This window comes from Colossoma macropomum, unplaced genomic scaffold (assembly GCF_904425465.1).
Source record: "Colossoma macropomum unplaced genomic scaffold, Colossoma_macropomum, whole genome shotgun sequence".
Taxonomy (NCBI): domain Eukaryota; kingdom Metazoa; phylum Chordata; class Actinopteri; order Characiformes; family Serrasalmidae; genus Colossoma; species Colossoma macropomum.
In genome coordinates, this window is record NW_023494789.1 from 29,098,825 (window position 1) to 29,157,992 (window position 59,168).

Below are 59,168 nucleotides of genomic sequence, written 5' to 3' on the forward strand. Positions count from 1 at the left end.
ACCAAGAGGAAGAAACCTTGAGAGGAACAAGGTCTCAAAAAGGGAATCTACTGACTACTGTTAAAAGCCGATCAAAGTAAACAGTGAGAAATAGATCTATAAGAATCAGTCACTGTTACCAGTGAAAACCAGTGACTACTGTTTGGATCTTATCACTGTGAAAACTATGAACATCAATGGGTACTGTTAGAGGCCTACAGTGATGATCTGCTAGCCTGAATATGAGAGAAGCTCAGAGTATTGTAAGGCAGGTGAAGCAAGGTCTATGGGCACTTTCACACCTACCTTGTTTAGTCCAGACCTTCGAACTTCTCAGTTTGGTCCGAATGAAAACAGCAGGTGTAAAAGATGACTCGGACCATGGTTTGGACTGAAGGACAAAATTTGGATTAAACCGAAAAAAAGTGTGAAAACACTTTTTTGGATGGTTCGGACCAATTACACGAGGCAGTATCATCACCCATTAAACAATAGAAGAAAAAAAAGAACTAGAAGAAAAGTAGAAAAGCAAAATGAGGTGCAGTAACAGATGCGGAGAGGAGGAGACAAAATAATTAATTGTAATTTGGTTCAGTCAAGTGTTGGTCCAATCCAGTGTTGTGAAAAGTCAACATTTTTTTCCATTCAAACAGAAAAGGCCACCCGCTGAATTGCCAACACGCTGACGTCAGATACATGCTCCTCTGCAAAGCAATCAATGTTAAGTATAAGGAGGCACACCTCACGTAGGTGATGATAACAGCATGTAGGTTTGTCATGCAAAGTTCTTTAGCGCTTGCTAAATTGCAATGTGAAACCAAAACTAACTGGATCAAATGTGTACATTGCAACAAAAACATGAACCTTAGTTCAGACCTTGGTCTGGACTTTCTGGTGTGAAAGCGCCCTATGACTAAATAGTTTGACTCTGTGCAGCCAACAGTGTCATGCAGGTGAGGCTTTCTACACAGCGTAGGACAGCAGGAAGCTCCATGGTGGTTAGACTTGTCCAGAAGGTGGGAGAGAAGGGGCACCCGATCAAGGTAGATGAAGCAACAGCATCAGACCACACAGAACGGGCACTAGATTCAGCTCTGCAGAGAAACAAACAGACAGTTAGTTCTGTTTGGGGTGACTGAGAGCAATACATAGTGCTACCAGAGTGCAACAGAGACTTCGGCAGGCCAAGCTATTACAACCTATCTAAAAAGGAGAGCCAGAGGGTAACAAAGACATGAGGGCTCCCTGAGATGTCAGCTCCCCTCCATTCCACCGTCAACAAACTTGTGTGAACGGGTGAGAGCAGCAGGATGACAGAACCACATTCTCAGTTTACCATAATACTCTGTCAATGAACCCCCAGATTGGTACCTTTTATCAAACAGGAAAACTAATTGCCAAAGGCAATATATATATATATATTGCCAAAAGTATTCGCTCGTCTACCTTCACGCATATGAACTTGAGTGACATCCCATTCTTAATCCATAGGATTTAATATGATGTCGGCCCACCCTTTGCAGCTATAACAGCTTCAACTCTTCTGGGAAGGCTTTCCACAAGGTTTAGGAGTTGACCATTCTTCCAGAAGCGCATTTGTGAGGTCAGGCACTGATGTTGGACGAGAAGTTCCTGGCTCGCAGTCTCCACTCTAATTCATCCCAAAGGTGTTCTATCGGGTTGAGGTCAGGACTCTGTGCAGGCCAGTCAAGTTCTTCCACGCCAAACTCACTCATCCATGTCTTTATGGACCTTGCTTTGTGCACTGATGCGCAGTCATGTTGGAACAGGAAGGGGCCATCACCAAACTTTTCCCACAAATTTGGGAGCATGAAATTGTCCAAAATCTCTTGGTCTGCTGAAGCATTAAGAGTTCCTTTCACTGGAGCTAAGGGGCCGAGCCCAACTCCTGAAAAACAACCTCACACCATAATCGCCCCTCCACAAAACTTTACACCTGGCACAATGCAGTCAGACAAGTACCGTTCTCCTGGCAACCGCCAAACCCAGTGATTCATCACTCCAGAGAACACGTCTCCACTGCTCTAGAGTCCAGTGGTGGCGCTTTACCCCACTGCATTTGACGCTTTGCACTGCGCTTGGTGATGTAAGGCTTGGATGCAGCTGCTCGGCCATGGAAACCCATTCCATGAAGCTCTCTATGCACTGTTCTTGAGCTAATCTGAAGGCCACATGAAGTTTGGAGGTCTGTAGTGATTGACTCTGCAGAAAGTCGGCGACCTCTCAGCATCCGCTGACCCCACTCTGTCATTTTATGTGGCCTACCACTTCGTGGCTGAGTTGCTGTCGTTCCCAATCGCTTCCACTTTGTTATAATACCACTGACACTTGACTGTGGAATATTTAGCGAGGAAATCTCACAACTGGACTTGTTACACAGGTGGCTTCCTATCACGGTACCACACTGGAATTCACTGAGCTCCTGAGAGAGACCCATTCTTTCACAAATGTTTGTAGAAGCAGTCTGCATGCCTAGGTGCTTGGTTTTATACACCTGTGGCCATGTAAGTGATTGGAACACCTGAATTTAATGATTTGGATAGGTGAGTGAATACTTTTGGCAATATAGTGTATATTTGTATATAGAAGAGAGTTTTTCTTACATAGCTCTCTCCTGTCTCTATATTTTGTGTATATTTAACATATTTCAGTTTTAATATTTTCTTTTTGTATTTTTACTTTGTTTTGTCTGCACTGCTTTTAGTATGTATATAATGCTGTCCTGCGGTAGAGTAATGACCTGGGCCTCACCACAATTTCAATGCATGAATTTCCTGACATGTGCAAATGACAAATAAACTTGAAACTTGAAACGTGAAGTGCTAATGCTAGTACAGAGGCCAGTTTTAGCACCTTTGGGATTTTTGGAAGTCAGTGTAGCATTTTAAAGCTTTTATTCAGTTCACTTATGAACAAAGATGAAAAGTTCTGATCTTTGTGAATTTGTAAATATGATATTGTGCGAGACAAAAACAATGTAGCTCTGTTCGCATTACCACGGTGACCAACACCAATCGTGTAATGTAAATAAACAGGTTTACATTCAAAGACTCAAGGTCCACTCTGTGAGCGTGCTAAACGGAACGCAGCGGGGTTCGATCAGCATTCTAAACAAGTGAGATCGAACAAGGAGCTTCAGTCTTTCACCGACACTCCCAGCGTGAAGCTGCTTGAAATCTCTCACAGTGCTGATTTTTCACAACTCGAGATACCACTTTGGTTGTGCTCTGCCCCCTCTCGGTTTGGCTGGCGCCCCCTGCTGCTTGCGGCTGGAGCTGTGGCCGCCACTGCGGGAGAGATTTATTACTTTCACAGGAAGACTAACCGCAGAGGACAACCGTCGATGCAGAAGTCCAGACCGATGCTGAAGGTGGGTTATCCCCAAGCACAGCACTGACTAAACAGCTCTTGAGGCTCCATCCAAACCAATTCCTGGGGCCCCAGCTGCACCATCTCTTCAGGTTTCTCCTGAGGCCTAATCATCGTCTCCCCTCACTCCACCCACACTTCCTCTACAGCCCACAGCCACACCTCCTCCATTGGCTCCTCCTACAGTTCCTCCTCTGACCCCACCCGCACTGCCTTCTTGGGTTGCATCCACACCACCTTTTTGTAGGCTCCACCTACACCACCTTCTCTTGCTGTGCCCACACCTCCTACTCAGTCTCCAGCTGCACCACCCCCGCCACGTTCAGTGCCCAGGCCTCAGCTGGCCAGAGTGCTCCTGAGGTACATCTAAACGCATCAGCTATTAAGGTCTACAGGTGAACTGCTTTTGTACAGAAGTCTTAAGCAGTGCATGTTTTTATGTACAGGCAGCTGAATATGTACAGCTGCTTTTCCACCTGAGACTCTGCAGTTGACTGCTTTGTAGTAAGTACTGTACCTTTTAACTGTTAGCTCTAGTCTATTTAAATATGATTTTAAAAGACATTTATTGAATGTGTACACATTCTTAGGTTCAATTTGTTTTGTTGCCACAGCAACTACTGCACCATCAAGAGGATTACCAACTTTCCTTTTAAACTGAACACCCTGCACCAGGCTTTTACTGTAAGCTGAAATTGATTTTTACTTTTTAATAACTCTTTTTACTACAGTCTGTGCTGTTGTTGACATATTTTACTCTGTTTCATAGATCATTCTGAGTGACAGCCAGTGCTACTAATGTCAGTGTGGCCTCAGATCTTTCCAGTAAGAGACTTGTCTTAGAATCAAGTTTAAATTTGTGTTGTTAGAGACCTGTACAATATGAAGCATCTCAGAGTACTGGCATAGTATCAGCACACCAAGTCCACAATGTTAGATTTAGCAGGATGTCTGCAGCTTTCTAATTCCACATAGTTACATTTTGTGAAGTTTCAAAAGCAAAATGTGACCCTGGATGAACATTCCTATTCTGAGAGGCTTTATACACTTTGTTTAAACAGAATGTTTTCTTACTTGCTCTTCCAGAGTCCAGGAGGGTTTCTTGACCTCTTGATGGCTGTGATGTTTTCCTTCACTCTCACCAGCAGGCAGAGGAATCCAAGAGCTGAGCACTGCTTTTTTTCTGCTCCAGGTGAAATGCATATGAACAGCAGTCACACCAGAAATTTCTTTAAATCCATTATGAGTTAATTTTCATATATTTTAACTTTCCATTCATTCTCTCTCTCTCTCTCTCTCTCTCTCTCTCTCTCTCTCTCTCTCTCTCTCTCTCTCAGACTTTTACTGGAAGATGTCTATGCAGCTCCTGAGTTTCTGGCCTCTGTTGTGTTGGACTGCATGAAGCACCATATCCAGACAGTTCTGGAGAGATTTGAAGCTGTGTAGTGAGCCAGCTGACCTCCTTCCCTCTTTTCCTTTTCTCTTTGCTTTCTCTGACAAGACACATACACACATTTTTATCAGGTAGATAAGACAATTTTGTGACATATACAGTACTTTTTTTAGGTGTCTACAAATACTGATAACCAATAATATCAGCAGATATGCTTTTATATTTATATTTTAACTTTTAATGTTATACTTGTATAATTTTAATTGAACAGAGCGTAAAATGATTGTAATTGCTACATTATCACATTTGTCTCACATGAGTCTTAAGTCATATGAACATTGTAGCACTGAAGGTGGAGCGACACTTTTTTCTGTTTATTTTCCTTAATTTTCATTGGCTCTATTCATAATAAACATTGTTTGTGTACTTTAACGTGTTATTCTCAGGCTAATGTTTATGTTAAAAAATTACAAAATATTTTCTTCATTACTCTCTCACAGGCAAGGAGGGTTTTCCTTCTCCTTCCCCTGATGTTCACCGTCACTCCCACCGTTTTACATTTTACGTTTTTATTTTGTGTTCAAATTTACCACTTGAGCTTGTAATGCTGTCATACAGTTAAATAACGAGTGTCTCTTATTGGATTCTTTAGTTTGAGGTTTTGGTTTTTCATTAGGAGATCTCAACTACGACCCCTGAAGATACTGCAACCAAAATAAATCACCAGTATCAGATAATCTTATTGGCCATATATCAGTCAGACCCTAATTTTTCATTTCGCACTACATATTTTGAATGTTTTATGAAGACTGTGTGTGAGTTGTATTTAAGGAAATTTAGTGTTAAATACTATTGAATATGCTGTTGTATCAATGTATCATCTTAGTTGTCTTCATGTGAGGTCAGATTAGTTTTGTTTAAGTCTTCTTTATATTTTTAAATCTTTTTTAATATACAGAAGTTGTTTAAGTTGTTTAAGATATTGTGCAGTCTGTTGCTCCTTCTCCCTCTCCTTCATTCTGCAGGTTTTGCTGCATCTCTCCAGATACTGTGCATGATTTTATATCAGATGTAAGTGTGAGACTACAAGTTTGAAAACTTCAAAATTAAAACACACTCTGCATGAGAATTTTTTTATTGAACAGTATGTTTTTCTCTTTACACGCTGAAAAATGTGAGTTACAAAAATTTGATAAAATAAACTAATATATATAAGATATATATGAAATAAAAAAATGTATTATTTGTAAAACAAAAAAAAATTACATTCCTCATTGTATGGAAATGAATACAGTGTCTTTGCTCCTTTTCTGTGCATTTTGGGCAAATGGATTATCAAAGTCTTTGCTAATTAATGGCTGTGCTGGGACAAGAGATGAGATAAAGATGGGCTTTTCCCTTTATGTGAATATAAATACAATTGCTTAAAGAAATACAGGGAGCATAAATTAATAACAGAAACACCACATGAAATACTCATCCTCATTGGCCAGTTCACATATCATATTGGTGCTCTTTACAGATATACAGTTATTGACTGTGGCTCATCTGTTGATGGACAGTTTATCAGCTCTCCTTTACTTTGTCCATGGCAGACTAGTAGTACTTTAAAATATGTAAAGACTGTTAGACTGTATTGTAAACAAAATCACATGATAAGTGAGTAGAAATCCATTCTGTATGTTTCTCTTTTAGCTCCATGTTGGTGGTTTAGAGTATAAATGTCTTCGCTGTTCTTTACTGTCTGTGCTTCGAGACATAAGATGAGATAAAAGCTTGCTTGAGTTTAGTTCGTACTTTATGGATGTAGATAAACTTGTGTACATTATATTTGTGCAGTCTGTTTCTATGGATGTTTTTTTAGGGATTCCTCTCACCAGGTGAGGGTGGTCTTACTGAATATCTTATTCTTTTCAGGACCCTTTCGACCGATGTCATCTGAAGAAGAAGTCATTTATTACCATATGCCAGTAAGTCCAGTAGTGCTCTGACTGTGCTGGACTGACTGGCCTCTTGTAAGTTCATGATGTAATACCTCAAATTTCACACAGTCTGTTTATATTTCTAAATGCCACTAACAGTCCCCCTAACCACATGTTTTCTCTTTACTGTTCTCTTTCTACCCGCATTCCTCTGATGGAGCACCACTACTGCAGTGAACAGTGAGACCTCCGGAAGGACCCTTTGATGACTATTCACACGGACTTGAAAGGTAGCATTATTAGCGTAAGCTGAGCTCACTGCATCATTTCTGGTGTCCATCGAGCATGATAGAACATTGTATTCTTAGTTTGGTAAATATTCTTAGTTTGTGCTGTTTTTTTTACCTATATATAGGTAATTAGGTCCATCAGTTATAGATATTGTATGATTTGTTATCCTACATATTCCTTCGCCTAGTTATGATTCCCATTTGTTTATATGTCTGTATGTTTAAATGACACTAGTGCTACCTTTTTACTCCCTTCTTTCTATCTACGTATTTCTGTATGATGTAGTAAAGGCTGTAGAAACTGATTTATGTAGTCTTGACAGCTCTGACAGTCAATCTGGTTTCTCTGTACGGAGTTAATTTTGTGCCAAAATGTTTGAGAGAAGATTATAATGTTTGAGAGAGGAATGTTACGGTTTGAGAGGAGAGCGGTGCTCTGAGCACGTAGCTAATGAACTTGAATGCACTCGTCAGTAGAAAGCTCGCAGGTAAACGCCTTCGGATTTGCTCAACAAAACACTCATGGTTTCATTCAGAACTTGAAAATCTGCACAACGATGCCTTTACCTTTCAGAACTCGTACGTGCAAAACACTCTGGCTTCACTCAAAACTTGAGAACTTGCTCAGTGGTGCTCTTCACCTTCAAGATTCGTATGCACGAGCAAATCATTTCTGCTCTCAACTCTACAGTTCTCTCAGGTTTCAAATCTGTTCGATGTAAAACGTCTGTGTCAAAACTCCAGCCAATCAGGCAAGCATGTTGGTCCAACCAATTACGACACTGAAAAAGTGCATGATGATTGGTTAAGTGGACGTGCAAGGGCCGGATTATTCCAATAGAGTCTGCTTTGCTTTATTTGCTTTATTTGCCAGAATGGCGGGGTTACCTCAGGTAGCAGTTGTTTTTAATGTGGCCAAATTGCTGTTTGATAGTGGTGTGTCAATGATACAGCCTTGAAAACGTATTGCAATCATCTCGCTAACTAGCTATAACTTGTTTAATTTAACTAGCTAACCGCCTTTAGTACTTAGGTAGCGTTGGCTAATTTAGCTAATTTAACTGTCTTGCTTTTTAACTTTATTGTACCCAAACACAGGTAACTATACCAGTCTCTTGAATTGTGCTTGAACTCAGTGGTTATAGTGGACCAATGGAATGATAGTGTTTAGAGTTATAGTGTTTGTTTCATGGAATCTGCTGTCGCACCATAATGAGCAAACCCGTACGATGTAGTGTCTGAAATCGTTTACTACTATCTCATATTCTGCTCCCTATAATCGTGTTCTATATGGTGATCCAGATTTTCAAATGTAGGGTACAGTGATTAGGGGACTGTTTCAAACACAGCATTTGACTCCACTGTACTGGAAAAGATCCTAGATCAACACTTCAAATCTGAATAGCTTTGTCAATACAGGCCCTGGAGTATTGCTGTAGTACCGAAGTACAAGAGTAGTGTTTTGCAAAAATTATTTATTTGTTTCAGCTCTCTGCCTGCTTTATTGCTGCTCCTCTATGTGACAACTGATTGACTAGTCTACACTATCCCTAGTTCTTAGCTATACTAATGTGTTGGTCAAAAGTGACCTTTAAACTAAGCCTAAAAGTGAAGCAAATCATTATTCTGTTAAAAAAATCTGTGTACTTGTACATTTAATTCTGCACTGTTGTTGGAAAACCACAAGACATGTAATCAAAAAAAATTCTAAATATGACATGCTTTGAAATTTATGTTTAGTTATCCTTTTTTTCATTTATCTTTTCAGCTTCAGCAAGATGAGATGCTGCCAGAGGGCCCAACAAATATGGAGAAAGGAGCGGCTGTTGCCAGCTTTCATTGTCCTCTGTCCCCAGACCAACTTGTCATACTGCAGAGGGCCATTAATGCTGTTGCTGATTCTGACACATTAGATTGCAACATCTACTTGGATGTACTAGGATTCATTTCAACATTGTTAAAACACTCTTTGTTCTTTTAAAATGTCATAATGCAAATTGTCTGCATTGTTATTTAGCACCCAACAACAGTAGGTTGGTTTGAAGCCAAAAGTCAGTGTTTTGATAACCTAAACTTAGTGTCCAGGATATTTACTGTATTGATGCACTGAAAAGCAGATAACAGGTTAGTCAGCAAATTAAGTCTCAGAATCAACTGGTTTTAATATCAGGGTTTTAGAGTATACTGCTTATTCAAATGGATTGGTGGAAATCCAGAGAATGTAGCAAAGACCTGAGTCTGAGAAAAAATGTCCTTTACATTGATAATGTTTTAATCAATGATTTTTTTTTTTTTACGGTAACCAATGTGTGAAAATCATACAGAGGAAAACACATTATGAATGGTCCACATTATGAAAAGAAGTACATTTTAGGTCTAGTAAACAAGATAAGATGAACTATATTACTCTTATGCTTGTACTCATTGAGAAGAGGTTTTTTTTGTTTCTCAGGAAAAAAAACTGCACACAGCATCAGTATTGTTTTGATAACACCATTATACAAGATAAATATACAGGAGCATTAATAAGAGGGGCGCTATGGTAAGACTGTTAAACATGTTCTATAGAACACAGTTAGACTTTGTTAGCTACATTCAAAGAAAATTCCCTGTCCTCAGCTTATTTGATTAATGGTAAGCTATTTATCCGAAGTTAGCTAATGTTATATCGGTGTTTGAGCCTCTGGTAGGAAACAAATTAAATGGCCTAGCTACCAATGTTAGTTAGATTAATAAGTTATTATTTATGACAGAGTTGTACTGTTAAATCATTTATATTAATTTGATACTAGAAAGCTAGAAACCATAGCTGATGTCAGAAGACTGCAAGCACACTAGCCGACTCAATATCACGGCAACGAACGTACCCTGACCAATTGGCATAAAGCTGCTTAAGAAAAGCTGTCATGATTGGTGCAATGACAGGAATGGCCCCTCGGCAGTTCTGATTGGCTGGAGTTTTGACACAAATGTTCCAATGTTTTACATCGAGCAGATGTGAAACTAGAGAGCGCGCTGTGGAATTGAGAGCAGAAATGATTTGTGCGCACATACGAGTCTTGAAGGTGAAGAGCACCACTGAGCAAGTTTCCAGTTTTGAGTGAAAACCAGAGTGTTTTGCAGGTACGAGTTCTGAAAGGAAAATGCATTGTTGTGCGAATTTTCAAGTTCTGAATGAAACCATGAGTGTTTTGTTGAGCAAATCCGAAGGCGTGTACCTGCAAGCTTTGTACTGACGAGTGCATTCACGTTCATTAGCTGTGCGCTCAGAGCACCGCTGTCCTCTCAAACTGTAACATTCCTCTCTCAAACATTTTGGCACAAAATTAACTCCATATCTCCCTCTTTTACCTTAACTAGGCGGGAACTGGGGACATCAGGACAGCACCTGTCTTTTTCTAATGGATTCCTTTTTAATGGATGCAGTGTTTACATGTAGGTTTGTTTTGTTAATATGAATTAATGTAAATTAATGTTTATTGTGTTTAGTCAAATCTGTGTTGGATGTATATTGTGAAGTATAAAGCATTTTTTCTTTTACTTTTTTTGTTAAATACTTCCATTTTAGAATGTCTGACTTGATTATTTTCTGTTTCAGTTAAACTGTCCTTTGGTTATGCCATTTCTTTTAAGTCATCGATTTCATCATGCAATAAAGGTGCACCTTGCTTTGCCTTTGTGCTGTTTATTGGTTTTCTTTTTAAAGATAAAGCATCTCATGGATCTGACTATTTAACTAACTCACTAACTAACTCACCAACTAACTAACTAACTCACTCACTCACTCACTCACTCACTCAGTCATTCACTCACTCACTCACTCAGTCATTCACTCACTCACTCACTCACTCACTCACTCACTCACTCAGTCATTCACTCACTCACTCACTCAGTCATTCACTCACTCAATCACTCACTCACTCACTCACTCACTCAGTCATTCACTCACTCACTTACTCAGTCATTCACTCACTCACTCACTCACTCACTCACTCACTCACTCACTCACTCAGTCATTCACTCACTCACTCACTCAGTCATTCACTCACTCACTCACTCACTCACTCAGTCATTCACTCACTCACTCACTCAGTCATTCACTCACTCACTCACTCACTCAGTCACTCACTCACTCACTCACTCACTCAGTCATTCACTCACTCACTCACTCACTCACTCAGTCATTCACTCACTCACTCACTCAGTCATTCACTCACTCACTCACTCTCTCAGTCACTCACTCACTCACTCACTCAATCACTCACTCACTCACTCACTCACTCACTCAGTCATTCACTCACTCACTCACTCACTCATTCACTCACTCACTCACTCAGTCATTCACTCACTCACTCACTCACTCACTCAGTCATTCACTCACTCACTCACTCAGTCATTCACTCACTCACTCACTCAGTCATTCACTCACTCACTCACTCACTCACTCAGTCACTCACTCACTCACTCACTCAGTCATTCACTCACTCACTCACTCACTCACTCACTCACTCACTCACTCAGTCATTCACTCACTCACTCACTCAGTCATTCACTCACTCACTCACTCAGTCATTCACTCACTCACTCACTCACTCACTCACATTTAACAGGCTGAAGATTCTTAGCTTTGTCATTTTCATCAGTTTTCAGTAGTGCTTCAAAACATTGTGTGTTTTTGTATTTGATAGCCTGTACAATATTTCTGTGTTTTCCCCACTCTTTAAAATAACAGTTCTTTATAGCGATGCCACTGAAAAAACACTTTTGGTCCCTTAAAGAACTTTTCAACAGATTGTTCTTTAAATACTTGTTTTAAAAATGGGTTGTGTGAGTGTCAAGAACCTTTTTTGCAAGTTTACAGAACCTCAACATAATATAAAGGTTCTATACCGCCATAGACGAATATTTCATTTCACTGGTGAGGGGGAAAATAAACAGAAAAAATTCTTCAATTCCTGAAGGGGGCACCAAAGGGGGTTTAGGGCATAGATGTAAACACATGGATGCTGCATTGTCTGTTGTTTTCTAGCTGATGTGTATGCTAGCACATCCACCATGTTTGAGCGGTCCAGATCTGCTTATAAACAAATACATGTGTACTGAGATGAGTTTTCATGATCAAATTGGCCATAACTTCCTTATTAATCAACCAATTTTCACCAAACTTGTTTTGTTATAGTCTTCAGGCTTAGATTGATCTAGATTGTTCTTGCTCTCGGTAGCTTTTGTTTCTATTTCATAACTGTGAACTTTGATCCCTTTACATGCCTGGCTGAACCCAACATGGCTTTTATGTATTTCTATGGTTTGGGGATGGTAGGCACTGGACCAAACCATTGTGAGGCATATGAAGGGGGGATGCAATCTTTCGAAAATGGAAAAAAAAAAATTACATCTATAATTAGCAGTTCTTTCAATGCATATTATTAAATTATTTAAAATTAGATAGTTTACAGTGATAAACATAACTATAATTTCTGCCTATGTATACCAATTATACGTTTCTCCTAGGACATTTAGAAATCTCTTTTTAAGAGTATTCTCCACTTCTCGTCACCACAAACATGAAAGGAGATTTGAAAGGCTTTTAAATCAAACACAAGCATAAAACAGTAATTTGATTTTTTTTTAGAAGTCAACCACTAGATATTTAACATAGCTTACTATTTTAATTAATTACACAGTAATTACTATGTTACTATAATAAGTGAAGTTTTATAATAAGTTTTTTTCAGGTTCAGGCTGATGGTTAAGACACTTGGCTTTAACTGTGCCTCAGACAGAAAGTAGATGTCAGTTGTTAAAACATCTGTTGAATATGCATATCAGTATTCATAATGTACTTTGAATGAGTTAATAATACAAACGTATCATATCATATCATAAATATTCTCCAAAGTATTTTTTGCTGGCTCTCTGATGAAGATTCAGAACATGACATCCATTACTTACCTAAAAAATCTTAAAAGTTCACTCATCAGACCACAATACAGTCAGATGAGCTCAGGCCCAGAGAAATCGGCAGTGTTTTCGAACGTTATTGACATTATGTCAATAATGTCTTCTTTTTCACTTAGGTTTCTTCTTCTACACTTCTTCGGATATTGTTGACTTCTGCTGTGCAAAGTATTGTCTAACCTTATATTTACGGATGAAGCGTCGGGAGCTGTTATAGTCTGTAGCTGCATTTATAATACCACCGGAGTTTGAGGAGTGGGTGAATGCTCCCCTGAATGAAACCACAGATGATAAAATATAAATTCATGGCTGTAACCCCAGAAGCCTAAGCCAGGTAACATCCCTGTTCCTGTTTACTTAGGTTTCTTCTTCTAATTAATATTCATTTTGGTGTCTTCATCATCTTCTTTATTGCTTAGGTTTCTTCTCTTCCTTCTTCTTCCTTTCGGTATATTTTTCTTATTCTCTGCATCCGCCTCCTCCTTCGTCTTTTTCATTTTCTTGTTTTTTTTCTTTTTCTTTCTGTTTTTTTTGGCACTCAGGTTTCTTCTTCACTTGGGTTTCTTCCCAGTTTTCATTATAGTCTTCTTTTTCTTCAGTTAGGTTTCTTTTTCATTGTTTCTTCTTTCATCATTTCTTCTTTGGGTTAATTCATACTCACATTTAGGTTTATTTTTTGTTTTCTCTCCTAGAGTTTCTTCTTCTTTCTGGTTTCTTCTCCTTTTTTGCTTAGGTTTCTTCTTTTTTCATCTTTTTCTTCTTGTTTTTTTTTAACTTAAGTTTCTTGTTTTACTTATTCCTGTTCACCTGGGCTGCCTCCTCTTCTTCACTTAGGCATTCATGTTCTTCTAGTCCACTTAAGTATATACTTCTTCACTTAGGTATTTTCTTCTCCTCCTTTTTCTTCATTTAAAGCTTTTTTATACTTAGGTTTTTTCTTCTTCACTTAAGTTTCTTCTTAATTGTCTTCACTTATATTCATGTTTTTTAATCACATAGTTTTTTTCTTTTACTGCCAGGCCTTTAATACAAAGTAACTGCGTGAACCAATAGAATCTTCAGATCCTCAGTATATAGTAGAATAAATTTCATTTTCTATTCACCTCTAATGTACACAACTCTGCTTCCTCACAAATTTCACAAAACCTGGCCACTTCAGCTGCCAGAGGCAATATGAGTTACAGTTAAACACATGAGCACCTTGGTTTGAGCTGAAGGGAACTGAAATAAAAGCTTCAGCTCTGACAGTGCTTACGTTATTGTTTCCTCTTCTTAAGGTTTAATGTTAATGACAATGCAGAATAGCCCCTATTAGCCACTATTTTCTTCTGTTTAAGCCACTATAGTGCAGCTCTGCTTGTGTTTTTTCAAAGATTCAATATAAAATCTAGAATTCAAAGAATTAAGATGTGCCTAGAATATGAAACAGAGCTGTAAGTGATTCCAAATTTTACTGAGAAAGCATCAAGACTGATGATACAAAGTTCTAAAACTTTGAGTGTGGATTATTTTAATCTACACTGTCTCAGTTATTGATAAATGAAACAACAAAAAGATTAAAACAAATAAACATGTGAAAAAAGTGATCACCTGTAAACACATGGTTTTTGCACACACATATGAAATAGATTTGACTTTTCTGTAAAGGTTGACATACCGAGAGAGACAAAAAAAAAAACATGTTCAATTCAGCAAAGAACAGTAATTGTTTACTAAAATGCAGAAGTGTGTTCTCTGAAGAGGATGTAACTTATTATTAGAAAATCAACAGTACATATCATTCGGTGCCCAAACATTTGCATACACCTGTCTGCTTTTATTTACAACTGATTTTCATTCATAGATTTATAGCAAAGTATGAAATCACACCTGGGTATTCACTACTGACAGTGCTCTAATCTGCTGTGTGAACAGGAGGAATTTCTTACAGTGTGCTAACAGGCTGCAGGCGACTGGCAAAATGCATTTTTTTCTTCATCATACCGGGAAATTCAGACGTTCTATTTGGGACACACATACCGCCTGTGTAAGTTCCTTCCAGTATTGAGACACAGTTGGCTCACAACCTCTATCATGCACGCGCACACGTCACATGCATAAACACACACACACACACACCTCGTCATTTTATGTACTAAGACGGGCAGTGAAATGGGGCTGTGGTTGGCAGGTCTGAGCAGAAGAGAAGGAGAAGAGTGAAGGCGTGAGGGGGAGATTACTCTGAAGGCAAAAGGGGAAAACAAGTGATAAGCAAGAGGAGAAGCGGGTAAAAAGCCAGTGGATAGACATAGACATCAGCTTTAGGGTAAGAAGATTTTTCCGATAGTTCTGCCTCATGTTTGCTTTTAATTTCTCACTGAAACAAGTTTCTCTGTATCTGTGTGAGTGTGAGCCTTTAATGACTTCTCTGTAGACTCTCAAAACACTGCTTAACGTAATAGACATTAACAGATTTACAGCATACAAACATTGGGACCACTAATCACTGATGGGATTATTAAAGTGGGGGATACGAATATGAAGATCTTTTGTACAGATGTGCTCCAACTCCAGCTGAAGCACCTAAATGGCTTATTTATTATGTAGTTATTGATCTTAAGCTTCATTTATATATATATATATATATATATATATATATATATATATATATATATATATATATATACATATACATATATATATATATATATATACACATATATATATATATATATATACACACACACACACACACACTATGGATTTATGGAACTGATTGTGAAGATAATAATACTCATAATAATGTAATTAAATAGAAGAATCTAGTAGTAACATAACAATAACCATCTATATATACTTTGTCCTATAATGTGAAGATATACACACATACACACACACACACATATATGCACATAAAATTAGGTAGACAGATGAAAATGTGACCAAGACAAGCGCAAAGGAGAGCGTTCCTACCGCCCACTCCCCACAGGACAATTTTAGCTTGACCACAACATTTTCAGTTTCATCACTTGTCATGAAAACCTACATACATATAGGTATACACATGTAAGGCTTTACGTGAGCACAAGTAAGAAAGTAGGCCAATGCAGAAGCAAAGTCAAACCAAAATATGCGAATTTTACACTTGCATTAGACTTATAGTCTCCATTTCACCTGCTAACAATTTACCATATTGTAAACCACCTCATTAACTTCTGCATATTTTCAGTTTATGGATCCAATCCATAGTATTCATAAATGTTGCTTAATTATTACATATAATGGATGTGCGCTGAGCATGCAGAATTTTGAAACAACATACTATTTACAATAAATTACAGTTACTGTGTAACTGTAGTTAAGGATGTGTTTGAAAAGCACACAATGGCAATAAATGTAAAAATGATCAAAGGTCAGTTTATCCTAATCTAGAATCAGTTTTGCACCACTGTAGGGCTTACAGGCACAACAAGAGCTCTTACTGAGAAACAGGTTTGAATTGTTGTGGGAGAGAAGGTGTAAATGTTTTGGGGGTGGCAGGGGTTTGGGTGACACGGGTTTTATAGGGCAGGATGTGGTACTTCGTTGATGATGGGAACAAGGTGAATGTAGTCCAACAGCAAAGACATATTTAGTGTCTGAGGGTCTTTAGTTTTGCCCTAGAGCTACAAGCGAATACATAGTTTGAAAAGTTTTAACACCCATGATCAAATTACTTTTGGTTGATTTTTTTAAGTGAAAATAAATACATGCTGTACAGGGAACAAACTTAAATATGGCATTTTTTCTGCCATATTTCTGCCAAATTTTTGTGCACATTTACATATTTATTCGCTGAGTTTATCATAGAGAAAAAAAACCCATAATATTTGCCATCATTTTTGCACATTTTATGCCACGTTTCTTTTCTTTGTTTTTTTTAGTTCACACTGTAAAGCACTTCGAGCTGCATGAAAGGTGCTATATAAATAATGTTCATTATTATTATTATTATTATTATTCTTAGTAGTAGTAGTAGTAGTGGTAGTAGTAGTACACTCAGAAATAAAGGTATGAAGCTGTCACTGGGGTGGTACCCTCAAGGGTACATCCCAGTATCTTTGGTCAGGGAACATAACTGTGCTATAATTCATTGAATTTGTATTTTCTAAGTCCACAAGCTCTGTCTCATCTCCGGCCTTTTTATTTTATTGGTCAGTTTTAAAAGGTTATGAAAAGGTACAAATATGTACTTTTCACCTGGGAAAAAACTCATTTAAGGTACACAGTTGGACCTTAAAACCACTGTTGTGCCTTTTACATTTACATTGTTTGTACCTTGATGAATGAAAAATGTACCTGCACAGTTCCTTTATTTCTAACAGTGTAGCAGTAATAGCATGTTTTCCCCCAATATTTTAATTTCAGCAAACAAACAGTAACTGTGCATTAAGGTGTGCAGAAGCGTGTTCACTGTGGAAGACGTGTTGACTTATTTTCACTTAGAAAAGCAACAAAACATGGAGTTTGACCTGGGGTGCCCAAACTTTTGTCTTCAACTGTAGCTGTAACAAGTAACTGAAGCTTATAGCCCCTAGTTAGCATTGTGCAAACTGCATGCCTAAATCCCCACATATTTACCCCAAACTGTGTCTGTTCCGTGTGAGCTGCCTCATAGCTCCAGTGAAAAGAGTAAGGAAGGAAACTTTGGACACCCAACGTGTATCTTATTAACTACAAATTGGGTTAAACTAATTATCATTTTATCTGATATTAAATATTATCGTTGACTTCTCTAATGGGAATCTTTATGTTGTCTTGTATTCCACCAGGATGTTGCTGAATAACACAGATCTCTATGGCAACGACACGTTTTCCTGCGCCTCTCCCTCGGTGGAAGGCTACCGTTATTTCGGTGTTCTGTGGGGATCCATCGTGACTATAGTTGGAACACTGGGCAATCTTCTAACCATACTAGCCTTTGCCACTGACACCCGTCTACGAACACGATTCAATGTCCTCATTGTGAACCTGGCTTTGGCTGACCTCCTGTACTGCACCATCCTACAGCCGGTCAGTGTGGACTCCTACCTGCACCTACGCTGGAGGGGTGGAGCCACTTGGTGTCAGATGTTTGGGCTCCTCCTCTTCCTCTCCAATAGTGTGTCCATTATCACGTTATGTCTCATCGCAGCAAGTCGATACTTGGTTGTCGCGCACCGGACATCCCGTGTGGCTCGTTTGCTGCTGTCTCACCGTGGCATAGCTGTGCTCCTCGTCAGCTCCTGGGCACTAGGCCTGGCCAGCTTTGGCCCTCTTTGGCCTGTGTACGTATTCACACCACAGGTCTGCACCTGCAGCTTCCACCGCACCAGGGGGCGGCCTTACACCACCGTTCTGCTGTTCCTCTACTTCTTCCTCGGGCTAGGCTTCGTGGGACTTTTCTATTTTCTGATCTACCGCAAGGTGCGCATGGCAGCCAAGGCACTGATCAAGTACAGGCCCAGCCGACGCTCTTCAAGGCGCAAGCGGGCCGAGGCTGAAGGGACGGATGGGGATGACAGCGGGATCGGCGTCGGGACCACAGCAACTCACAGCTGTGAGATAAGTGACCAAGTGCTGGACCTTAGTAAGAGCAGTGTGACAGAACTCTCTGGAACAGCCCCCACCAACACCTCTGACACACAGCTAAACATATGTCAAGAAGCAAAAGTTTCAAATGGGGTAAAGCAATCACATAAAGACCCTGCGCCAGCTCCAACGCAAGCTACAACGCCACCGTCCACCTCAGGAGAGGACAACGAGTTTAAACGTGTAACTCGCATGTGCTTCACTGTCTTCTTATGCTTTGTAGGCTGCTTTGCACCCTTTCTTCTGCTGAACATCGCAGACAAGAAGAACCGAGCACCGCAGGTGGCCCACATGTTCTGCGCTAACCTCACATGGCTTAACAGCTGTATCAACCCACTGCTGTATGCAGCCATGAACCGCCAGTTTAACCAGGCCTATCAAGACCTGCTCTCCAAAGCTTTTTGGCCACTAGCACGCTTATGGAGCAAACGTTGAAACAGACCTAATTAAAGCTGCTTCAGTCTTCAGAGAACCACACTGAGCTAATGCTGGCTGAACACGCAGTGGTCCACAGAGCAGAACTACAAACAGGCAACTGAAGCTTATGCTAGTAAAGTCACTGAGCAAGTATAGCACAGCAAGCTAGAACAAAGACTCTTAGGTGTCCAGCACATTTCCTGTTCAACTGTACCAGAATGAATCTAATTTAAGAAGGTTAATGTTATTTTTTTTTCCTACGGTCTTGTGGACAAACAGATATATTTTCTCCAACCACAAACCTCTGCAGCCACATTCTAGATGCAAATCCAACAGCACTTGTGTGTGTTTGCATGCACATTAAAAAAAAAAACAGAAAATCCAAGCTAACAGGTGAATTATTATTGGCAACACTGAGCAACATTGAGCAGTCTTGCGTTTATATTAAGAAACAATCCAAAGCATAAACTTATTCACATGAGAAAAAGCAAAGACACAGTTTCTTCATAAAATTAAGATTTGAATGTGGTTTTGAAAAGTATATGCAAACTAATGTTGCTGTATTTGCATCTACAATCAGGGCAGTCTAAATGTTACTGAACTGAAAGCTGTTCATGGTTTGTTTTTTCTTTGAATTATATTAAAACATCCATATTTTCACACTTTATATATTTTAATAAATATTACCAAAAAAGTATGTATTTTAATGTGTCTGTGTGTTTTATATATATATATATATATATAGTAAAAAAACCAATTATGTAACAGGGATAACTCCTGTATTTCACAAGTCGAGACAGGCACTGACAGTACTGCAGTCTGCTATGACGTTCCAAGGCGTAACACAGGAAATGCCCTAGCCTGGAACATGTGGACAGCATGCACATGACACAGGAATCTGCCTTGCTGCCTGTAATGTCTTACAAAGTTCAAACATCACTGTCTTCTGCTGTGAGCACTGACTTTTATGCAGCTAGTCCACAGTCACATGGAAGCATCTTGAGCCAAAACAAATAAAAAACATAGGACTGGAGCCACAAAATCACAGAAGAGAATTGTAAACAACCTAGCATCACTATACACATAGATTTGTATAATATTACATATGGACTATTATGCAAATCACAAAGCTACACAGTTACCCCACATTGATCACTCTCCACCCAAACAAATGTAGAAAAAGAGGTTAAAGCGACTGAGAATGTAACGCAAGACATTGTGCCAGACACTAGCAAAAGTCAGAGGCAGCCAAGAAAAAAACTTTAAACCATTTATCTTGGCAGTAAGTGAGCTTTTGCCAGTAAGAACATTAGATAACATTACAATAATTACAAATGAACATGAAAACAGTAAAAAGTAAGATGATATTGTTTTTTAAAAAGTTATTGATATGTTGGAACACAGGTTTGATTTATAATTTCTCTGTGAGCTCCAGCCTTTGCATATATTTGTTTAAGTTAATCAGCAGCATATTTGATTTAAATAAATGATGGAGTGATTAGCTAAACTAAATGCTGGATGGTAGCTAAAAAACTGGGCTTCCTTGAGGAGAGGTTCGGAAATGGTTACACTAACACACAACTCTTAAATAGTCCTAAGAATCTGACTTGGTTTAAGAACATGTCATTAACATGATGTAGATGAAAAAGTCATACCTTTGTTCTCTTGACTGTGTGTAGACTCAACTACAACAGCTCGTCATCATAACATCAAATCACTGACCTAACAGAAATACTCGAAATCAAATTCAGTTTGCTTAAATGTAGGTTTCTTCGACAGAAAATGTGCTCGGTTCTTATTCTGACATTACATTACACATGATATACATGTTTCTTTTTACTTAATGGTTCAAAAAACAAATTAACCAAACAAACAATGCTTGGACTCTGATGCTGCTGTTGTTTATGAGCCAGTATGGAGTCTTTTAGCAAATAAAAGACAAATAAATGGCCAAAGTTTTTAAAAAAGAACAAAAGGCTTTCCAGTTAATCTACAGTAATAACACTCAGTATCATATGAATAATAAAACATGAAACATAACCACTGATGCAGAAACATTTCTGAGATATGTGGTTATCAATCATTGTTGTACTGTAAATGAAACCACTGTGAATTGGATCATCACATTCATAATTCATAATAACTTCATGTCTTACAAACACAGAAAGGGCAAAAATACAGTTTGTTCCTGGATTAGTTTGTCCTCAGTCTAAAAAACATTCAAGTGCTGGTGGCATCATATTATGTAAATCTTAACACCATCTCAAATGAGCTTGTGACAGTGGTGAGACTGCCTCCACAACTGACTTCTCTGACAGTTGACACCTTCAGATGGTTGACGTTTTCTTCAAAGATCTGTTACATCTTACTAGATCCAGATTCCAAGTCATCCACTAAGAAAGGCTGCTTCTCTTTAAGAAGTTCATAGAATTCTGCTTTCACAGCTCTTCCTCCTGACTGGATAACTGTGTATATGATTCTCATTTTCTCCTGGGAAGTTTCTCTAGCTTGTACATTACTGTAGTCTTCATCACTAATCATATTTTTGCTTTTTAGGCAGTCTGCAATCTCCATTACTGAGGAAACTCTCCGAATGAGCTTTTCTCTTTGTTTATCTATAAACTCAGCCCCTGAAATTCAAACAAAGAATAAAATACAATTCAAACCACAATTAAAGCATTCTTTCAAAAGCATACCAAAGTACAAATTTTATAGACTTTCCATTATAACTATAAACCCATGCTGTATGCTGTCAGTGTGTGGGAAAAAATGGATTAGTTCCTGTCACACTGTTTAACAACGGTGCTGGTGGCCAATCATGACTCACAAAGAATTGGCAATAAGCACTTTCTTCCATGTTATAGGGAATTGGTAGACAGCAAGTGGGAATTGGTAATGCATAACACTGGTGAGATAAATGAGCAGAAATGTAAAATAACCCTCTGTTAAATCAGAGAAAACAAGTGAGAACGTCATACCTGTGTCCACTCTGAGCAGGGCTGCCTCTGTGCTGCAACCTGAAGCGGTGAAACTAGGTTAATTGCCTACAATGACTTTTTAGTGAGTACAAAGTTTTGTATATTGTATCTCCACAATCTTTCCTCAACCTTAATTGGCAAGGAAATAGTAAAAACTGCAGGGCCAGTGTGAGCTTTGGGCAAAATAGGCAACTGCTTAGGGCAGTGGTCACCAACCCTGCTCCAGGAGATCTACCATAGAGGCAGGTTTCACTTCCAACCCAAATCTAACAGACCTCCTTCAGCTAATCAAGGACTTCTTAAGACAACAATTAAATTGATCAGGTGGGGTTGATTAGGGCTGGAGCTGAACTCTGCAGGAAGGTAGATCTCCAGGAGCAGGGTTGGTGACCACTGGCCTTGGGTTTCCAAATCATTGCACTGCATCAACAAAAAACATCACTGATTTAAAGTGGGCACCCACTCTCTTAGGGTATGAAAAGATGATAAGTCCAGGGCAAGGCATTTCTACATGGGCCTCTTATTACTGCTAATGTTTAGAAGTCTAAAGACTAAAACAAAAGATAGGATATTCAGGAGACCCAAACTGGTTGCCAGGACTCAGAATCAACTCACATAATAATAATAATAATAATAATAATAATAATGTTATGACGGTGCAGGAGAAGAGCACACAAAAGAGGTGATGCAGGTGATGCAGGTATGCCAATATCAGTCATTTTACTCTGTACAGTTTTATTTCTCTGCAATGTTCTGCGTTATCTGCCTCAACAATAGTTTGCTGTAAAAGTGCAGTTCTTCTAATCATCATATTACATCCTTTAACTTAAGCTATTAGCTGAGAGTGTAGAGTAAAAGCAGTAAGAAGGCAAAAGAAGGCCTCCAAAGTATAACCTTCTCTAGGGCCTCCTTTAGTCTAGAGCCAGGCCTGATTAGATGACACTAATAGTAACAGCATGCTCGTAGAACATGCAGTGTGCCACTAAAATATAGCCGTATTTTTTTTTTTAATTTAACATTTGAAGTATTTACACATGAACTTGATGACCTGACAGATTTCTAGTGGATTTATTTTGTAACTTTATCCACAAAGAGTATTTACGAGATGTTCTGAAAATGAATAATGTTGATAACATTTTTAAGGTAGTTTCCATCACATCCCACTGCATGAAATTTCAGTACATCACATTTTCAGAGAAAAACTTACTTGTTTTACCAGATTTTTTACCGGTAAGAAAGATGTCATGTGGCTCCCAAACCTCAGTGCCATCTTCATCCATAAGACTTACAGTAAGATAGTCAGCATGAAGGAACACCACAAATGTGGGATGATAGTTGGGCCCATAGTCATAGTCAAATCTGCCAGCCTAAGAAAACAACATGGCAGTGTAATGTGTAAATATTACAAAGCTTTGGAGATTTTGGTAAAGTTACATAGTCTGTTGTTTACCTTTGGCTGAGATACATAAGGGTCACAGGACAGTTTGTAGTATCTACCAGGGGTCAGTTGGCATGTGGAGCTTGTCTCAAAATATATGCTGCCTTTGTGCCTTTTTCCTACCTTTAGTAACAGGAAATGGTTAGTTAGAATTGTTAGAGCCAGGAGGTTCAAGGAAAACACTAGTAATCAAGAAATAACAATCATTTTTCATCATTGCTCATACACACATGGCAGTACAATAAACTACTGTAAAATGCTGATTACCTCTTCAACTGGTACGTTTACTGGCAACAAGTGGATGTGCAGTTTTTTCCTGCCAGGCATTTCTTTGTGGAACAGTAGCACTTGGGCACTAATGGGACTGGCATCAAATATCATGCTTTTTAGAAGGCCAAAAAGAGAGAGGCTTTGGATGCTAATGACCACATGCGTGTCTGTCACTCTTACTGGTGGCATGATCTCTATATTGTCACCAGCGAAATGTGCCACAGACTGCTCAACTGGATTTTTCTCTGGAAAATATTAAGAATAAAATTTACAGTCTATTCACAAACAATACATTAAGCTTTACACTGCCTTCATGTGGCACAAAACTATCAGACTAGTTCTCAACTGGGATGTGACAACAAATGTAATGACAGGGTTTCTACAAAGTCTTTCTTCTTGTTTAGCTGATTCAGAAAACCCCATTAGGTTAATAAATTGTGCAAGTAGTGTCAGCAAAAAACAGCATCAGCACTGGCCAAAATATTTACCATGAAGTATCTCGCAGTGTGGGAGGTGCAGATAACTAACTGAACCTTGAGTGCAGTCAATATCGTACAGGGGTCCTGCAGGCTGCATCTGGCCTAAACCATCCAACAGACGAGTATCCCAGGAGACTATTTTGTACAGAACCTCCCCTTCCCCCTCCATGTCAAAAACAAGGTTGGTCAATTTGCACTGAAACTGACCAGCATAAAGGCACCGAAACCTGCAGAGCAGAAGACAGAAGCAAGACGCTTCTGAAGGATGAAAACATGCAAGATGCAAGATCTGAATCATGGTTGTGGTGCTTTTTTCTAAGTAACACAATGAATCAAATGGATGTGGCACCTGTACGTCTCACTGTTCTCATCTTCTAAATGGCTTTCAACCATTTCAGGAATGAATACTTCTGCACTTTCCAAGGGCTGCTGAGGTGGAGAACAGAAGATGAAAAATTACACTGGACTAGGTGTTAGTCGCACTGCCTGAGAACACAAGCTGATTCAACCTCAACTCCCAGCTTCTGCTGCTGGTGTCATTTTCAAGATCTGGGCGATGTAAAATCTACTTAAAATCAGTTTGAGGCAGCAAAGCACACTGCCTGTCTGTACGACAGAAAATAGCAGGTAAGATACACTCGATGATAAGATGACTTTTTAAGGATGTCTAGAGAGGTTATGAGCTAGGCATACATTTCTGGACTATTATCTTGAGATCACAACTTAATTGTCTTATGATCCCAAGATAACAAAAGTTGATTTCTCAATATCACAGTCTATTTCTTTTGCGATCTCAAGTTCATCATAAAAAACAACAAACAATATATTTTTCACATGACCTCAAGATTATCGTTATCTTGAGAAAACAACTTTTGTTATCTTGAGATCACAAGAAAAATAAGTTGTAATCTCAAGAAAACAACTTCTGTTATCTTGAGAGCACAAGAGAAATGTCATCTCAAGAAAATAACTTTTTTTTTTATCTTGAGATCACAAGACAAATAAGTTCTCAAGATAACAGTCCAAAAAATTGTAACAATCTCATGGTCTCTCTAAACTTCAATAACTTTTTCATTCTCATGGCACCGTAAACTTATTTTGATAGACACATGCAAGAGATTCTGAGCATAACAGATCCTCAACACAAACCTGGTAATGAACTTAAGACTTCATTGTAAACTCATTGCTTCCCCACTTACTTTCTTATTTATTTATTTATTGCGAGCTCCTCTTTCATAAGAAAAAAAAAATGGTATACTGAAAGGTTTGTTTACAAAGCTCTGTGCTTAAATCAAGATGCAAACAAAGAGCACTTTAATGTAAAAGGTTTTCCCCTACAATATATATAACTGGCGGGCTAACATTGGCATCCTAGCATTTGGTTTTTATTCTGTCTTTGTTCAATTTTAAGGAAACTAATCCATGGACTAATCTTGGACCTGACAGCCCAAACATTTAGTGTTGATACAAAAACAGTTGTAAAACAAACTATTTAATAATTTAGTAGTTTTAAGGAATTATTAAAGTTGATCTTTAAAATTGTATGATTTGATCTTTAAGACATAAACAAAGAAAGCCAGATCAGTTTGGTGCGAAATGCTCTGCTGTTGAGAAACTTACTGAGTCAGAATTGTTCACAGGGGCGATGAGAGAAACTAGACATCCGAAGTGTTTAGAGCATCTATAAACCACCTCACAGAAAGTTATTGCATAACATGTCTGAGACACTGTTTTGCGATAGTTTTGCAATGAGGTTTTGGCCTTAAACATTTTTTAATCCATTTAAGGTGGAGAGGTACATGCAGGGCGAAACAGTATCCAAAGAAAGTGTATTTTTTCAGATTCACCACTAATCATTATCAACATCGCCAACAATACAACTCATGTAGACAGCCATCACTAATCATTTTGGATAGAAAATAAATTGCTGTATATGTGTTGTAGAAATTATGACCCCATGTTCCCATCATCACCATTGTAAAGAAATCTGAGTCGCTAATCTTTTATACAATAATACATTTCACAACAAACCACTTTCAGTGACTATGTTTGCTTCTCAACGAGTGAATTACGTAGACTTTTTAAAAAGTCAGTGGAATTTCCCTGAACATAAACTATTCACATGTAAATTAATTAAGCAGAGTTTGCATAACAGTGTATTCATATGTACAGTGCACCTAAAAAATATGTATAATGATCTTTTGTCACCAATTTTGGAAAAATCAGGTGAAAAATCTAGGAGCAGTTCACAGGTTAAGATCTACTGGTTAGAAGATACAGGGCAAAATGTGAAATTCTGGCCTATGCTGCCACCATCAGGCTGGACAATGTCCCTTCACTTGCATGAGTGGTGGGTAGGACACTGTACCTGTTTAGCAAATTTAGTGATTCTACATCTTATGATCTTTGCTGTCCTCATCATTTAAGGGTAGAATAATAATAAAAAGTGGAGAACGATGCGACACAAGAAAACAAAAGCGATTTAGTTCCAGGACTGTGTTTGTACCCCTAGAAAAACATTTCATACAAAAGAGACTAAGTGGACTTCAATAAAAATACTTAAAAGTGTGCACGCTAATCATTACTAGATGTGCATTTCATCAATTGAAAACCAATACGTTAATCATACTAATTACATTAACATATGAAAATAAATCTTTTAGTCATTAAATCCCAGCTGAAGGTATAAGAACAGTGTCCACTAATCATTAAAACTTCAACTGTTTAACTTTTGTGATGTGGTTCCATTGATGTATCTGGCAAACGACGACCATGCGTGAGTTGGACTTTCCTTTATTTAAAGAATAAACATAACTCCTTCAGTGTGAAAGTAGATGATGAGGAAAAATAACATTGTCATGAATATAAACCACACAGAGACAATCAAAAAAAAAGAATACACTCTTAGTTGTTTCAGTAAATCACTGAAATGCAATATTTTTTCTTAATATAAAATCATTGCTCCCCCTTTCACTGATTTTTTTTTTTTTTTGCTGGCTCCTCTTTCACAAGAAAGAAACTGGTAATTAACTCTTTTTGTCTGACTGACTGTTAAGGTCATAACTGAAACATCCAGATGGTTCAGGATTGATATCAGGTTACATATCTATCCATTAACATATCCATTGAACTAGCCCTGTGATTATGGAATAACAACTGCTTACAGGTATATGCAAAGGTTTGTTAACTAAGCTCTACATTCAAATAAAGTTGCAATCAAAGATTAAACAGATTTCCTTTTTAAGTGACATTTCAACTACATGTAAGTGAGAGCAAGTCAAACAGAAAGTAAAGGACCTGGAAATGCTGCAGTAGAAAGGGTAAATGGGAAACATCCAGTTTTGGACATTCTGGATTAGAGCTAGAGACTCATAATCACAGAGGTATAGAGAGAAGAGGACTGAAGTCATGCATCAGGAAAGTTTGAGTCAGGAACAGTATATATAGACAAATAAGATGAATATGAGATGAAGGTCATGACTGGAATCTTAAGCAGCATTAACACTGGAGGCAGTGCAACAAAAATAAAGTGATCAGCGTGATATGAAGGTGCTGGCTACGTGTCTCTAACTAACAAGGGACACAATCTTAGATACCTCAAGTCACAGATACAAGTGCTCTATGCATAAACTTTCACAGTTTTATCTACCTTTGATTTACCAAATATGTTTACATTTATTTGCTGGCTGCCACCAGAGCCAATAAGATACACAGCTGAGTCAACCTGAGTACAGACAGGTGAGTTATAAGTGCTGTTTTAATCAATGTCATAAATGCTTAATTTTTTTTTAAATCGTTCATTTGAAATTAGGGAAATTAAGGTTAATCAAAATCACCTATAAATAAAAAAAATAATATTTTTTAAACATTTTATATTTACATGGCAAGAGTTTCCAGATCTTGGTCTTGGAGTGTCCCTGCACCGTACATTTTAGTGTTTCCTTAGCTGTAACCTAACCATTTTAAACTATTTAGGGATTTTAAGGTTCTAAATTAGCTGATGCAGGGGTTAAATTGAGTAGGAAAGATCCACAACGGTCTTCCGGTACCCTCTAGGTATCTTGGAAGTGGGAAAATTCTACTACAATCTATCAGTCTTCTCCAGAGTGAACAGATCTGCCTGGTCAGAGCTGGTCCCGGCCTCTCCGGGGACCTAAGCCAAAATCTACAAAGGAGCCCTCCTTCCTGACCTGTGAGCCATGCAAATCATTTGCAACTGCCACACAGTCACACCTGACACCTCAGTGCTCCCACTACAATCCTCCCTCCTCTAAAACAGTTTGCTCCATCTATCAGTCTAAGAATAAGTAGATACAGAACAGAATGAGGTACAATGAGGTACAATCAACACTTACTCCTCTGATGACAAATTTAAGCCTCTCTCAGATTACCTTTCACTAAGAGATGCCCATCCATATTGCCCAGTACACCCAGCTAATCAACATTTTAAACTCAGTATTTAATCATTATTCAGTGTCAATCAATTTCTTTCCATTTTGCATTGGTCCAGAGTTGTAACTAAATCTTGACTGAGAGACTAAAATTACCGTCTTATTTTAAAATCATGTGCGCCTATATGGACCGTGCCCTAATGCCCATATATTGTCTGGACTGAACTGGTCTCCACAGAGGCTGCTGCTGCAAAGCACAAGTTCATTTTGTGCATGTGCATATGAACACGTTTACATATGACATGGTTATACTTTCAACGCTGCAGTTTGTAAGCACTCTTGCCTGTTGGCGTTCATCAAATGTAGCACATCAACCTTTATTTGTTGAACGCTACTGTTATGTGCTGACATTAAACTTGGACAGGAGGGAACACAAGTCTTCCTGATTGCTGTTCCCACAGTTCACTCTCATAGTGTTTTTTTTCTTCTTTTTTCGTGACCCGATGGTTAATTTCTCTTCATTATCTCATCAAAGTTGTAAACACGAGGAGGAAGCGGGGCCTTTGCCTAATTTGCTAGGCCCTATGCAATGTGCGTAGTGAGCTCATAAGGCTGACCACAGCTCTGTGCCTGGTGGCTACAGACATTTTGACCAACTAGTACCTTTTCACTTTAATCTCTTGCACTCTATCTACAGCAGTGGTTCTCAAACCAGTCTTCAGTTAGGGAAGGGACCGTCAGATGGCCTGCATTTGCTCGATCCAAATGCATCGCAAATTAGGTTGGAGCAAAAATATGGATCTGTTCACTTTTCACAAGAGACTTTATAGTCCACTTCACTGGCCCAAAGTACTTAACTGCACTTTTCACACTTTTACTTCCTTCCTCCTTTCAGTATTTCCTTCCTCAAACAATACATTGCTGTGGTGAGACGGAATGAAAATAATGCTGACTTTGCCTTTAACTGTGCATCCTTTGGTTTTACCATCAGCATGACTAAACTGTCACTGTTACTGTGCCACACAAAACATACAGACCAATTATGTTTGCTGTGAAAAATTAAAGGCTTATCATGTTTCAGCTCTGATAGAGGGCATTTTCCTTACATTCATCATTGAATCAGTGACAGTGTACAGAAAGGTTTGCAGAAGTTTTGTGAATCTAAAGCATTAAATAAAATAAAATGAAGTTAGAATGAATTTTCACCCAACTACTGTGTTTAGTTCACTGTCTGAGTCTACTGAGCTTGACACATTCAACTTTTAACGATAAATGCTGTGATCTTTCAATTAAAGCAGCATTATGTAACATTTGGGGATTTGGAGACCTCTCTGGTGGAAAAGTGTAACTAAAAGCAACGCGTGGAAGAACATTTCGTAACGATGGTTGTGCTTCGGATCCCCACAAGCGAGCTCATTGAAAGAGTATGAAGCGAGAAAACTTTAAAAAGAAGGTGAAGGACGTCTTCTGAGGGTGCAGGCAGAATCCACCCCGGTACCTTTAACTTTTAAAAGTTAGGCTTTACAGGTCAACTTGTAGCAGTGCAAGCTCACCATATTTTATATTTTAGTGGGGGTTTTTTTCTGATTCAATAAGGCTACTTCCTTTAATTTAAAAAAAAACAACAAAAAAACACAACAACTACCTAATACTGCTTTAACTCAGCTAATTGTGCTAGCTACCTCGTTACGTATGTGTATAGCAGGTTTGCAACCCATCCAAGATTTGCCGGAATCTGATATGCTAAATCTTTATATGCTAGCGTTTCTTACTAACGTGTCTTTGTCCAAAACATTTCAATAAAAAATGGGTTTGATTGGTGTAGATTACATCTACATAAGGACAAGTATTTCAGACAGGCACGCTGTTGATGACAAGTTTAGGCACCAGGCAGCACGTTAGACAATAACTGAGAAGGTAGCCAGTTCAGTGGTAAGATTTTTAGTGACTTTGATGAAGCAAGATTTTAGAAAAAGGCACCTGAGTGTCAAGATGGATACTAACTACTAACTTTAACATACTCAGGACACCACCTCCCACGTTCCAATTTAATCCCTGAGCTGACGAATTGAGTCAGCTGTGCTGTGAGCAGGGAAAACAAACAAAAAAATACTAGTGCAAAGGTACTCCAGGACCAGGACTAAGAAACACTGACATAGAGGATCATAGTCCTCCTGTGCTAATGAGCTATCTTGATACATGATTATGGAATGTAGGTTTTTATATTACTGATCAGTTTTGGAAATGTGAATGCAGCTTTCCAGTCTGAGTGCATTAAAAGCATTAGAAAATTGAAGCTCAGGGGCTCAAAGGGATGCTCACAGGATAAGCCAGCTCTTGGAAGGAATGATCCAGAGGAGTAATTAACCCTTCCATGATGTTAGGATCATTAAGAACCTCTTGCAGCGTAGGTATATCAGCATCAGGAGAAAATGCCTCTGGAATGATTCCCAGAAGGGATTCATCACTGGGGACACTCCTCAGAGGACCTTCAGGTAAGTCGTGTAAACTCTGAGCACACTTGAGTGCATCTGAAAATTCTTCTGGTAGACAAATTAAAGGACTCTCCAGATCCCCGTTGGGTAAAATAGGGTCACTTGTGCAGTTGTACATGGGTGAGTTCTCTGGCCCTTGCAGCATGACGTCTTGATTTAGTTCAGAAGAAGGGTCTTGGACAAGGAGAGAGAGAGAGAGAGAGAGAGATTTTGATATGAGAACAGAGTATAGAGTATACTCCTTTTTCCTTTTAACAACTGTTATTTGTTCTGTAATCGTTTGGGAATTGAGTACAACAGTTGCTGTCGAAGTGGATTTTTTCCACTCGTGCTTGTTATACCACTTCACCACATTGTGCCTTATAATGTGCCATATATTTAAATGGGAGGCAGGGCAGTCTAGCACCTGCACTATTACTATGAAGCCACGCTGTTGTATAGAATGTAGAATGTGGCCTGGCATTCTCTTGCTGGAGCAAGCATGGCAAATCACTTACAAATAACTTTCTGATTTTTGTTTTTTAGCATTTTACCTACTGTCCCAACTTTTTTTGGAACTGGGTTTGCAAACACACACACACACACACACACACACACACACACACACACACACAAAATACTATTCAATACCAGAGTATAGTTTATATTCCCAATGTTAGGACAAAGGTAAACAGGTGTAAATTATGTCTAAAAGAATCATTCATGCAAAAAAAGAAGCCCATAGATGTTACACATAGACGAGCAATGGGAGGGTGGAGGGTTAGATCAGAACATTATTTTAAAGGAAGATTAGTTAAAGCAATTAACCTGGTCATGCACTTTCAAAGTAGGGTGTACATTTTTGAATAAGAATTGAAAAACAAGTCTAAACAAGTGTTTGAATTTCAAACTTTACAAGAAAGGATGCACACATAGTGAGAGAAAGAGCACAAATAATGAGTAATAGAGAGAGAAAGATAAAGAGAGAGCGAGATGACATGAGGCATACACATACTGCATCCTCAAAAGAACCTGTCACAGTTTCCTTTTCGTGTCAAGTCTTCTTAAAGTTTTGTCAAGTGTTTTACATCACTTAAGCAAGAGGGACAACAGCTGCTGAGCACAGAATTGATTAAGCACAGCAGCATGTGTATGACAGCAAACCAAGTTCACTAGTAAGCACTAGCAGCACTAGCTGACGTATTAGCAACATTAAAACGGAGTTTAAGGTTTAGGAATACAGCTAAGCTACTGTGTCTGTAAAGCAGGCAGGTAACACGCTAGTGGGATAGCAGTGGTTCCCAAACTTTTTACAGTCCCGTACCCCTACAGACACGAAACTTCCTGCACGCTATATGGACAAAAGTATTGGGACACCTACGTATTACACCTACAGGAGCTTTTATGACATCCCATTCTAAATCCAGAGGCAATCTGGAACTTGTTAGAGAGCGACTCAACAGAGAATAGGCACTGTGCTTTCTGCGGCCCCACTCTGTGAGTTTGCGTGGTCTACCGCTTCGTGGCTAAGCTGTTGTTGCTCCTAGACGCTTCTATTTCATAATAATAGCACTAATAGTTGACGGGGCAGATCTAGCAGGACAGAAATTTGACAAACTGTCTTGTGGCAGAGGTGGCACCCTATGACAGTGCCATGTTTACTACCAGTGTTTGTCAATCGAGACTTCAGGGCTATGTGCTTGATTTTATCCACCTGTCAGCAATGGTTGTGAAAAGGAGTACATATGTCACTTGCATACAAGGTACATATGTCACTTTTCCATAGAAAAGTGAATGTAGTGTACCTTTAAAACTCACTGAAGGTGCACAACTGTGCTTTAAAACCATTACTGTTTAAGGGTATATTTTCGTACTTGTACAGTACCTTTTTTCTGACATTGTACAACAGACATTTTTGTTAAAGTTTACCTTAAAATGAATAATATTTAATAAATAAACAATAATAGGGACACTTCCGTATTACTGTATTCTAGGTGTGGGTCTATCTGGAGCTCCTGTCAGAGCAAATGACTGAAAATCTTTTGATTTGTAATCACATATGCTGCAGCATCAATATGAGCATGCATATATGAGTGAGAGAGTCTGAGGCTGTAAAATGAACAGCGTGTAACAAAATGTTTACTAACCCTAACCACAGCTCACATATATCACAAGAACAGTAAGTGCTCAGAATTCGTGAACACTTAAACAAAATGCTGATGGCTAAGCGGTGATCACAGCAGCTACAAACAAATCGCAAACTGCTATTAAACCACATCTGCAAAGTTAAACTACCTCAAGTACACGAGTAACAAGTATCATACACACACAGACCTAACTCTACTGTGGTTATTTTCTCCTGAGCACAGGGTGCTCAGAAAGGGCTGGAATCAAACACTTTCTTCTGCAATACAACTTTTTATGATGAAATTGAATTAGAGTACGAGTTTGCTAAGGGCTGGAAGCTTTTTTTTGTGTCGCCTGTATCGGGGAAGTACCTGTGTAACTGTGTGGCCTGCTAATTAAATGAAGATTGATGTCATCATTTTTTGATGTACCCTCGATGGCATTCAAAGAACCCCTGGGGGGGGGCGCATAACACAGTTCGGGAACCACTGATATAAAGTGACCACAGTGTACAGTGTACTGTTTTGTTAAATAAAGGTTGTTATTTGGGAAGTGGAAAGAAAACAATATAAAAAAAAAAATCAAACAGAACTGTCATAGTAAAAGATAAATTGACTTAATTGTTTTTTAATCACTACACCCCTATTCCAAAGTGAGAGATTGATGGCAGGTATTGCATAGGGAAGAATGAAGAAGATGGTTAAAAGAAGACACTATAGAAAAAAGCCTCTAATCACTTGATAATCACAGGCACCCAGATGATACACACGCACAGCCAATGACATCCAGGAATGTTCAATGTATGTAAATAAAAGGGACGATCAAGAGGCAAACATGCCATGACATACAGAGAAGACCCCACTAAACAATCAACATAAGGAACAGTGATTAAAGCACAATATCATGTTATCAGCCAGTCGACAATCAGCTGGACAGAGTGTTTTTTTGTTTTTTTTTGGTGATTAAGGTGGCTGGGAGGTAAAACTCACCATTGTGCTGCATGCACAGGTCAGGCACTGGCCCCTCAGCCACGTTTGCACACCCATTCCTGTTGCAACCAAGCACATAGCACCCATTACTACGCGCAACCATCCAATTAGGGCTGTCACAGTTAAAACTGTTTGCTCAATCAAAAAAAAAAAAGCATTAAAAGTTGTGTTCTCTGTGAACTGGCTAAGAGATTAGTTCACAATTCAAATAATAAACAGGCTATCATTATGAAGCAATGTATTGCAGACTGAAGATTCTTCACAAGGGCGAACTATTAGCACTCCTGTTGCTTCTGTGTGCATCAATGAAAAAGAAGAAACACACCAGCAAGATTTTACTCATGCACATGTTTGTAGTAACAACCTGCATTTCTTTGAAGTAAATTTACTGTATATCCTATACAGTGAATCCTTTCCTACACAGTGAAGTACAATCACTGTACATGATATAATTCACTGTAAACTCAAATGTACACCACTGCTAGACTGGTGCTAAGAATTCCCATAGAAGCACTAACATCATTAACGCAGAATTATTATATTATTTATATTATTTATATGAAGATTTCTGCATATAATGATAGGTGTGTCTGTGAAAATTTCTCCTATTGATCTTTCTTACAGTAAGAAACACTCGTATGGCATATTAAATATATGTTATTTTTCACTTAACATCACTGTATTGTTTACCGTTGTTTGCAGACCACCACAAATAATCATCAAAATAATCAGTAGATTACTCATTACTAATAAAACTGATAGTGTCAGCCCTTCACTTAACCACATGGAATGCAACAGTGCCACGGCTACATTACAGTAATCAACAAGAAACATGTTACAGCTATATTTAAGCATTACAACATAAATGTCTAGGTATGATTTTCCTTAACAATTACAAAAGACAACTTTCTGTCAATAACCAAGAAAGGTTATTACAGCAACCAATAATAGAGAAACAGAGATCTTCAAGTCACCTGTTCTAAAAACGAACAAAAGTGAAACAGCTAATGTCAAAGTTCAAAACCAAATCCTAACAAACTGAGATCAAACGGAGATCATCGTTTTGTGCAACTTTTGTTGTCCTTCTTGATGGCCTCAAGAGATGAAATAACACCCACACAGAGGTCAAGCAAGTCAACTTTTACACATTCTGAAGGACATGTTAAGCAAATACTTTAACATTTAAAATCCAGCACCATGCTAATGAGAAAAATCTAATCTGTGCTGCGACATCATGAAGTCATTAGGAAACTGCCCACGTTTGTGACTGCAATTTCATGCAATCTATCTTGCTACTGCTACATGAATAAGACATTTAAGACTTGGTAAATGAGGAATTTCACATTAATTACCATGGTCAAGACTACAAACTAGTCATGCTGTGACTTTATTTACATCCTTTTAGTTTTTTAAAACTATATTTAAATTCAACCCATATTTATATTGAATTCAGTGACCTTTTTTTAACCTTGTTAGTTTATGCCCTTTGTCATATCAAGTATGGTTAATCACGTATAATTTAAAAGAAAAATCTTGTTTTCCAATCTCATCCGGTCTTTGAGCTTTCATAGTGATAATACAGATAAATGAATAGTAATAATACACATAAATTAAGCAATATATGCTAAGCCACCAATCAGTACTACTGTACAATTAAGTAAATACATGTGACTTTCTAGACAGGTTTATTTTGGTACACTTAATAACCATTTTATAGTTAGTTCAGCATTGGCTTGTGATTAAATTTGATTTACATACCTAATGATATGGCTATCAGTTACTTAAATATTCTGCAATGAAACTTCTATGATTTCATATTTATCCAATATGCATGCAGTAGCCTGCTTTCTCTCAGTTTTGAAGGCGGTGTTTTTGCTAAAGACGGCTTAAAAAAGGAAGGCTGGTAAAGCAGTAACTGTTACATCTTGTGGGTGAAAAATGTGGCACCCCCTCCTGTACCATTTTTCACCCAGAAATACAACGGTACATTGACTGTTTATCATTTGCCTCAAATTAAAACACACACACATGTGAAATGGAAGAGGGATACTGGATACCATGCCAGTGATTCCTTTCCAAAGCACATCTGGTTCAATCAGACTATATAAAGTCTTAACAGCCTGAACTGTGTGGCTCTATAAGAAACTGAAGGACCATGCTGAGTGGTCTACAGATGCACAATCAGTGTATAAAGTCAACATTCTTATGTCAGTTTTCAAACCAGGAAAAACATCCTTCAGTTTGTCCAAGATTATGGACTTAAGCAAATGATCGGTTTAGTTCAGATCAGTTCTGATATGTGACAGGAGGTTGACCGTTTACAATCATAAAGGAAAACACCACTGTTGTATGCTACACCTCATGAACATGCATAAATTTGAGTCTCGAAGCACACACTGTACATACAGATATACACAAACAGGGATTCTGCTTAAATAAAACAATCATTCTATCACTCAACCAAAACAGTAGAGCAAATACTCACTCTTTTGAAACGAAGACCAGCTTGGTTTTAATGTATTTAATGTACGGACTCTCCTCTGGAACAAAAAGTCACAAAGATTATCAGCAACACTGTAACTAAAGGATCACTGTAGACCTTGCATAAACATCCAGAATGCCTAATATATGAAAAGTGGTGATACAATAAGGTGGCAAATAACTGCACTGTATAAACAGATATTTACAGTATATTACCATTTAATAACTTCTTGTTGTTCCCTAAAAACTTAAATATTGAAAAAAACACTTTCAAATATCTTCTGCTGTCTATCTTGTACAGCCAATTTTCCACACATGGATTAAGCCTAGTCTTGGACTATAAAGAATTTCTAAAGACGATTCACCTTTTATATGCAATGCCACCCAAGATTAGGCATAATCTGTCTGAAATCTGGCCATTAGCATTTCAGTCTGCACTGTGTAAGTCATTCTTGAATAAAATAACAGTAATTATTAATATGCTCAGTGATTTCAAACTTTTGAACAGTAGTGCATGCTACAAACAACTTTCATCACACTGTAAAAACTGAGGAACAACTAAAATACTACTCTAAAATAAATCATCGTAGCCTTGACACAGCAAATAACACACATTCTAAATGTAATTTGAGTCTGTAAGTCTCTTCAGCAGCTATTAGCTATTCACATGTTGACAGCACTGTTCGCCTGGTTACACAGGCACATGTACATTCCCACAACAAACATTCACACTTTTTCATACACACACAGATCTGCTCACCTCCAGTCTTCTCATTGTAGTATTTTCCAAATGCCCTGGTCTTTGGGGGTATTTGGATAGAGGAACTGAAGTGGGTATATTGGAGCATTGTCTGCCTCCATGATCTGAAAGTTGCGCAGGATTTCTGCGAGGGGGATCTGCTTCAGGTCCGTGCTGGTGAACGGCTGCACTGTCCGCACGTTGGGTTCACCTTACGTTCAGATCAGAGAGAGGCCTTTAGCTCAGTACATGGTATTACTGGAATGACTCAGTGATACCAATATGGATGCATTCACATTATAAGCCTTACTGCCTACATCTGTGTTCAGAAAGGCCTGAAAATATCAGATAGTATCAACAAAAAAAGCACAAAATCTCATTTGTGCCACTTGTTCCAAGTCTGTAATGTGAACATAACCTACCCTTATTGGCCACATTATGACAGTGTCACTACAGTGCTGAGACTGATCCACCACCCAAATACTACCTGCTCAGTGGTGGATAAAGAAAAGCTATAAAAAATATATATATATGCAGAGAAACGTATGTAGGGCACTACTTTGCGACCAAAATGTTTGCATTTGCCCCTTCTTTTTTAAAAATGTGACCAAAATTTTGATTTAGTTGAGAACAGATTTTGACCCAAATAGTCTACCACTTCATTGTGTGTCTTTATAATGTGTGAATACAAATATTCAGTGATTCGTTCATGGTTCTTGTGCATGCTGCTGGCATTGAATGCAATTACTTTGACAGTGAGTGAGCTATTTAATTAAATTAGGCTATTGGCTCAGCTAACTGGCATATCTGTCAAGTATTATGATTTTGTGAAGACCTACTAGTTTATTGTCTTGTGCCTTTGCTGTGTGAATGTAAATCTCAGGGGTTAAAAAGTTGATTTTACTGCGTACTACACAGTGACATTACAGAAACAGCCAATACCGGGCTCATCTATGCGTTTGCAGTTACTAGCCAATACAGCCCAGGTAAATTAAAGCCAAGTGGGTTGATATCACGCAGGCATTTAAACAGGCTAAACAAAACAACGAGCAGCTAATTGTCCCTCTTATATAACAGTAAAATCTCCTGAATGGAGCATTTATTTTGATTGTACTGAAAGGTAAAACTAGAGGAATATACACTTTGTATGGTCTGTAGGCATGCTGTACAAATCAGTGTTAGGGCTATTTAAAATATACAGTGCACCTGAAAGCTGCCTAGACACTCGCACAACTAGTGATCAGTGAGTTTTCAGTGAATCAGATCAACTAGGCCAGCTCACCAATAAGAACAGCTCCAAAACGGTTCTTCATTCAGTAGTACTGACAAGTTTCTTCATTTGAAAGTTAGCAATGTTATTTCTCATTTAACTGTCACCAAGCCTTATTTTAGATTCCATTTAACAAAAAATGGTATTATAGGAAAAAAAATTAATACTGAATGGCTGTAATTGATACTTCCTAATGTTGTTCAGGGAATCCTTAAGGGCTTGGACAATGCAGAAAAATCTGATTGCCAAATAAACATTCTCTCTAAATGATAGAATGAATAAGGAATAAAAAGGAATAAAAACTCATATGGTAAATGGAGCTGATAAAATGGACAATGAGTGTAGATGCAAGGTGTACATAATAAGTGGCCAGTGAGTGTACGTGTGCATGTGAGTGTGTGTGTTTACCAATGTTGGAGTACTCCACCCAGCTGAACGTAATCCCACCATCTCTGCAGCTCTCACTGAAACGCAGGAGAAAAGTCCCACTCTGTTTCTTCTTCAACAAGACCTTCTCCTTTCCCTTACTTACAAAACCCATGACAGACCTACACACATACAAAAACACATAAGCACACACACAAAAACACAAATTAAAAATTCAGAACTAATCATACAATTTGGTGAATATCTTTGCTGTCCAAACACAAGTATCACCAAAAAGGCTGAAAGAGGAGAGCAACTGTTATATGAAGAACAACACATACATACCTACACACACCCATATACTTACCCATCATGCCACAAATCTGCAAGGTACATTTTGACCAAGTTTAGAATTCCATCCAGCCACACCCAGAGGGTGAAACTTGTGCCACTGACGTTCTCCTACAAACATGACACACACAAATATGTTTCGGAATTAAATCAGTGATGTCTGCAGTCCTCTTGAACAAATAGTTTTTAAATGACAGGTTCCACTAAAGACTTGCTTAATAAAAATTATTTCTAGTTATTGTCTTTCCATATAATTTTTTATCACCAAAGTATGTTGAGCCCAAAGCATCATGTACAAGCAAAGCAAAGTGCTGCTGCCAGCAATTTCAGTAATCTCAGTAACTTTAGCACAGGAGTATCTTTGCCAGACAATGGTCATGGGAGAACTACAGATAAATCAACAAACAGCAAAACGGAAATCTACAGTTCTCCTTAAACCAAGACAGAATGTAGCAGTTTGAGAATGGGAGGCCACTGTTGCTCTCACTTGATGTCAGTGATGAAAAATAGACAATAAGGTAAATGCAGTTTTGTGTACACCTGGCATTAAGTTTAGGTCCATGTCGAATTATTCAAAGTTATACATTCTGATGAAGCTTATTTTGTCCCTTTTAGAGATGTATCAAAATGCACTACTTTTTAAATACAAAAAAATTAGGTCACATTTGCGCAAATAAACCCAATGTGAATAATCATGAATAACTATGAAAACTAACGCAATTAAACATGACTAATTATTGAGTCCAATTTGAGCAAATAGTTCAAATATAAATAACTGCATTTATCTATGCAAACTAATGCGATTAAATGATTAATCATTTCAACATATATTTGACCAAACATATTTACAAAACCTATAACGATGTTTTCTAGAAGATGATGTTTTATTTGCTCTTACCTTGCTGAACTTGGTCCAGGATATTTTACAATTGTCATAATTCCGTTGTTTATCTAACATGAAAAAAAGAGAGATGGCATTAATAAACTGCCGATGCTCTTTATCTTCTGGCTTCACAAAAAGTGACCTGGAATGTGATAAATGTTATTGTTTAGTGAAGTCGTGAAACAGGTAGTGTCATTTGTGTTGCTAACTGAATAAGGGACTTGTTGGTTGCATGAAACAGACAGTTAGGGCCTTTCTTCATTAGGAGCATCTAGACACTGCTCAACTGAACACTTACAAACCTAAGATAGTATGGTGCAATTATTTTGGTATATTGGTCAATTGCAATTACGATTATAAAGTAATTACATGAGACAGTCACACATGCCCTATGTTGTTATTTTCAAGAGACTCTGGGCTACAATGGTACTATTTGACATGTCAACGCTGACATAATTTTGGTATCTTAGTCAATTTAGCCAATTTTTGATCAAAATGTACTTGCTGCCTCCTAATTTTTGTAAATCCTTTGCTTATACAGACATTAAAAACAACCGTCAACCCAGAAACTATTTCAAAAATTGTTTGTCTATTGTGTCTGTGAACTGAAAATGCAAGAATATTTGCTGTGATGTATGTATGGTACCGCTGTATTAACCCTTTGTTGTGATATGAAACCTAAAAGCAGAGAACTAATGTCAGGTTATCGAGTGGCTTTTGGTTTGTTGTTCTTGCCGGATTACTTGCTGATGCTCTGTCACACCTCGATGCTAGTAAGGCCAGGGTCTGCTGATTGCTGTGATATGTGAATCATATCTGTAGCTGAAACCGTTCTGATGTTGTGAAAGTCAGAATCAGTCACGCAAACAGCACCCAAAATACAGGCTTTGAGTTGTAAGAGTGAAGAAAGGTGAAAATTAACTAAATATGGAAATAGGATTACCAAAGAGTTTCTGAGCGAGAGTCTCCAGCTGCTCTTCATCCAGACCACGTTTACCACATGACAGAAACTGCCAGCTCAGCATCTGTCCAAGCTGACTCCAGGTTGCTACAGGAGAGCTCGCAAAGAACATCAGGTTCTAATATTGCACACAGAGAGTGACAGCGGTATTAGTGACAAACTGTATCGGTTCTTGAAGGCTATGTGAACAGGGCATGTGTATGTAATAGATTGTGTGTTAGAACGTATACGTCTTAGGGTCTGACCTTGGGGTCAGTGCAGAGTGTGTTGAACCAAAGAACAGATGCCCATGCACTCTGCTGCTGGCTGGAATTAGAGATCACTACTACAGGGAGAGAGGAGGCCTGAGAGAGAGAGAGAGAGAGAGAGAGAGAGAGAGAGAGAGAGAGAGAGAGAGAGAGAGACTGCAAGTTCATTTTTTCTACATAACAGAATGACCATTCTAGAAACCTAAAACCTATTACAAAATGCACAAAGGGAATAATCTCACCTCCAGAGTGACAGAGAGGCCATGCAGGTCAAACTGTGTCTCACAGTGTATACTGTGGAGTTCCTCAGTCACACTCAAAGACAGCTGCATACATGGATATATACAAAAGCTTATGCAAAACTTTTATAAGGACATTAATAAAGATATATGTTCATTAAAATATTTGATATGAACATAAAATGAACATATAATGAACTGCTTCGACTTCTTTATTACAGTTTCTGCTCTGTGTTTATATTAAACCCTTCTTTATAATCTACTTTATATAAAAAAGCAGTAATTTCTGAATTCTTATTGACCTGTATTTACATTAAAACAGTATAAAGACAAGACATTCAATGTTTCACCTTATCAGCATCACTGTTTTGTGAATATAAGCTCATTCTGAAATTGACGCCTGCAAAATGTTCCAATAAAGTTGGGTCAATTGTAAACTAGAAATGTAAAATGTTCAAAAGAGATGATGCAATCATGCTTGAATACAAAAGAAGCATTCAGGAAAGGCCTAATCCAACCATTTAGGGGCAAAGTTTGAATGATTTTAGATATTTCACCTTCTGTGGTGCATAATATCATAAAAAGACTCTGGGGGAAATCTCTGTGCAAGCCCGAAACCACAACTGAATGCCTGTTACAGCATGATCCTTTAGAGGGCATACATTAAAAACTGGCATGCTTCTGTGATAAATATCATGACATGGGCTGAGGAATACTTTAATAAACAACCCATAAATGTCACTGCATCCACAAATGCAAATGAAGACTGTATTATGCCCAATAAAAGTTACATCATCTGAAATGGACACAGTGGAAATGTGTATTATGGTCTGATGAGTCAACCTTCCAGACTGTTCAGAGAAACAATGCATGCCATGTTCTCCAGAGTACAAAAGGACTATCTAGATAGTTACCACCATAAAGTTCAAAAGCCTGGTCATGGTATGGGGGTGTATTAGTGGACAAATGGTACGTCTGTGATTGCAGCATAAAGGCGTAATACACCAGGCAGTGCATTCGGTTATGGTTATATATCCGTGAGCATGCATTTTGACATCATTTTCGCTGCCAAGTCAACTTCAATGCACCTAAATACTCATGCCGAATTTAGTTATCTTTCTTGCTGGGGTACCAAGCATACGAAGCTGAAACTTATGGGTGAAGCTGTTAATGGCCAATTGTCACAGAATCGTTCTGTGGTGTCACTGGAGTCAGATGATCCCATTTAAGAAAATATACAAATTTAGAAATACTCGCTTGTCAGAATTGCTGTCGTTGACTCTCGCAGATAAAATCATAAAATCAGACGGCAAATAAAAGGTAAAATCACATATCGTGTTTTGTATTGTTTTTACTTAATCACTGCTTCCTATTTTCATAAGAATTTCACATACTGTCTTAATGCTTTTGGACAAAACTAGTTCTAGTAATCGTGTTCCATCTGTAGTACTTGGTAAATAATCTTACACTGTGATATAGCATTCATATGTAGAGTTTTCAAATGTTATGATGTCTGCAGAGGTGTCACAAAAACATTGTGTGGTTTATACTAGGTATAAATTTTACTACTAACTACATAATACTATTAACTACTTCTAATTAAAGAGCCCATATCATGGAAAAGATGCCCTTCCTTCTTTTATACGTCTTTGACTGTTTACAAAGTTTCAAAACATGCTGTTAACTCCTCAGTTTGTATAGTCCATATATGGAAACTAAGCTGTAAAACTAATTTTAAATCCATTATTTTGTGATGTCATAAAAACCAACACATTTACATATATCCATCTATTCAGCCTACAGCAGTTTAGCTCTGCACATACACGCTGAAGTTAGAATTGGTTTAGTCTGGACTGCTTTTTGAAAGCGAAATAACATAGGGAAGACACAGTAAAAAAAGCAGCCTGTTTGATACTAAGGGATAAAGAGAGGTTGGAAATGGTGAGGTACAAATCTACCTATTTTTGGTGCCTAAAACCATGTAAATGATATGATGATGAAGAGAACATGAAGGAAGGTTTTTTATGTAAATGAAGGATATGGGCTCTTTAATCGTAATCGCTATGATTAGTAGCAGCTGACACGTGTAATAGTAAAACTCACATCATTGATCCCCTTTCCTCCTGCTCCAGCCTTCTGCTCTTTCAGAGTCTTGTTGGATAAACACAGACATTTATTTTTCAAACTTTAAAGAAAGAGCTGACTTTATGTTATCACGTTGTCTTGGTAAGGCACAAACAATAGATCAATTCCAAAAATTTAAAAACACCAATAATAACAATAAAAAAAACTTACCAAATGTCTGAAGTCTGCCACCATACCCACCATTCATGCTCTCAGCCATATTCAGGGCCTTACTAGACGTTCCCAGAACATTGAACTTGCGATACCTTCAGCATACACACAAACAAACACACAGACACACACACAGAGAATGAACTCGGCGAAGATGCAATGAATACTCTGTGTCTTTGCTTATGTATCTGTGAAAACATTCAAGTTTTAACACATACCATTTCACTTTTGGAGGATCCCTGAAATATAAAGAGTGAAAGAACACAGCCAGTTAAGCCAGTTAAGAATTTCGCAATAGGACCAGCCATTTCAGGGCAGTTTTCAGTTACGACAAAATGTAATTTCCCAAAGAGTGAAATGCTCTTACTTGTCAATTGACACGGTCACTTTCATAGCATGGTTGAGTTCAGGCACCTTAAACAGCAATCTGTAAACACCATACACGATTACACCAGCAGCAAGGCCACTGAACAAAGCTCACACTAAGACTAACACTAAGACTAGTCCCTTAAAAGTTCAACTAAGCATGGATCCTATCACAAATCGCATTTTAGCCAAGAATGTGTATTATGCAGGTCTCTATTTTAGCTATATAAAAACTAAGCAAATTCATCTGGTTTACAGAGGCATTGTTTCAACTTTTATAACTGTGTTATAAAAGTCATTATGAGTATCTATCTTAGTGCTGGTAGATGATTTAGGGTGCACCACACAATTTTCACGGTTTAATTTTAAAAGTTGTGTAAAACAGGATGCTCTCACCTGGTTTTGACTGAGAACTGAACATTTGTACGCAGCACTAGAGGGCCTCGACCCTGGGGCATAGACGGCTGCGTTTCCACGATGAAAGCACTAGAGCAAAGAGAAACCCATATAAACAGACATACACGTCATAAGACAGGAATAAAGCACCCTAGGTAGATGTAAGAACACTGAACCTGCCTCACACCCAGGATAACAACATATTCTTATAGATATGTCTCTTATTTTCAAAGCACTGAGGCAAAGTATTCATTATGACAAACTAATGCCATTTGAACATTAAAATATCTATCCTGCATCTGTAAATTAGTGCACATGCAGTAGGGATGGGGGAAAAAAAATCAATTCTCAGATGCATCGCAATGCGGACGTGAACAATTCTGAATCGATTTACAAATGTCAAAAATCGATTTTCTAAATTTTTATTTATAACGTACTGTTGACGGAACGCAAAAGGCGGAACTTGGAAGTGGGGAAGTGCAGCGTCCGGACAGTCTGTTGCGTGCACAAAACAAAAAAACAACTGGCTGAGCGAGAAATCCAACCGGCACCCTCTGCATTATAAGCTAGGTTATGTCAGGAGTTGACAACCCAAATGTTAAGAAGAGCCATTTTGTCCTTTCAACAAAAATCAAACCACCTTGGAAGCCACAACATTTTATGTCCAATATGTCTCAGTATGTGATAATGTCCTAGTATAGACTAAAAATAGGAACGAAAACGCAGACTTACTTTGCTCTGCTTCAAGATTTAGCTACAGCCGCTTTCCTCCCATCTCCGCCAGGACACTTTTCCTCAAAAGTTTAGTAGTTTCTTGGAAAATGTCTCTCAGCGTTCAACTGTTCTACAAGGCTGAAGTTTCTTATTCACAAGCTTCTTGTTCGAATTTTCCCGCTCCACCTTAAAATTCTGACCAAGGTGCCGAATGTAAATGCGGCACCATTTAAGCTGGAACGGCAACATTAGAGAAGCGACTTCAACTTTTTAGTGTTTGACAGTCTCTTGTTGCAGATTTAACGTACCAGGAAACCAACTGCAGTGCTTATAAACGCGAATAAATTAATTTGTCTCCAAATGTTTGTCTTAAATCTCTCTCTTTGCCTTTTTGTTAGCTACTAGCCAGGCAAGACTGCGTTGCTATGTGACCTGCAGTCTGCGCGCCAGTTCTCAGTCGTTGAGAACTAGGGCTTTTGCGCTATGTTGCACACGCCCCGTCTCGATGACATTTTACTGACACAGCAATCCCCACTCTCTACAATGAGACCAAAACCGAAGTTATAAAATCACTAAAGAAACGGGTAGGACGGCTGTCACATGTGCTGCGTGGACATCTATTGCCACTGGATCTTATGTCAATGTAATGGCACATTTTATCGCGGATGAGTGGCAGCCTGCATCTCATGTGCTCCAAACAAGAGCAGTAAATGAGAGTCTTCCAGTTCACTTGCCACATCACTTCCATTTGTTTTATTAATTAAAGATATTGGGAGTAAATTCATTATGGATCATTACAAATACGTTGCTTTAAAAGTACCAAGTCCTCACACAGTGAGAAAATAGAAATCCTGCATAGAAAAAAGATGCATCAAGATGCATCAATAATCGTTTTATAATCGCATCACAGCCCTCTGAATCGTAATCGAATCGAATCGTAAGGTGCCTAGAGATTCCCAACCCTTAAAATGCAGCTAAGTAATTAAGGCAATGGTCTTGCTAAAAATCAAATTAACAAAATTTTTCCCTTAACTTAGTCCATTAATGCATTTGTAACTTTCTACAAATAAATACACCCATGCAAAAATATCATCATCTATTAAAAGAGACAAAAATATGCATCATAACTAAAAAAAACAATAGTAACAGCCGTGTTAAAGCTGGAATTTTTATTCATTTTTAAAGATAACAGTATGCCACACTATGTCAGGAACTAAACAGGTAAATCTATTTGAGATTATGGTTTAAGGGAAGTATGTGATTATTAGGCATGCAGTTTATACACTGCATGTATACAATGTGTGGCTATAATTTTCCATTAGTTGTTAGCTGCATCAGTGCAAAACTAAAGATGCTAACTGGAGATACTAAACCTTAGTAGAATGACAGGATTTAGGGTAAGAGGAAAATTGATTAAACTGTGTCATTCTGTTGATAAACAAGCATTTTATCCACCCACTCTAAGTAAGTGTGTTTGTGTATGTGTATACCTCTTCAGTAGGGCGGTTAACAGAGCATCCACTTGCACCTGCAGGCTGGGTTTTTGGTCTTTGATGGGATCTGCTTCATATGTCATCTTATCATGCAGCTCTTGCAGCTTTTCCAGGAACTTGCGCAGTTGAAACATCCCCTCTCCTACCTGCGTGAACCTGTCCAGATCAAACAGGATCAACACAAAGATGGCACAGCTGGCAAACAGGTCAACGCACATGGTTTAATATCAGCCAACATTTGAAAAACTTGTGTTGAAACAGTTGAAGATTTTGCTGTTGTCCTAGAAAGACGTGAGCTATTTTGCTGCTATGATTTTTCAGTTTGAGTTGTACCATTTCTCCAGGGGTTCTAGATTTATGTCTTCAGGAGCACCAATACATGACACTTGCTGCCTGCGCTTCCACTCATCAAGCTCCTCTATAAGCAAAGCCAGGAGTGATGCAGTAGAATCCAACAGAGATGACATCTCGGTGAGAAATGTCTAAAACATATGGAGGAAAATATTAAAGAAGAGTGGTGAAAACCTAAATACTTTAACAAATAGTCTATGTCGATTATTTACAAATATATACACATACCGTTCTGGAGACATTGAGCATGTTGAGCATCACTTGCAGCCCTTTTATCTGCTCATTTTTCTCTGCTTCATCTGTTGTACCTACGAAAACATGATCATGGTCAAAACTCTGCCATTTTTGAGTATTACACTTATCATCATGTTTCTAGAGGTTCATGCAGGGGGTTTATACAGAAATACCCATGCCTTACTTAAAGCTGCACTATTTTTGTTAAAACTGAAAGAAGTAGAATTACCCTGTAAAGACTGAAACAGTAATTTAAAAGTTGGGTCGTGTTTTACGGAAGTTTTCACATCACGTCAGGCATCTTTATGTAATAATATCACATGCAAAGGCTCAAAAAGAAGGTCTGGCTCGATGTTTAAGTCTCAAATGCAAAATCAACATTATATTGATGAAGACACGATGATAAAAGATATCCACTACGTTCTTGGAAGATGTGCTTTTGAGTTCTCTTTGAGTAGTCTTTCATGCAATTACACATTTCCACCACAGATGTCTCCAATTCCCCAAATTTTACATACTGTAGCTTTAATTGACTCAGATTAAATATGATGAATTTGAGGGTTAATTCTGAGAAACGCAGGACTGGACTTATATTTTCACTAGTGAAAGTAGCTCAGTCATATATATTTATTTTTTCCTTCTTTTCCTATGTGCAAAAATACAACTTGTTTCTATAACAGGTCAAATGGACACCAGCACATTTCCATTACTTTTTATTATCCAGTTCCAACATAAATAACAGAATAAAATTAATTTCTTTTTAACAAGCCAAACTGGTATTTTAAATTCTTAAATGAAAACACAGCTGCCTGAAATCAAACAAATTGCTACATCAAAAGTAAGAGATAACTGTCTATTTAGCACAAAGATTGTTGCATAACTATGCTATGACTGGTTTACGTTTATGTTACGTTTACGTTTGGTATAGGTGTAGCAAGTGCATTCAAATGCAGCTTAAGTGCTCTTACCTCGCTCAAGTAATTTACGTTATCAATACTGCAATACAGATTGTGCACTCTTACCCATTTCATGTTAGGTTTCCGCGGAAGACACTAAGACGTTCAGGTGCTATCATGTAAATAAATTAAGCTGCTATAATGCTGAGTATGTGAACATTCCATTAATTGTAATATTGTGTCAGCATTGTTAGCAAGGTACTTCAGAACTGTTATATTAACCTGCCTACCACAAGCATAAGATTGTATTAGATACAACAGACTGAGATCTCACCATCCATTCTGTGTGTCTGATATTTGAAGTCAAACTCATCTTGTTGCTCCTCCAGGCATCTCAATGAATGCTCCATTACCTGCCAATCAAAAAATTGATAAATAAATGTATGAATACCTTTATCAGTCTATCAATAATATGCTGAGTATACACACTGACACACCTGAACTTTGTTCTTAAACTCCCTGACATTCTTCTCTATGTGTCTCTGATTCTCCGACTCCATAGAATTCTGCTGAACCTGCAACATCTGCACCTGAATGACAGACAGACAGACAGAAATAGAATGTATAAAATGTGTACATGTACAGAAAGTCTAAAACAGAGATACTAAGCGTGATGATAACAGAGGTAGGTAATATGTCTAATTACTGACTTTTTGTGCTAGCTCTGCAGCCTGTAGAATCTCTCTCTCACTGGTCAGGAACCAGTTGATGATTTCAGCCAATGTGCATGGATCTTCTTGGTACCTCTACAACAAACCAAAATAACTTAAAGAAGAGCACCAACAGCCAGTGAAAATAGCAATTATCAATAGTATTAGTCAAATGACCTCACCAAAGAAGAGGGAACATTATACCTGAAAGTTCTGTTTGAAGCGTCTGAAGTTGCGCTGCATGAGAAAGGACCTCTCCTGGACGAAACGGCTATACTGATTGTCTAGATTCTCCAGCAAAACCTGGAACAGGACTACTGCCCTGGACGTGTCCCGTGATGCACCTTCCCTAATAAACAAACACAGACGCCCACAGAGTTATGTTCTCTACTCGCCAAGTTATTTAAGTGATCAAGCATTTTAAGCAATCACTAAAGTCTCATTATCACTTCACTATACTTCCTTTAACCTGAATACATTACATTAATTACATAACATCAATGCTCTATCATTATATGTCAAAAAGTATGCAGACACATGCTCATGCAACATATCTACTATTAGATTATAGATTATTAATAATGGCTATATCCCTGTTAACTGCAGTAAAATCCTCTGCTCTTCTGGGAAGGCTTTACGCTAGATGTTGGAACATTGCTGTACTGTAAGGATTCGATGGCACTGAGCCATAAGAGCACTAATGAGGTCAGGTACTGATGTTGATGGTCAGTTCAGGATCAGAAATGCCACTCCAACTCATTCCAAAGGTACTGGATGGAGCACAATCACTCTGACGCTTAGTATTATTAATGGTGACTTTAAGCTCACATGCTGCTGCTCCAGAGCGTCCTATTCTATTGTCAGAGCCTTTCTACGGATATCATACAAGCTGTGCGTGAGCAACTGAAAGCCGAACTGGGTGCACCTTAAGTAGCTGAATTCACTAATTAGAAGTGTCGTCTGAATATGTTTGGACATATCACTGTTAGCCTTCCTTACTTGCGTAACACTGAAGAGTGTGTTACTCACCAGTCTTGGTCCTCTATCCACTGAGCCAGATAGTCTCTCACCGCCATGGGAAGTTCTTCTCTGCAATACAGCTCATCCACCCTCTGCAAACATACCGAGTCGAGCTGCTTCAAGCACTCCCACTGCGACATTCTGCACACACAACCAAAATAATCATACACACATACATACATACATACAGTGTCCTCCATGGCACTCAGGCCGTGTCAGTAGGCTAAACAGCACAGCTATTACAGCTAGCAAGCTAGCTAGACAACTTAGGAAAAACTGGATCAACGTACTCGAACAGGGGCTTTCCACTGTTTTCACGACAAGCTATATACTTAAATAGAAAAAAATTAAATACGAGTAATGTTCTACCGAGCCACGAAACGTAAGCTAACTTAAACTGATCTGCAGAACTCAACCTGCTATCGCTAATCTTCATAAAATAAACAACCTAGCTAGCTAGTTAGCTAACCCTATATCGCCGAGGTACTGCAGCTCATGTTCAGGCAGTAACGCTAGTTCTTCTTTTCCACTACTTTTAAGTTCACTTGACTTACCTGAGACCTGAGACAGCGAAGAACGTTAGCTGGTAGCTCGTAACAAATCTTAACTGACCAAAACACCTGCAGACACTGCACGGACACTACAGTCCGCTCATGTGAACTATGAAAATCCAAATCAGCTAATCAAGATCGACCACCATATTGGTGTTTATGCATGGAAGATAAACAAATAGCCCTCGGCGGCCTGCACTCGCATCTGAACGCTCTTCTCTCAACACTCCTCCACACGCCGAGAAACTGCTAGCTGATTGGCTAAACCACGTCACACACGCGCTCCTTCCTTCCTTTGATTGGCTCTTCTTTTTTACGTTCCCGCCTCCATTTGAAAAGCGATTTATTTAATATATTTTCAATGTATCACTAACGATCCTTATTAAAACATATCCTTCATTTAGTATAATTTTAAACCATTTCTGGCCGCACCAAAACGTCAAAATGTGGTTTTGCGAGAAAGACAGTATGGGCTAAGATCATAGCGATTGGTTGAAAAGGCCTGTCCATCAAACGGCGGAGGGGCGGGAGCAGAAACAGCAGGATCGAAACTTAAGCAGAGCGAGTAGATTTTCCAAGAAATGACGACACGAAACTCAGTTTTGCATTGGCAGTTTTGAAACCGCCATATTAAAAAAATGAAACTGCACTGCTGTTGGTTTTAACTCTTGTGTGGTGTTCATGTTTTTGTTACTCAGTCTGGAGGACCCACCGCATTATTGGTGTTGTAAATCAATACAGCCATAACAATTTATGTAAAAATACCATATATTTAAAATATCACAAGTGGCCAATGTAGGGTTTTCCTTTTGCAGCTGTAGCCAGTCAGCAGCTTGACCATGTTGTCCACCCTCACGCACAAACACACACGCACACACACACACTAACAGCAGGCCATGTAGGAGGAGAACAGAGTGAAGGGACACAGCACCTCCACACTTTTATTTGCAGCGGATTCACCCTAACACCACATGTGTAATATAAATGTGCAGGGGGTGTACAGGGTGAAGTCATTGAAAATGTGTTATTTTATATGTTCTTTACAGAAAATAAGCAAAGGCCAAGGAATCTGAGGTTGAAATAATAATAAATCACATTATTTTTTTTGGTTCTGTTATTTCGGCGCAGTTATTTCTGCAAGGTTAGCTAACCATGCTCAGGGCCACAGAACCATATGGTAAGATGCCAAATGGTTATCAGGGCTGTCCCACGCTGGTCCAGACTCTTGAGATCGGTTCAGTTTCTGTTTCCATAAGTTGTACCGCTAAATCAGAGCAAATACCCAAGCAAACTAGACAAATGAGTGGCTAACTGCTAACAGGCTAATAGCCTTGCACACACCAGCCACCACAATACAAGTTTGATTCTGTCTGTCTCTCCAACTCTAGTCTCTCGGTGTGCTCTCATCTTCTTTATCCTGTAAATGGGTATTATTTGAGCATCTGTTACTGAGCCAATACTGCAGTGGGTTTCACCTGTAGCTGGATAACTACATTAGCGTTAGCGTGGCCTGACAGGATAGCACTTAAAGAACGACAGAGCAATTACATTTATTATCTTTCTGTCACTTCAACACCAGTCATTTGAATTTGTGCTCTTTTTTCCTGTAAACAGGCATTTTTAATGATCAGTTCACTAGCAAACTAGCTAGAACCGACCCGTACTGCAGTGGGAGGTACCGTGCTCCCGCGTTAGTTTAGCCTAGCAGGCTACAGCTTAAAGCACTACAGAAAAGGTCTGATTTCGGCTTTCTGGTGCTCCACCATCAATCAGTCAACTTTCCTTTCTTGGTTTTAAGCGCTCCGTGTTGAACCGTGTCTGTGTGGATACGGCACCGCAATGGTTACACTCCGTGCTCAGAACTGTTCAGCCCTGCAGAGGAAAAGCGACCATAGTGTAGCTATTCGCCGTTCGGTTTTACGTTTTTGTCAGTATTGTGCCACAGCATCCTGCCCGAAAACAATAAATTTAGTTTACTTATATGGACGTCAGATAAATGTAAGCAATGTACGATTTCAAATTCACTAGCTAATAAACACCAAAGCTTCGATCTAACACCAATTTCTAATTAAATGGCACTTCCCAGATAGCAAAGTAACGTTGAATCAACGTTGATATCGCGTCATTTTCGTCTTTTTTGGTTGATGACCAAAAATCAACTACAAATCAACGTTGCCATAGGTTGAATCCTTAAACCTTGTTTCAACGTTGAAAGCAAGACGTTGAATCAATGTTGAATTGTAGTTACTGTCTTCAACCATACTATCTCTGCTAGCAAATAGGCTGTTTTGGCTGAGTGTTGAAACTGACGGCTGACTGAGACTCGCGCAAAAACAGCATCTGACCCATGTATGGCAAAGCTCTATGAGACCTGCTTAAAAAAGGTATTGTTTTCAGTGACGTAGGTATTTCTCTGTGGGCTTGGTATGTATACCATGGTATATGAACAATATGTGCTTCTAATTGCTTGGCTCTACTAAGGTTTTTGGGGTTTTTTGATGGTGCAATATGTATTTCCAAATGTAAATTATGTTTCATATAGTGTTTTCTGACCAAAAACCAAGATGTATTCCTTATGCATGCTAATTTATAAGCATATATTTAAAACAATCAAGCAAGTTTTACTTTGTAAGAATTCTTGAAATAAGCAAAAAAAAAGCAACATTGCTTTCATCTTTTATCAACTTCATAGCACATGTGAATACACTACCTTTGTTAAAAAGGCCGCTTTTAAGAATCATAAAAAACAACTGAATCCCCTGAATTCAGTATTACCAAATACCATCTCAAAACCATCTCAAAATCCCTGAAATAAAACAATGTAACATGGGGCTACTTCTTTAAACAAATAAAAAAAGTTGACTATAGACACAACATTGTAACAATTTAATCATTGACTTTTTGTACTTATTTTGTGCCATAAATTACTTAAATAAGATAAAAATCCTTAGTGAGAGTTTCAGCGAAGAAAAGATTATTTCAGACCAGTAAAACACGTAATGGGCGGAGCTGTCCGGCCTGACTCCGCCCCCTTGTAGCGCGAGTCTCGACGTGACCGTTAAGCCAAACGCGACCGTTTCGAGCTCTGTATATTCAAATCATACTCACCAAATGAACGATACCTGTTTAACTACCATTTTTATTAAGCTGGTGCAGTAAAACCTCTTCACAACATTCGCTTATGCTCATTACTAAGATGACTGATGCGTGATGACAGAAACTGCAGCTCCAAAACACCGAAGACTCTTCTCACCGAGCGCCAACGCGTATGCGTTACTGGATCAAGTGGAATGAGGACGAACTCACTTCTTCTGCTTGTGGTTTAAAACCACGGTCACAACTGAATTTCAGCTTACATACTCTTAGCTGTGTCTGTCAGCTGACACTACCTTTTGGGTAAGTTAGTTAACGCTAGCATAATCTTAGCTTAGCGAAAGCTAGCTCGCCTGCCTGTAACCCTTGATGTTGCTTAGCAACCCCACAGCGCGGCTACGGCATTTAGGAAGAGCCGGAATCACTCAGAGCTGATGTGGAGCTACAGCTGAGTAAGCTAACAGCTGGCTACGTTTGTGTAGGTAGCAGAAGGCAGATAAAACATTTAGGAAGGTAAATCAAAGAAACATCCCTCACACAGAGAATTAGGATAGTAAATTAAAGTGTCTGATGTATAACTTTATGCTAGTTTAGTCTGCACTACACTGACATTTTAGGAGTTTGGCTTAAAGTACTAAGTTAAGTCACTTTGTGGTAAAACTATTATCAGTATGGTCTGCTGCAGTATATTAAAATGCTTAATGTCTGCATTTTATTTCACAGAGCTTTGGAAATCACCAGCAGAATGACTGGTAAGACTGAAATGACGTTTTGACTAATATGGACCTAACAGTCAAGCTGATTATTATAAAAATGTGTGACAGTGCCTTAGAAATACAGCACCTTCACAAAATTTTAAAGCTACTTTCGTTATTCTAACACTTTGTTGTGTTACAGCCTTAAAATAAAACTGATTACAGTCGAGGGGCAGGAATCTCTTGGCACAATGTGATATGATTTGGTTTGATTGGATTTCAATTTAAAATAATGCCAAGATGCAATTATAAAACCATTCTTGTTCCCTGTTGCTACATGTTGATGTGTCTTCATTTTTATTTCTAAAGTCTATGATTTTTAATCATTATCATTAACATGGTTTGATCCAGCTTATTTTTTGGCTTCTGTATTTTTAACATCAGCTGGTTTAATTTAATTGTTTTATGAAAATCATTTTTTTATTTTTCTATTTTACCTTGTTTTACTCTGTTCTTTAGTTGATGTGCACAAAAGCAACTTGTGTGCTAGAGAAACCTTAGACTGCTACATGGGCTCTGCTTGAGTAAATGAGTAAGTCGATATGCTTAAATGACATAAAAAAATGTTTTCCATTGTTATAGCAGACTTGCTTTGGAGTTCTGCTACAGATGACTGTAGGAAACCAGCAACTACCAGTACCATTAATTGATTCCAGCACCGTTAATTGATTCACAAAGGGTTGAGATTTTACCTGGAAAGCATTTTTTTTCAGACCCCTTAAAATCCGAACACTGACTCAAACAAACATATATCCAGAGATTTTTATCGCTAATAACACCAGAGAATTTTGAGAAATGTTGTACATGTTTGCAACTTCATCATTGTTTACAAGCTTTGAAAGGGTCTCTTTCAAGTAAATACGTACTTTATTCAAAACATACTTATTTATATTGATTTCTTAACACAATTGGAAGTGTACAGTAGTAGTATTATTGTTAGTAGTAGTAATGATAATAATAATAATAATAATAATAATAATAATAATAGAAGGATGTGATTATACTTAAGTAGCACATAGAGTATATTCACATAACACTGAGTGAAAAATGTTTGTTTTTTGTACAGATTAACTCTGCTGAAGGGGTACCGTTTCACTAAAGCAGGAAAGAATCAATGGAGATGGAGTCTGAGGTTTAAAGAAAATGACCAACAGGTGCTTGATGGGCAGAAGCTATCCCACCACAAGTGAGTGTATGTATATATATATATATATATATATATATATATATATACACACACACACAGTCTGCGTTATTTGGTACACCTACCTACACTCAGGCTACACTCACTGTCAATTTTTTAGGTCCACTTACCAAACAGGAGCACTTTGTACATCAGATTGTAGTCCATCTGTTTCTCTGCATACTGTATTAGTTTCCTTTTACCCTGATATTCAGTGGTCAGGACCCCCACAGGACCACCACAAAGCAGGTATTATTTGGGTGGTAGATGATTCTCTGCACTGCAGTGACACTAACGTGGCGGTGACATGGTAGTGGAATGTTATTGCGTGTTATGTGTGCTGCACTAAGTGGATCACACACAACAGCTTTTTTAACTATTCAGAGTCACTGCTGGCTGAGAACAGTTGGCCAACCAAATATGTCCACTATTGAGGAAAGGTGAATTGTAGTCCTGGTGATGTGTTAGGGTAACCTAACATCATCACACATAGCACATTTTATATTTTGTGTTTTATTTTTTCCAACATGTTAAACGTGTTAAACAAGGATATTCAAACCTTTTGTACACACAGCCCTACGTTGATAATATTATGTTAGTAATATTATACCGAGTGAAAAATGTTTGTTTCTTGTACAGATGGGGGGAAACAGTACCTTTTCAGTGGAACAGAGGAGAATCAATTGAGATAGAGTTCTTGTCCAAAAGCTAATTCTGAGGTTTACAGCAAAACAGCCAACAGGAGCTTGGACGGAAAAAGCAGTCCCACAACAAAAGCCCAGCTCAAGACCCCCTAGAGACCAGAGAAGTTTGGAGCTTTAAAAGGTACGCTCTCTGTCTCACACACACACATTGCCATTCGCCTACAATACAGGTTCCAAACCCTGGTCCTGGAGAACCCTTACGCTGCACATTTTAGTGTTTAATATATATGCCCATTTTGAATTCAACACGAGTCAAAAAAGTTCTGACAGGGGCAACAAGAAGACTGGTAAATTTGTGTAATGCTAAAAAAAACCACAGTGGAACATCTCACAAGTAAAAAAGAGCATCTCAGAGGCTGAGTCCTCAGAAGTAGAGAGGGGTAGGTGGTTCACCACTCTGTGAAAAACTGCACAATCAAATAGTGCAACCATTCAAGTACAAAAAGTTTCTCAATGTAATACAGCAAAAACCTTGGAGATTTTATCATCTAGGGGACATAACATCATTAAAAGATTCAGAGAATCCAGAGAAATCTCTGTATGCAATATTAGATGGCTGTGATCTACAGGTCCTCAGGCAGTGTTGAAACGGAGTTGGTCCAGCATCTAGTTTCAACGGATTTTCAACGTTGATTCAACGTGGAACAGTATGTGCACTTTTCCGTTGAATCAATGTCAAAAATCAATGTTGATTCAACAGTTCTGCGTTGAACTGGACAACTGTGAATCACCGTTGATTCAACGTTACTTTGCTATCTGGGTTATAACCACGAGAGTGGCTGGTTAACATTAGCTTAGTTAGCATGCTTTGCTAACCAAAGAACAGATTCGATTCTGACCAACAAAAGCTTTACTGATGCAAGTTTAGATGATAATAACTCAAATCTGAGGAAGCAAAGTCGAGTGGTCAGTGTTAGAGGGACAGAAAGTCGAAATTAAACCTGTTCTGTGGTGTTTGGAGCTGTAGCCTCCTAGTTAATGCTAACCAGCTCCTTTCTCCTATAGCTTAGCTAAAGAGATCCAAACGGCCCATTACAGGTTTGATTCGACTAACTGGTACTCTGCTATCACAAGCAGAGGCATTAAAAACTCATAACAGCGAGAGCAAGGTCAACTGATTGATATTGGAGTAACAGAAAGCCGAAAGTGATTCTGTTCTATAGTATTTTTACCTGTAACTTGCTAGTCTGAGCTGTCGCAAGTGTACAGTGCGTCCCACTGCAGTAACATTACAGACTCGGTTTCAGCTAACTGATATTTAAAAACACCCGTTTAGAGGATAAGAACTTATATATGAAAGTGCAAATTTGATTGACTGGTGTTGAAGTGACAGAAATATAAAAAATAGAATTGTTCTGTGGTGCTTTGAGCTGTTCTCTGTTGGACTACGCTAATGCTAGTGTAGTTAGCTGACTACAGATTCAACCCATTGCAGTACAGGCTCATTTTCAGTAACAGATGCTCAAATAACACGACAACACAATGGTTTACAGGATAAAGAAGATGAGAGCACGTCGAGAGACCCGTTTCGGAGTGACAGACGAAATTAAACGTATTTTGTGGTGGGTGCTGTGTATGTATCTATTAGCAAGTTAGCAGTCAGCTACTAGTTTGTGTATTTCCTGGTTCTGATTCAGAAAAAGACACATTATCTGGTCGGATGAGTCCACACCAGTGCAAAACGACACAGTACAGTCCTGAAAACCATTTCTCGACAGTGGAAAAGAAGCCAGAGTGTCTCAGACTGAATCACGCAACAATATTCAAGACAATGAGCAACAGGGAATGTTCATGCTCACATGATAAGGGGAAGGGAAGGGGCTACATGGTGAACTCCACTCATTGTCAAGAGGAGATGGCTGGGAAACAGCCAAAGAGGAGAAGATCTGAAGAACAAAGAAGAAGTTCTTAGATCAGGGCGTTTCAGGGGTGGAAAGACCTCAGAGAGTTGACGAGGCTGAAGTTGGATTCCTATTCACATTTTCCCATTCCAACTTAAATCATGCAGCGGTTCCATTCTAGTGCCTGAAAATTTGAACAAGAAGCTGTGGCGCTGGAATGTAACTGCTGCAACATTTAAGGTGGAGCAGGAAAGTTCAAATAAGATGCTGGCAAAAAGGAACTTGACTTAAGCTTCATTGAGCATGAAAAGGGATGAGGAGGTTGCTGTGTTTCTGCTTGATAGGTTGGTAACATTAACTTAGTTTTTGCTATTTCGCAGAACCAATAGGTCAGTATTGTTTTGTCCCGTTTGCTAATGTTTGTGACAGAAACTGGTTAGCTGTGTGGCAGCCACTGTAGCAACAGTTTGCTCATCCACAACATAGCAATGCACGTCCATGAATTTGGGGTGGGGGTGGAAGTTTTGAAGGAGCACTGAAGGGAGGGGTGTATTTGTTTTCCTGTTGAGTTCAAATATTAAATATCAGAATATACTACAATTCTAAGTACATTGACTGTAAAAATACTGGTTTGTTCACAAATGTTAACTTAATTTTGGGCATCTGGTTACCTCAGTTTTTTTAAGTTATGTGAGCTTATTTGGGATGATATTTTTACTGACCCTCAAGTAGCCTACCTTTGTAGGAAAATGGGTCTACCTTCCACTCATTTCAGTAAACTGCAGTCATTCACATTCAATTACAAATTCCTGGTTTCGTGTTCAATGTCATTCTGTTCGCTTGCTGATAGCACTTGGTCTGCTTTACTGTTGCTCACACCCCCCTCTTTTCAGTTCTAGCATTTTATGTTTTTGCTTCAGTTCCTTACAGAACAGTATTTGATG

General features: G+C 38.4%; 3 protein-coding genes across 5 annotated transcripts; 1 reads left to right on the forward strand and 2 right to left on the reverse strand.

The window, feature by feature from the left end:
* The first annotated feature begins 15,124 nt into the window (after positions 1 to 15,124).
* Positions 15,125 to 19,352, forward strand: gpr84 (G protein-coupled receptor 84). Its single transcript, XM_036570782.1, has 2 exons — positions 15,125 to 15,237; positions 17,723 to 19,352. Exon 2 carries the CDS (start codon positions 17,724 to 17,726, stop codon positions 18,954 to 18,956), a length of 1,233 nt encoding a protein of 410 aa, XP_036426675.1. The 5' UTR covers positions 15,125 to 15,237; position 17,723; the 3' UTR covers positions 18,957 to 19,352.
* Positions 19,353 to 20,689: 1,337 nt separating this feature from the next.
* On the reverse strand, positions 20,690 to 25,644 carry LOC118808247 (NACHT, LRR and PYD domains-containing protein 1-like). 3 transcript variants are annotated; one of them, XM_036570785.1, is made up of 7 exons: positions 24,453 to 25,644; positions 24,113 to 24,330; positions 23,622 to 23,869; positions 23,367 to 23,477; positions 23,124 to 23,283; positions 21,917 to 21,955; positions 20,690 to 21,568 (listed from the first exon to the last, which is right to left on the reverse strand). In XM_036570785.1, the coding sequence occupies exons 1-7, from the start codon at positions 24,494 to 24,496 to the stop codon at positions 21,297 to 21,299; spliced, it is 1,092 nt and encodes a 363-aa protein (XP_036426678.1). In that variant the 5' UTR covers positions 24,497 to 25,644; the 3' UTR covers positions 20,690 to 21,296. The 3 variants fall into 3 exon arrangements, with proteins under 3 accessions (XP_036426678.1, XP_036426677.1, XP_036426676.1); XM_036570784.1 differs by having other exon boundaries at positions 24,113 to 24,361; positions 24,453 to 24,493; XM_036570783.1 differs by having other exon boundaries at positions 24,113 to 25,644.
* Positions 25,645 to 30,008: 4,364 nt separating this feature from the next.
* On the reverse strand, positions 30,009 to 50,902 carry stat2 (signal transducer and activator of transcription 2). The gene is given in 26 exon segments (XM_036570780.1): positions 30,009 to 31,163; positions 34,085 to 34,143; positions 36,570 to 36,624; positions 37,326 to 37,359; positions 37,361 to 37,515; positions 38,983 to 39,122; positions 39,308 to 39,402; positions 40,190 to 40,242; positions 41,118 to 41,253; positions 41,381 to 41,479; positions 41,626 to 41,709; positions 43,726 to 43,773; positions 43,918 to 43,944; positions 43,946 to 44,012; positions 44,136 to 44,156; positions 44,285 to 44,344; positions 44,680 to 44,769; positions 46,884 to 47,042; positions 47,220 to 47,368; positions 47,466 to 47,545; positions 48,702 to 48,780; positions 48,865 to 48,957; positions 49,078 to 49,173; positions 49,282 to 49,426; positions 50,107 to 50,238; positions 50,652 to 50,902. Coding segments are annotated over 25 exon segments (2,526 nt in total). The 5' UTR covers position 50,238; positions 50,652 to 50,902; the 3' UTR covers positions 30,009 to 30,792.
* Between the last annotated feature and the right edge of the window lie 8,266 nt (positions 50,903 to 59,168).

Coding starts and splice junctions, on each gene's coding strand:
- gpr84 (XM_036570782.1), top strand. CDS start 17,724: ATGTTGCTGAATAACACAGATCTCTATGGCAACGACACGTTTTCCTGC.
- LOC118808247 (XM_036570783.1), bottom strand. CDS start 24,401: ATGATTCAGATCTTGCATCTTGCATGTTTTCATCCTTCAGAAGCGTCT. Junction 23,870..24,112: donor ACACTGCGAGATACTTCATG/GTAAATATTTTG, acceptor AATATTTTCCAG/AGAAAAATCCAGTTGAGCAG. Junction 23,284..23,366: donor CTTATGTATCTCAGCCAAAG/GTAAACAACAGA, acceptor TTGTTTTCTTAG/GCTGGCAGATTTGACTATGA.